Raw genomic sequence first — 72,089 nt, 5'->3', positions numbered from 1 at the left:
TGCTTGCATCATAGATCGACAGATTCGGCGAGTCTGCGATGGCTTTTCGGTGTACTATTGATACGGAAGCCGTAATCGTTGGTCATAAAGCAACTTCCGAGGGCCTAGATCACAGATGTTATTAAACACATATGTTTGTGTGTGTCTTTCATTGAAACAGGGCATAATCAAATTGTAAACTTGAATTTAGATAATGAAACATTCACACAAATGTGTGCTAACAACTGAGATCTAGCCCTTCTGAAGCCGCTTTTTGACTAACGATTACGGCTTACGTATAATTAGTACACCGAAAAGCCATTGTAGACTCACCGAATCTGTCGATCAATGATGCAAGCAGGGCCGGCAAAATAGCATCGTAAATCTAACCTGAATTTGATGGCTTTATTATTGTCGCACATAAAATCACACGTTTTCAATCCACATTGTTTATTACGAACGAATTTTATTCCAAATGTAGCAACAATATATTTACACAAAAATAAAACCAAACTAGACAAGGGTGCGGTTATTGTATAATTTGTCAGGGTGTAAATTTTTTGGGCTTGGGGATTATTTTATATTTTTTTTAATTTTTAATTTTTTAATTTTTTTTTAATTGTTAATATTTTTAATAGATTTCATTTTTTATTGTATATATTATTTATTTTTGTATTTTTAATTGTATATTTTATTTTCCTTACCTTGTTTCTGCAAGCAAAAACAGATATGGGCCTAAGATTTACTTAATTATGGCTTTATTGCGAAAGGGGTTCAAATATGGCGTATATATATTTGATAAACATAATTTACGTAGATATTGCGTACGGTCATGTTATTACACTTTGGCCAGCTAACATGTTTAAAAAGCAAATAATATTATTCTCTTTCAAGCAAATATTATTATTTCTCTATATGATTTAACGTTTATGGTTTGCTATACTTTTGCTAACTTTTACTGGGTAAATTTTACCATGGCTTGGTCCGAGCAATTATAGTTAAAACTGACTTTACATCTGTAGTTTCGAGCAATATATAAAACAAGTTTATGTGCCTAATAAACCACCTTTTAAATTGAAAGTTTGCCAATTGAAATCCAACAAACGCAGTGTTCTTAATATTTATTTTAGTATGACGCCATGTTTTAACGTAGCTTTGTAACGTGCTCCCTAATAATGCGTTCGGCTTTATGTTTTGCTTGCTGCGCCCTTGAACAATTTTAATTTGTTAAGGCCTGGTGTTGATATGTTTGATTGGAGTAACATGCGCAACAGTGGCAAATTAAGAGAGGCGTACACTGCTACCAGATTTCGCATTTATATTTGCGACGCTAAATATGTTATTTCGTAGGAGCGATAAGTTATTTTACTAAGTGAAGCCACCTTTCAAAAGGCTAGTCGCATGCGTCCACTTTTGCTAGACAAGCCACTTCGCACAATAAGTCTCACGCCTGGTGTTGATATGTTTGGATGGAGCAACAATTACAACAGGTGCTAACAGAGAGGTGTACACTGCCTCTAGGATTCGCATTTAAATTTGTGGCCTTAAAATATGTTGTGTTGTAAGAGCAATAATTTTTTTTACTAAGAGAAGCCTCTTTCTAAAAGGCAAGTCGCATGCGCCTAGTTTACGACAAATCACTTCACCGTATGAACGTTGCACGCGCCGGACAATAAAGCGCAGCAGGATACCAGCAGCCGCCTCATCGCGACGCGAGCTGAATAAAGCAAGTGTGGCAAACAAACTTGATTGCATCTACACTTCATAATACGAACAAGGACTTGTCCGATTACGAGCAAGAACTCAACGAAAATATAACACATAACGCAACATATTGCAAGCAAATGGGTTATTTGACAAAACTTAAGGTAAATAACCCATTTAAATAACCTTTAGAACAATACTTTAGAAAAAACGAGTCCGACTCCGGCAAATGTTTCATTTTGTCGAGTTCGAGTCCGGCTCTGACTCTGTATTTCGCCAATTTAAGTAACTAAATACAATTAATTTTCAGCAATCCCCTCATATAGGTGTCACATATTCATCAAATCACAATACATGGTTGGAAAATATCCACCATTTGCTATTCCGCCTTAACAATTTCCAGTTGGCGGCCATATCAGTTTCAAAATATGGTTCTGCACATGCGCACATCGGACTCGCGTTGAGAAAGACCTCTCTCTTGAGCAGTAAGTGACCATTAAGCTCAGAAACAGTCTTCAAATTGCTTGCACATTAGAGAAGAAAGTTAATTTTTTTCCTCGTACATAATTTCATACAGGTCTCCATGAAATTAGGGAATAGATTGCTCTTCTGTACCGGTACAAATGAAAATGTAGAAGTTCATTAGTAAGTTTCGGGTAAACATCTTTTAATATTCGGCAAGGTTGCTTTTGCTTGCTGATCAAACTTGTCAAACCCATCTCTAATTTCGCTTAGAAAGTCTACAAGTGTACAATTCTCTACAATTCGGCACAAGTAGCCTACTTAATATCAATTCGATTTCTGAAGGGACTCCAGCCATAAGACCGAGATAAGAACAATACCAACGTCGGAATAAAACACAATTTGGAATAAGGCCAAAATAGGACTAATACCTATTGGTAGGCCTATTAGTATCTTCTATAACGGAATCAGTCCTAAATCCGTCGGAATAACACTTAAATGACCAGAATCAGCCCTATACAACATTTTAACTAACCCCAAACCCCACCCGAAAGTCACTAACTCCCCTAATAATTTTAACAGTAACCCATTTTCTAATTCCACCTACTACCCACCCATAACCCCAAACAGGACCAAAAATACGGTGCCAAAACAGCGGCGCCAGTCGGACTAGGGCGTCCAAACGTACATAGTCACCAAAACGACCGATGCCAGACCGATGGCCCCCGATCATCCCATACCCTCAACCCTCAAATTCGGGCAGTAGTTTGGCGATTTATGCCTTCTCATAAATTTAGGAGTTATTCCGATGAATTTAGGCCTTATCCCGACAGATTTAGTTTTTTTTTCTTATTTAGACGATTTTGATCTTATGCTGTACTAGGTATTATTGCGTATTTTTGTCTGTGATTAGTATTATTGCTTTTTGAGGTCTTATTGTGTATTTACGCTGTGAAAACGACTTAGCTCGTAATAATTATATGGGCCGAAAATTTATTTTTGGAACATATCTTGTTTTTGCCGCTATTTATATGGGCCGAAAATTTATTTTCGGGACATATCTTGTTTTTCCGTTGTTTTTTTTTGGTTTCATATGGTTTGCTATGGTTTGCTATGGTTTTCTATGGATTGCTATGGTTTGTTATGGTTTGCTATGGTTTGCTATGGTTTGCTATGGTTTGCTTTGATTTGCTATGGTTTCCTAAGGCATGTTTCAGACCGATTTTTGTCCAGAGCATTATAGAAAAAGTGAACATCGTAGAACTTTCAAATTTTCAGACATGGCGTAGAGTAGTATGAAGGTGATATGTAGAGTTTTATGAGGCTGCACCCCTAGGCACCTCCAATTGGGGGACAAAAAACAAAAGTGTTACGTCATTGTTTAGTTCATAACAGCTATCTACTACTATCTAGCGGCAGAAAATCTTCAATACAGAATGCTTTCGTTCATTCACTTGCTTTATTCAGCTCGCGTCACGACGAGGTGGCTGCTGGCATCCCTGCTGTGCCTCATTGTCCTGCGCGTGCAACGTTTTAGTTCAAAGTGGCTTGCCTAGTAAAACTAGGCGCATGCGACTTGCCTTTCATAAAGAGGCCTCTCTAAGTAAAAAAACCTATTGCTCTTATTACACAAAGTGTTTTACCACCGCAAATTTAAATGCGAATCCTTGAGGCAGTGTACACATCTCTGTTAGCACCTGTTGTAATTGTTGCACCATCAACACCAGGCCTAAACAAATAAAACTATACAAGGGCCGCAACAACAAAAAGCTTAAGTTTAACGCATTCTTAACGACGACGTTACAAAGCTACGTCATAACATGGCGTCATAAATAAATAACTCTTGCGTTTATTGGATTTAAATTGGCAAAACTTTCAATATAAAACCTGGCTTATTAAGCACATAAACGTGTTTGCATATTGCTCAAAACTCCAGATTTAAACTCTGTTTCAACAGTGATTGCTCAGACCAAGGCAGGGTAAAAATTTACCCAGTAAAAGTTGGAAAAAGTATAGCAAACCATAGACGTTAAATCATTTAGAGAGAATGAAAATAATGGCTTTTTAAACATGCTAGCTGACCAAAATGTAACAACATGGCCGTAAGCATTATCTACGTAAATTTTTATTGATCAAATATATGTTTCGATCATTTCCAAAATCTACGCCATATTTGAACCCCTTTTGCTTCAAAGCCATAAGTTATTAAATTATTATACACAACTTATAATTGTGTGTTGATATGTTGGATTGGAGTAACATACAGAACAGGTGCAACTAGCAAATATTCTCCTTGTTTTTCTGGCTTGCTCTGCTTGCATCATAGATCGACAGATTCGGCGAGTCTGCGATGGCTTTTCGGTGAACTATTGATACGGAAGCCGTAATCGTTGGTCATAAAGCAACTTCCGAGGGGCTAGATCACAGATGTTATTAAACACATATGTTTGTGTGTGTCTTTCATTGAAACAGGGCATAATCAAATTGTAAACTTGAATTTAGATAATGAAACATTCACACAAATGTGTGCTAACAACTGAGATCTAGCCCTTCTGAAGCCGCTTTTTGACTAACGATCACGTCATACGTATTGTTAGTACACCGAAAAGCCATTGCAGACTCATCGAATCTGCCGATCAATGATGCAAGCAGGGCCGGCAAAATAGCATCGTAAATCTAACCTGAATTTGATGGCTTTATTATTGTCGCACATAAAATTACACATTTTTTCACATTGTTTATTACGAACGAATTTTATTCAAAATGTAGCAACAATATATTTACACGAAAATAAAACCAAACTAGACAAGGGTGCGGTTATTGTATAATTTGTCGGAGTGTAAATTTTTTGGGCTTGGTGATTATTTTATATGTTTTCTAATTTTTAATTTTTTAATTTTTTTTTAATTGTTAATATTTTTAATAGATTTCATTTTTTATTGTATATATTATTTTATTTTGTATTTGTAATTCTATATTTTATTGTCCTTACCTTGTTTCTGCAAGCAAAAACAGATATGGGCCTAAAATTTCATGTTATAACGTAGCTTTGTAACGTGCTCCCTTATAATGCGTTCAGCTTTATGTTTTACTTGCTGCGCCCTTGAACAATTTTAATTTGTTAAGGCCTGGTGTTGATATGTTTTATTGGAGTAACATGCGCAACAGGTGCAAATAGAAAGGCTTACACTGCCACCAGATTTCGCATTTATAATTGCGACGCTAAATATGTTATTTCGTAGGAGCGATAGGTTATTTTACTAAGTGAAGCCACCTTTCAAAACGCTAGTCGCATGCGTCCACTTTTGCTAGACAAGCCACTTCGCACAATAAGTCTCACGCCTGGTGTTGATATGTTTGGATGGAGCAACAATTACAACAGGTGCTAACAGAGAGGTGTACACTGCCTCTAGGATTCGCATTTAAATTTGTGGCCGTAAAATATGTTGTGTTGTAAAAGCAATAATTTTTTTTTCTAAGAGAAGCCTCTTTCTAAAAGGCAAGTCGCATGCGACTAGTTTAAGACAAAACACTTCACTGTATGAACGTTGCACGCGCCGGACAATAAAGCGCAGCAGGATACCAGCAGCCGCCTCATCGCGACGCGAGCTGAATAAAGCAAGTGTGGCAAACAAACTTGATTGCAGCTACACTTCATAATACGAACAAGGACTTGTCCGATTACGAGCAAGAACTCAACGAAAATATAACACATAACGCAACATATTGCAAGCAAATGGGTTATTTGACAAAACTTAAGGTAAATAACCCAGTTAAGTAACTTTTAGAACAATACTTTAGAAAAAACGAGTCCGACTCCGGCAAATGTTTCATTTTGTCGAGTTCGAGTCCGGCTCTGACTCTGTATTCTGCCAATTTAAGTAACTAAATACAATTAATTTTCAGCAATCCCCTCATATAGGTGTCACATATTTATCAAATCACAATACATGGTTGGAAAATATCCACCATTTGCTATTCCGCCTTAACAATTTCCAGTTGGCGGCCATATCATTTTCAAAATATGGTTCTGCACATGCGCACATCGGACTCGCGTTGAGAAAGACCTCTCTCTTGAGCAGTAAGTGACCATTAAGCTCAGAAACAGTCTTCAAATTGCTTGCACATTAGAGAAGAAATTGTTAATTTTTTTCCTCGCACATAATTTCATACAGGTCTCCATGAAATTAGGGAATAGATTTCTCTTCTGTACCGGTACAAATGAAAATGTAGAAGTTCATTAGTAAGTTTCGGGTAAACACCTTTTAATATTCGGCAAGGTTGCTTTTGCTTGCTGATCAAACTCGTCAAACCCATCTCTAATTTCGCTTAGAAAGTCTACAAGTGAACTCTACAATTCGGCACAAGTAGCCTACTTAATATCAATTCGATTTCTGAAGGGACTCCAGCCATAAGACCGAGATAAGAACAACACTAACGTCGGAATAAAACACAATTTGGAATAAGGCCAAAATAGGACTAATACCTATTGGTAGGCCTATTAGTATCTTTTATAACGGAATAAGTCCTAAATCCGTCGGAATAACACATAAAAGGACCAGAATCAGCCCTATACAACATTTTAACTAACCCCAAACCCCACCCGAAAGTACATCACTAACTCCCCTAATAATTTTAACAGTAACCCATTTTCTAATTCCACCTACTACCCACCCATAACCCCAAACAGGACCAAAAATACGGTGCCAAAACAGCGGCGCCAGTCGGACTAGGGCGTCCAAACGTACATAGTCACCAATACGACCGATGCCAGACCGATGGCCCCCGATCATCCCATACCCTCTACCCTCAGATTCGGGCAGTAGTTTGGCCATTTAGGCCTTCTGATAATTTTAGGAGTTATTCCGATGAATTTAGGCCTTATCCCGACAGATTTAGTTTTTTTTTTCTTATTTAGACGATTTTGATCTTATGCTGTACTAGGTATTATTGCGTATTTTTGTCTGTGATTAGTATTATTGCTTTTTCAGGTCTTATTGTGTGTTTACGCTGTGAAAACGACCTAGCTCGTAATAATTATATGGGCCGAAAATTTATTTTCGGAACATATCTTGTTTTTGCCGCTATTTATATGGGCCGAAAATTTATTTTCGGGACATATCTTGTTTTTGCCGTTGTTTTTTTTGGTTTGCTATGGTTTGCTATGGTTTGCTATGGTTTGCTATGGTTTGCTATGGTTTGCTATGGTTTGCTATGGTTTGCTATGGTTTCCTAAGGCATGTTTCAGACCGATTTTTGTCCAGAGCATTATAGAAAAAGTGAACATCGTAGAACTTTCAAATTTTCAGACATGGCGTAGAGTGGTATGAAGGTGCTATGTAGAGTTTTATGAGGCTGCACCCCTAGGCACCTCCAATTGGGGGACAAAAAACAAAAGTGTTACGTCATTGTTTAGTTCATAACAGCTATCTACTACTATCTAGCGGCAGAAAATCTTCAATACAGAATGCTTTCGTTCATTCACTTGCTTTATTCAGCTCGCGTCACGACGAGGCGGCTGCTGGCATCCCTGCTGTGCCTCATTGTCCTGCGCGTGCAACGTTTTAGTTCAAAGTGGCTTGCCTAGTAAAACTAGGCGCATGCGACTTGCCTTTCATAAAGAGGCCTCTCTAAGTAAAAAAACCTATTGCTCTTACAACACAAAATATTTTACCACCGCAAATTTAAATGCGAATCCTTGAGGCAGTGTACACATCTCTGTTAGGACCTGTTGTAATTGTTGCACCATCAACACCAGGCCTAAACAAATATAATTATACAAGGGCCGCAACAACAAAAAGCTTAAGTTTAACGCATTCTTAACGACGACGTTACAAAGCTACGTCATAACATGGCGTCATAAATAAATAACTCTTGCGTTTATTGGATTTAAATTGGCAAAACTTTCAATATAAAACCTGGCTTATTAGGCACATAAACGTGTTTGCATATTGCTCAAAACTCCAGATTTAAACTCTGTTTCAACAGTGATTGCTCAGACCAAGGCAGGGTAAAAATTTACCCAGTAAAAGTTGGAAAAAGTATAGCAAACCATAGACGTTAAATCATTTAGAGAGAATGAAAATAATGGCTTTTTAAACATGCTAGCTGACCAAAATGTAACAACATGGCCGTAAGCATTATCTACGTAAATTTTCTTTGATCAAATATATGTTTCGATCATTTCCAAAATCTACGCCATATTTGAACCCCTTTTGCTTCAAAGCCATAAGTTATTAAATTATTATACACAACTTATAATTGTGTGTTGATATGTTGGATTGGAGTAACATACAGAACAGGTGCAACTAGCAAATATTCTCCAAATAAGATTTTTCCAATATTCTCCAAATCGTATTTCATCGTATTGTCGCGGTAATACACAAAGAGGTAAGGCCGTGAATAAAGTTTCACCCACCGTACAATTAACGGAGGGAAGCATTGCGAGTAGAGATGTTCAAAGCAGAATATCGGCGACTCATTTATAATGCTTGCTTTCAATGCGGCGTTAGCTTTTTTTCGGGCGATCAATTACTTCGCGATAAGCTTCGCCTAATAATCAAGTGTCAATAGGGTGTATTTTCAGCCGCAAATTTAAATGCGAAATCTGGTGGCATTGTACGCCTCTCTATTTGCCACTGTTGCGCAAGTTACTCCAATCAAACAAATCAACACCAGGCCTTAACAAATTAAAATTGTTCAAGGGCGCAGCAAGCAAAACATAAAGCTGAACGCATTATTAGGGAGCACGTTACAAAGCTACGTTATAACATGGCGTCATCTAAAATAAATATTAAGAACACTGCGTTTATTGGATTTCAATTGGCAAAACTTTCCATTTAAAAGGTGGTTGATTAGGCACATAAACTTGTTTTATATATTGCTCGAAATCACAGATTTAAAGTCTGTTATAACTGTGATTGCTCGGACCAAGCCATGGTAAAAATTTACCCAGTAAAAGTTGGCAAAGTATAGCAAACCATGGACGTTAAACCATTTTAAGAGAATGATAATATTTGCTTTTCAAACATGTTAGCTGGCTAAAGTGTAATAATATGCTTGTACGCATTATCTACGTAAATTGTATTTATCAAATATATGTTTCGATCATTTCCCAAATACTACGACGCCATATTTGAACCCCTTTCGCATCAAAGCCAGAAGTTAAGTGGGGAAGTTTTTGGCCCATATCTGTTTTTGCTTGCAGAAACAAGTTCAGGAAAAAAATATAAAATATATAATAAAAATAAAAAATATCAAAAAATAAAAAAAAATTTTAAATTAAAAAAGAAAAAAAAAACAAGCCCTGAAAATATACCCCCTGAAAAAATATACAACTACTGCACCCACGTCTGGTTGCCTTTATTATGATGCAAACGACGTAATAATGACTGTTTACAACGTGGTTGAAACCAGTTTTGTATAGAATTTTCTACTCTGAAAAGGTATTCTTCAGGCAGTGTTTAAACTTTTCAAGATTTTAAAAGAATTACAAACTTCGAAACCGAATTTCGAGGCCCCTGGACGTTGAGGCCCTAGGCTTCAGCCTGCTTAGCCTATTGGTAAATCCGGTCCTGGTCACAATGTGTGATGCGCCTATATAAATAATTAATTTACAGCAATACATTGAAAAAATTCATACGAATATTTTAAAAACCTGATGTGCTACAAAAAAAATGAGGATATTTTCAAAATCAACGCCGAAACATTTTGAGAATCAATCTATCACATCTCCGTCTAAAGTTTGCGTTTGACCAGTGCTTTCCCGCTTAACAGTGAATTACGCTTAACGCTCGTAATACAATGCTTGACTAAAACAACGAAAAAAAAACGTGAGCAACAACACAATAAAAAGTCATATGAGAAAACGTTGACTGCAGAATCTAGTCCTTAAGCAGGTGTGTGCTTAAATTTGCTGTTTTAATTGTATTTATTTTAGCCTATGTTTTTACATTGCGCGATTTTGTTATTTAAACTTTTTAAAATCGTAGTCAGGAGTAAATATTCACAAAACAAGATAAAATTCGAACAAAAAATATATATGCAGAGATATGTATTCTTGTAGCTATGATTTTTAACATGATGTTAGCTATGGTTTTGTGAAAGGATATTTTACGTTTGTCACATTTGTGCAGATATTTCAGTGAAGATATGATTAGTTAAAGTGACAGTTGACCACTTTTAATTTGCTTGGTGCAAGTTTAGCCTAATTACTTTTTAAATACTTTATTTACTTTTTAAATATTAATTTCTAACAATATTTTGTTTGTTTGTTAAGAAGTGACGCGAAACAAAATTCAGAGATAGTTTGGCCAAATTGATGTTGTACACGTTAGTAGTGCATTGGATAAAGTGTGAAAAAGGGTGAAATTGTGTGGAAAAGTGAAATAAATAAAAATGGGAAACAAAGTTTTGAAAAGTGCCCGCAAGTGACAAAAAGTGTCTTTGGGGCAAATATGTTAAAAAAAACGAAAAATAATTCACTAACCGAATATGAGGGTGGTTGGAAGTGTGATAAGGTCAGATCAGGCAATACAATATATTGCAAAGTTTATGTTAGGCTCAAATCATTTTTGTAAACATTTTTTTGAATTTAAGTGTCAAAAAGCATCGTTTGCGCGAAGTGCGCTAAAAAACCCGGCGATTATCAAAGTGTGCCACTCTACAAATTAGTTGGTATTTGTCATTTATCGTGTGCTCAACGTTCACAGAGAAACGGGCAGAGAGAAAAATGCGTTTTCCTATTATAGCTTGTATTGTTTCACTATTGACATATAAAGCAGTGGTTCTCAAAGGGAGCCACTTGGCTCATTTTGGGGGGAATTTAAAATTTGAGGGAGGAAATGTGTTCCAGAGAGGAATTGGGGAGGAAAAGTGGATAAAAATGGGTTTATTTTGAGAAAAAATACTCACCGGATAGTACCGATTTACATTTTGCCAATTATTATAGTTCCTAGATACCTGGACAATGTTTTATTTTGGTATGCTAATCCTTCTAATTACCTAATACACTTGTTCCTAACCTTTGACAACTCATGTCATTCTGCAAGCTTTCGTCGAACCCCATATTTTCGCTCAGTATTCCTTTCTTTGTTTGCTATCAAATTGGCCGGGTCCAGAATTTTTGTTTCGGGGAAAGTAAAAATTGACATGGATGACTCAAACATGACGTCATAAAACATTTAATCTTAAAACACCTGTTGTTCTGTAGCTAACCCGTGGCGTACACTAAAAAAAACAACAACATATGAGCAACACATATGTTTGTGTGTGTCTTTCATTTATTGATACGGACTGATGATCCCCCAGAGTGAAGTTGCTTGTACTAACAAAATGTGCAAGTATTGGCGCATGGTTGTTTCTCGACTCGCTCCTCTCTGAGCCTGCATAGCTCAGTTGGTAGAGCGACGGTCCCGGCTTGACCGGAGGTCGTGAGTTCGAACCTCACTGCAGGCCAGTTGTTTTTCTGGCTTGCTCTGCTTGCATCATAGATCGACAGATTCGGCGAGTCTGCGATGGCTTTTCGGTGTACTATTGATACGGAAGCCGTAATCGTTGGTCATAAAGCAACTTCCGAGGGGCTAGATCACAGATGTTATTAAACACATATGTTTGTGTGTGTCTTTCATTGAAACAGGGCATAATCAAATTGTAAACTTGAATTTAGATAATGAAACATTCACACAAATGTGTTCTAACAACTGAGATCGAGCCCTTCTGAAGCCGCTTTTTGACTAACGATCACGGCTTACGTATAATTAGTGCACCGAAAAGCCATTGCAGACTCATCGAATCTGCCGATCAATGATGCAAGCAGGGCCGGCAAAATAGCATCGTAAATCTAACCTGAATTTGATGGCTTTATTATTGTCGCACATAAAATCACACGTTTTCAATCCACATTGTTTATTACGAACGAATTTTATTCAAAATGTAGCAACAATATATTTACACGAAAATAAAACCAAACTAGACAAGGGTGCGGTTATTGTATAATTTGTCGGGGTGTGAATTTTTTGGGCTTGGTGATTATTTTATATTTTTTTTAATTTTTAATTTTTTAATTTTTTTTTAATTGTTAATATTTTTAATAGATTTCATTTTTTATTGTATATATTATTTATTTTTGTATTTTTAATTGTATATTTTATTTTCCTTGCCTTGTTTCTGCAAGCAAAAACAGATATGGGCCTAAGATTTACTTAGTTATGGCTTTATTGCGAAAGGGGTTCAAATATGGCGTATATATATTTGATAAATATAATTTAGGTAGATATTGCGTACGGTCATGTTATTACACTTTGGCCAGCTAACATGTTTAAAAAGCAAATAATATTATTCTCTTTCAAGCAAATATTATTATTTCTCTAAATGATTTAACGTTTATGGTATGCTATACTTTTGCTAACTTTTACTGGGTAAATTTTACCATGGCTTGGTCCGAGCAATTATAGTTAAAACTGACTTTACATCTGTAGTTTCGAGCAATATATAAAACAAGTTTATGTGCCTAATAAACCACCTTTTAAATTGAAAGTTTTGCCAATTGAAATCCAACAAACGCAGTGTTCTTAATATTTATTTTAGTATGACGCCATGTTATAACTTAGCTTTGTAACGTGCTCCCTAATAATGCGTTCGGCTTTATGTTTTGCTTGCTGCGCCCTTGAACAATTTTAATTTGTTAAGGCCTGGTGTTGCTATGTTTGATTGGAGTAACATGCGCAACAGTGGCAAATTAAGAGAGGCGTACACTGCCACCAGATTTCGCATTTATATTTGCGACGCTAAATATGTTATTTCGTAGGAGCGATAAGTTATTTTACTAAGTGAAGCCACCTTTCAAAAGGCTAGTCGCATGCGTCCACTTTTGCTAGACAAGCCACTTCGCACAATAAGTCTCACGCCTGGTGTTGATATGTTTGGATGGAGCAACAATTACAACAGGTGCTAACAGAGAGGTGTACACTGCCTCTAGGATTCGCATTTAAATTTGTGGCCTTAAAATATGTTGTGTTGTAAGAGCAATATTCTTTTTTCTAAGAGAAGCCTCTTTCTAAAAGGCAAGTCGCATGCGCCTAGGTTACGACAAATCACTTCACTGTATGAACGTTGCACGCGCCGGACAATAAATCGCAGCAGGATACCAGCAGCCGCCTCATCGCGACGCGAGCTGAATAAAGCAAGTGTGGCAAACAAACTTGATTGTAGCTACACTTCATAATACGAACAAGGACTTGTCCGATTACGAGCAAGAACTCAACGAAAATATAACACAAAACGCAATATATAGCAAGCAAATGGGTTATTTTACAAAACTTAAGATAAATAACCCAGTTAAGTAACTTTTAGAATAATACTTTAGAAAAACGAGTTCGAGTCCGGCTCTGACTCTGTATTCTGCCAATTTAAGTAACTAAATACAATTAATTTTCAGCAATCCCCTCATATAGGGGTCACATATTCATTGAATCACAATACATGGTTGGAAAATATCCACCATTTGCTATTCCGCGTTAACAATTTCCAGTTGGCGGACAGTCCTGTTTACGAGATATTACTACCGCTTGATAGGGGCATCGCTTATAAGATGACACCATACTTATTTTACTATTTTTGTTACCTGATTTCAGGCCCCTAAGGAACCCCCAAAAATATCTCCCTAAAGTAAAAATAATCCGTCTTAAAATAGCAAATTTTGTCATCTCTAAAACAATTTTTGATAATATCCCCCCCACAAAAAAAAAAAATAAATAAAACAATAAAATCGTAAAGGCAATGTGATCCAGGATAGCGATTTTAAAATAAATATAATTATCTGGAGCAGTCCAAAATACATTATATAGGTTTCACAAGAGTCATTTTGCTGGAAATGTCGAAATACATCCCCCATCAAAAAAAATCATGAAATTCAGCAATAGGCGCGCGTGGGAGCCGGGAAACCGACAAAGCGCTCTGGAGGGGCACGAAAGTCGATCGGGATTTTTAGGCAAAAGTGTAATGTTTAACGGCGACAACAACAACAGGAGCAGCGTACCAAGGTCGCTACCCGCGTCATACGTTAAATGAAACTGTATTATTTGGCCTTGTCTCTTTATTTATTACCGCGACACTTAAATTCAATTATGACGTGGTAATTGTGGAATATTCAAAAAAGTAATTTGATAAATAGACTTTATGTAGATAATGCGTATACACCGTGTCCTTACATCAATGTAAATTTTTATTTACTCTATTTTACCGTTCTTTCATCCTTTTTTAATTTTAAAACATTTTACCAACAATAACCAGGTCATTGGTATTCATTATCGTTTGTAACAGAACCGCTAGTTATACATGAACCGCTATAGTTATACATGAACCGCTATATTTATACATGAACCGCTATAGTTATACATGAACCGCTATAGTTATACATGAACTGCTATAGTTATACATGAACCGCTATAGTTATACATGAACCGCTATAGTTATACATGAACCGCTATAGTTATACATGAACTGCTATAGTTATACATGAACTGCTATAGTTATACATGAACTGCTATAGTTATACATGAACCGCTATAGTTATACATGAACCGCTATAGTTATACACGAACCGCTATAGTTATACATGAACCGCTATAGTTATACATGAACCGCTATAGTTATACATGAACCGCTATAGTTATACATGAACCGCTATAGTTATACATGAACTGCTATAGTTATACATGAACCGCTATAGTTATACATGAACCGCTATAGTTATACATGAACCGCTATAGTTATACATGAACCGCTATAGTTATACATGAACCGCTATAGTTATACATGAACCGCTATATTTATACATGAACCGCTATATTTATACATGAACCGCTATAGTTATACATGAACCGCTATAGTTATACATGAACCGCTATATTTATACATGAACCGCTATAGTTATACATGAACCGCTATAGTTATACATGAACCGCTATAGTTATACATGAACCGCTATAGTTATACATGAACCGCTATAGTTATACATGAACCGCTATAGTTATACATGAACCGCTATAGTTATACATGAACCGCTATAGTTATACATGAACTGCTATAGTTATACATGAACTGCTATAGTTATACATGAACTGCTATAGTTATACATGAACCGCTATAGTTATACATGAACCTCTATAGTTATACATGAACTGCTATAGTTATACATGAACCGCTATAGTTATACATGAACTGCTGTAGTTATACATGAACTGCTATAGTTATACATGAACTGCTATAGTTATACATGAACCTCTATAGTTATACATGAACCGCTATAGTTATACATGAACTGCTATAGTTATACATGAACCGCTATAGTTATACATGAACTGCTATAGTTATACATGAACCGCTATAGTTATACATGAACCGCTATAGTTATACATGAACCGCTATAGTTATACATGAACTGCTATAGTTATACATGAACCGCTATAGTTATACATGAACCGCTATAGTTATACATGAACCGCTATAGTAATACATGAACCGCTATAGTTATACATGAACCGCTATAGTTATACATGAACTGCTATAGTTATACATGAACTGCTATAGTTATACATGAACCGCTATAGTTATACATGAACTGCTATAGTTATACATGAACTGCTATAGTTATACATGAACCGCTATAGTTATACATGAACTGCTATAGTTATACATGAACCGCTATAGTTATACATGAACCGCTATAGTTATACATGAACTGCTATAGTTATACATGAACTGCTATAGTTATACATGAACCGCTATAGTTATACATGAACCGCTATAGTTATACATGAACCGCTATAGTTATACATGAACCGCTATAGTTATACATGAACCGCTATAGTTATACATGAACCGCTATAGTTATACATGGACCGCTATATTTATACATGAACCGCTATAGTTATACATGAACCGCTATAGTTATACATGAACTGCTATAGTTATACATGAACTGCTATAGTTATACATGAACCGCTATAGTTATACATGAACCGCTATAGTTATACATGAACTGCTATAGTTATACATGAACCGCTATAGTTATACATGAACCGCTATAGTTATACATGAACCGCTATAGTTATACATGGACCGCTATATTTATGCATGAACCGCTATAGTTATACATGAACCGCTATAGTTATACATGAACCGCTATAGTTATACATGAACCGCTATAGTTATACATGAACCGCTATAGTTATACATGAACCGCTATAGTTATACATGAACCGCTATAGTTATACATGAACTGCTATAGTTATACATGAACCGCTATAGTTATACATGAACTGCTATAGTTATACATGAACCGCTATAGTTATACATGAACCGCTATAGTTATACATGAACTGCTATAGTTATACATGAACCGCTATATTTATACATGAACTGCTATAGTTATACATGAACCGCTATAGTTATACATGAACCGCTATAGTTATACATGAACCGCTATAGTTATACATGAACCGCTATAGTTATACATGAACCGCTATAGTTATACATGAACCGCTATAGTTATACATGAACCGCTATAGTTATACATGAACCGCTATAGTTATACATGAACTGTTATAGTTATACATGAACCGCTATAGTTATACATGAACCGCTATAGTTATACATGAACTGCTATAGTTATACATGAACTGCTATAGTTATACATGAACCGCTATAGTTATACATGAACCGCTATAGTTATACATGAACCGCTATAGTTATACATGAACCGCTATAGTTATACATGAACCGCTATAGTTATACATGAACCGCTATAGTTATACATGGACCGCTATATTTATACATGAACCGCTATAGTTATACATGAACCGCTATAGTTATACATGAACTGCTATAGTTATACATGAACTGCTATAGTTATACATGAACCGCTATAGTTATACATGAACCGCTATAGTTATACATGAACTGCTATAGTTATACATGAACCGCTATAGTTATACATGAACCGCTATAGTTATACATGAACCGCTATAGTTATACATGGACCGCTATATTTATGCATGAACCGCTATAGTTATACATGAACCGCTATAGTTATACATGAACCGCTATAGTTATACATGAACCGCTATAGTTATACATGAACCGCTATAGTTATACATGAACCGCTATAGTTATACATGAACCGCTATAGTTATACATGAACTGCTATAGTTATACATGAACCGCTATAGTTATACATGAACTGCTATAGTTATACATGAACCGCTATAGTTATACATGAACCGCTATAGTTATACATGAACTGCTATAGTTATACATGAACCGCTATATTTATACATGAACTGCTATAGTTATACATGAACCGCTATAGTTATACATGAACCGCTATAGTTATACATGAACCGCTATAGTTATACATGAACCGCTATAGTTATACATGAACCGCTATAGTTATACATGAACCGCTATAGTTATACATGAACCGCTATAGTTATACATGAACCGCTATAGTTATACATGAACTGTTATAGTTATACATGAACCGCTATAGTTATACATGAACCACTATAGTTATACATGAACGGCTATAGTTATACATGAACCGCTATAGTTATACATGAACTGCTATAGTTATACATGAACCGCTATAGTTATACATGAACTGCTATAGTTATACATGAACCGCTATAGTTATACATGAACTGCTATAGTTATACATGTGAATCCGATACTTGGCATTTTATTCCGATACCGATACCCGATATTTTCGATAAAAGTATCGCGATCCATTCGATACCAAATGACGTCATTACTACGCTTAGAAGATGAAAATAGATAAAAGTGAAACTTTAAAAGGCAATTTTTGAACTGATTAGAACAAAACTTGCTTCAGCGTTGAGAAGTTATTAGAATATTCAGTTGCTAGCATTTTTTTGATAAGGTTATTTTTCACTTGATGATCGTTGCGTTAAATCGCATACCATGGCTGAATATTTCATATCGCTTTTTATCGGATCTGCACCGATGTCGCTCTAGTATCGGACGAGTACCGATACTACTACTTGGCATCAGGTATCGGCTACGATCCGTTATTATCGGACATCCCTAATCAATGTAACTTTTAAATCAATCACTTTGCTTCAATCTTCCAATAACTTTGCTTTCAATATGCAAGTCAGTGGTTATTTTATCGTTTGTTTTAAAACGTATCCAGTTGTACATTTCATCGAACGTGTTTTTAGCATAGGAACATAAGTTGGTAAAATGTTGTTGGGAATATTTACTTGTCTTTGTTCGTTGCTTGCCTTGTGCATCGCGGCAAACGCGAGATGCGCTCAAGATCAGTTTCAATGTAACAGGAATTCTGCGGAATCGCATGGAAAGTGCATCAGCCAAGCTCAGGTTTGCGACGGGCGGGTGGACTGTCCGCTTTCTGAGGAAGAGTGGACATGTCAAGCTTGCAATGGAGGAGCGAGGATGTGCGCTAATGGTTTGTGTATTCCAGCAAGTTATTGGTGCGATGGTGGGAACAATTGTTTCGATTGGAGCGATGAGACGAACTGCACAACTTGCAAACCAGGAGCTAAGATGTGCGATGGGAGCAAGTGTCTTCACGAAAATCTGTGGTGCGATGGGTGGAAGCACTGTAACGATAAGAGCGATGAGATAAACTGCAGCAGTTGTCCAACTGGCTATGCGTATTGCAACAATGGTATTGAGTGTGTCCCCACGGGTTTGGCCTTATGTAGTGCTCAGGCCTCTTGTTCAGACCGTAGCGATAAATGGTATTGCAGATCTTGCCAGCAACAAGTGGCTGACGGTAGAATCCAGTGCGTCGGACGAAAGGAGCCTTGCGATGATCGGGCTGTGTATGTTCTCAATAAGATGGTTTACGTAGCTTATTGCTCTAACGAGACAAATAAAACCAAATTCGAAGCAATGCACAACAAGGCGACTTGCCGCCAACTTATGGGACCGTGCGAAGGGCGGAGAGACAGGGTTTGTGGGAATGGACAGTGGGTTTGTGAGGAGGGAATTCACACAAGTTTCTCACGGTGCAGTAACGGTATTCCAATTTCCACTGAAAAATATTGCGACAACTTCATTAACTGCAATGATGATGAAATCAAAACTGGGCTGGGATTTAAATGCTCGGGAACAAGCAGAAGGGGAATTTGCGTTTTACCGCAGATAAACATCTACGACGATGAACCTCAATGCTCAGATGAGTCCGATATTTGTTTCGTTGATGGACAATTCGTTTGCTTCTTGTGTTTGGACAAACGATTGGTTGTTTCTCAACAGCAAGTTTGTAACGGGGTTCCAGACTGCTACGATCTTTCCGATGAATGTTTGTGCGACGACCAAACAGTTTGCAAGGAAATCTTGGGCAACGCTAGAGACACTTGCCCTCCCAACCAAATGCATTGCCGCAATGCAACGGACTGCGTAGATATGAACAAAGTATTGTGCAACCCAGAAGTCAGATGTCTGGGAGAATCCAACACGAAATATTGCGGACTAGCTAAGGATGACGGTGAAGAAGATTACATGTTTTGCAGACATATTGTATTAACTTCTTCCCTCGTACGCGCCACCAAATGCGATGGCAGGCCTGAATGTTGGAACATGAAAGACGAATGCGAAGGTTGCCAGCCTCGGCCCAAGTTCTGCGATATGGATTGCATGTATGTTAAAGCTTTAAGTGGACTAGCCTGTGAGGGGTTGAATTTTTCACTGATTTTTTCTTGCAACGAACATGGATTGTGCCCCAAGCGTCACGATTGCGCCAGTGGAACGTTCACCAGCATCGACATCAACAACCTTTGTGACGGAATAATAGACTGCGACGAGGGATCGGACGAAGATACGACGCGATGCAGCGAAACGAGGTTTTACTGTCGCAATGGAAAGCCCCTGTCGGTCGACATCAACTTGGTTGAAGATGGATTTCCTCAATGTTCGGACGGAAGTGACGAATGCCCGCCCATAAGTAAGCGAAGTTCCATTTTCTCAAATCAAAAAGAAATGATCGCCAACCCTGTTTACACAGCCTTCTTCTGGTTAATGGGGTTGGTGGCTGTGTTTGGGAATTTAGCGGTTGTTGTTATTACTGTAAGGGACATTGCAAATAACAAGAGGGCACACAATTTCGTAAAAAGTACCTACATATTTTTGCTTAGTTTAGCACCCGCTGACTTTCTCATGGGTATTTACTTGATTTCAATAAGTATAAAGGGTTTAGAGTTTTCAGGAGATTATTGCTCGTTTGACGCACTTTGGCGTACTAGCAGGACATGTTCCATACTTGGAATGTTGTGTGTTGTAGCTACCATGGCCTCTTCGGGTACTATGGCTGTCATGACAGCTTTTAGACTATCAACAGTGTACAAACCATTTATCACTAGAACAATGGAGTTAAAGGGGATTTACATTTCATGTGCATGTGTTTGGCTGTTTGCAATTTTATTTTCACTTCTGCCTTCGTTTGATTACAGTTCAGGTTATTTTGTTTCTCATGTTTGGTTTTCAAGTAAATTTTTCAAAACTGATAAAGTTCTTAAAGAACAGATGGTTGATTTAGCCAATAAAATAAAACCACATAACATGACGTCCCTAGATTGGCATGACGTCACTCAGCTAATAAGCAAAACATTCCCCAATCAACCAATAAAAGGAATTTTTGGTTATTATGGTGAAACCAGTGTTTGCATGCCCAGACTGTTCGCCTCTGCAAATGACGCTTCTTGGCAATATTCTGTGTTTCTTATTACACTCAACTTCCTGCTGTTCATTTTCATGCTTGTTGCTTACATACTTATTTACATACGCAGTAACAAAATGGCTAAATCTAGAAACAAGCAACCCAACAGCGAAATGCAAAAACGTATTTCTCGCTTGCTTATTACTGACTTCTGTTGCTGGATCCCAATGTGTGTGCTTGCTTACTTGGCTGTTTCCGGTGTTCCACTTTCCAATGATATTTACCTAATTAGTGCTGGTATTTTGCTTCCCATTAACAGTGCATTGAACCCCTTGCTTTACTCCACATTATTGGACAGATGCATTGTTCGATTGGACAAACTTAAAAAACGTAAGATTCCTGCCTTAAGCAGAAATAATGAAGGGAATGTCATAGCACAAAGTCAACTTTAACAAGTCCACAATTGCAAAAGATATAGTCATTATGGGTGATTTAATTCCATACCATATAAACACACCTTAGTTCACTAAATTACCCCTCATATATTTTTTAAATCTAAAAATGTCAAATAGATTTGTGACCAGTAATCACCACCGCTTCTTTTTTATTATCAGTGCGCTTGATTTGAATGTTGTTGTGTGAATTGTATAAAATGGACATGTATATTTTAAATGCAATGTGTAATACGTGCGTTTTACAATATAACCATACAACATTAAAATCTAGTGATTCTTTGCACACAAGCCAATATACATGGAAATTTCAGGAGGAAAGTTTTAAGGTGAAAACTTTAGGCTACACAATTTAAACCATTTTCAGCTTATTAAACGGTTGATAAACCTTAAGTAGAAATCGCGATTAGCAACATTTTTTGGCTTGCAGCACCATACAGATATTATAAATAGTTCGCGGCACCGTTGCTCGTATTTTTGATTAGTGATTAACTGTAACGTTACAATAAACGAGATTGAAACAGCACATTAACTGTACAAAAAGACTGAAAAAATCGTTTTAATTTTTGGCATTTTAGAGTACACAAAAATTGTATAAAGAAGCTTACCAATAGAGCAAAAATTGGAATTCCAAAGAATTTGGAATACATTTCGGCACACTTAAGCGTTAAAAATGGCACCCTAGAGTGCCGCAGAACAACGGTTAAGAACCACTACCTTGGTGCAATGTTTTTTTTCCTTAGTGCAACGTAAATGATTGTCGGTCTTGCGACGCATTAAGCGAAAAGAATTACAATTTTGTGTTAAAAAAATTTAGTTGCGTTATACAACAAAGACCGTACATAATTCATATAAAACATTGGTTCAGGGGTGGGCAAGTTGCCGATGTGTTTCTTGCGACACAATGTGCATATTGCGAAGGCGATATAAATGGTAAGAAACACAAACATTGCCCCATTAACTGACTGAGTGTTAACGTAATACCCAAAACCATTAAAAGAGCAAAAACTCTCTAAAAGTTGTAAAACTACAGTAATGTGTAGCAAACGTAATATTAACTACATTTTTTGTGACGTAACAATGCATGATAATTGAAGGTATGGCGCCGCCTGTGATCGACTCTCTCAGGCCCCCCTGGCTACGACTATGTAACCAAGTTAGGTTGTCAAAATTTAAATCGTTATGTTTTTGGATTTTGAGGTTGAAAAACGGCCTTTATACCAATACGTTTCTATTGTTAAGAAGGAATACTTTCGATCGAAGCGCAAAAATCCATTCTACGAGAGAGAGAGAGAGAGAGAGAGAGAGAGAGAGAGAGAGAGAGAGGTGAGCCGCGGGCCGGATAAAAACACAAGAGTCTGCGTGGAAACACACAATAGGCACTAAAAGCAGCAATTAAAAACTAAGGCAGAAAAATCGATAAAACCATATTTCCAACTAAACTATACCTCAAAACAGTGCAAAATAAGAATTCTTCCACTAATTCTTTCTCTTTTATATACCACACACACACTTGTAACGGACTACAGCAATTGGCGTTAGATCATCCGTCTATAGGATGCACTATGACAGTGGTCTCCAACGTTTTTAATAGGCGACCCCAATTTAAATAAAATGAAAACCATTTTTGTTTTCAGAAAGGAAATAAATATATATAAAAATGCTGGAACTAAGTCTTAGGAGAGAATATGTGTAAATGATACACATTTCCAGAGAACTGTTGCTACACATGTGCACCAAAATGATTTCTTTTAAGAAGTTTCATTTAAATTATGAATTTGAAGTAAGAACCGAACGAACACCAAAATTTCACTTTGTTTCAACACTAAGTTGCATTTAGTGTGATGGTTGCGCCTACATAGTTTCCACCAGTTTTAAAAAACGCCATTCCACTTTTACATATGTAATGCTCTACTTTCAAGCAATTTTCCATTTTTATTATGCTCATTTCGCTGGATTTTGTTAAACAAAGCCATGTGGTTAAAAACGGAACGAGTAATTAAGTTACAAAATTGGACAGAGTCGGGTAAGTTAATTGAAATCTTTAAGCAAATATTTGCTGAAATCTTTGTAACCTACTTAACAGGTCATAGGCTAAGAGCGAAAAGCACCTGTGGCGCGACTCCAGAAAAATGTTAGGCGACCCCACTTGGGGTTGCGACCCATAGGTTGGAGGCCACTGCACTATGACATCATAGTGCAGAACCAACACATCCTAGACATCTTCAAGTAACTTGTTACGCATTCCTCACAAATATGTCTAAATAGCGCTTAGTTTTAAACTGCATGTCGAAACCCCTGCTTTGGTGCTTCATACACGTACTCCTGGTTTCGAACCGCTGCTCTTCCTAGTCGTCGGGCACTTTAAGTCTATATACCCGGACACCAAAGCAGCTTAAATCGACATATATTCACTAACGGGTGCACGCGTAAAAGGTCGACCCGGTGAAATAGGCTATATAGGCATTTCGTGAGGCTATTTCCCCGGCTACCAAACATCTCCCGAGACTATTTCCCCGGCTAACTAATTTAAATCGATTTCAGGATAAATCATGGAAATTACGCAAATCTCGGAAAACTAATACTAATACTAACACAACCCAAGCCCAAACGCTAACCCCAATACAAATCAATAAATATTGACCTATTGGTACAAGCGTAAAACTGCGATCCAGTCTAGACTATATAGACACATCCAAAAGCTATTTACCCCACTAACAACGTAATTTAAATCGATTTCCGAAAAATCATTGAAATTATGCAAAAGTCGGAAAAACTAGTTCTACCAGCAACCAAACCCAAACGCTAAACCCAACCCTAACCCAAATCAATAAACAATCACGTATTGGTGCAAGCGTAAAAGAGAGATCCGGTCAAATATTCTACATGAGCATTAAGTGTCGTGTTAATTGCTGAATACATTCGGATCTTGTTACAATCGGTAGCGGAACAATAGGTACGCAAAAGCGTTAAAAAGCAGGTATATAGCACAGTTAGAATAACAGGCACGCAAAAGTGGTAAAAACTGGTGGAAGTGCTTAGATGTTGCACGTGAGACGTGAGTCTACAGCCGAAACGGCATCAAAATTCATTAAGAAATGGAAAATTATTCGTTTTCGCCCAAAACCTCGATTTTCGGTTAAGCGTCAAATCTTTATTTTAGCGAAGTTGACAATTTCCTTCGGTGGAAGTGCTCAGATGTTGCACGCACGCAAAAATGTCAGTATAATAAAATGGGTATGATATATTATCGGTTGAAAGTATTGATAAAATCGTCCAAGTTATAGGTTAGTATCTGTGCCGTTAGTGAGATGTATTTGGAATCTAAGACAAGGCTGACAATGGATGCGTAGAACAATAATATTTGGCAGTTTAAGAATTACTGAGCTTCAGTAGATATGTTGTTCTGGTTAGTACAGTGTTTCTCAACCCATTGGATGCGAAGGTTCCCGTTAAATTTGAATCGCCGGCTGCAGCAGTTGATTAAATTCGAAATCTAGTTCTGCTTATGTTTTGTTCTCTGATAAAACGTTCAGCGGATAGACTTGGGTCGCCAAAGCTGTTATACCCACGTTTAGGATTCGAGCCGACGCGAAGAAAGAACACACTGGGTTAGTATAATATTGCGTTGTCCTTTGGTTGAAATGAGGTGTTTTCATTAGGCAAGTATTTGATAAAATTAGGTTAGTCGTCCTAATTTTTGCACATAAAACGACATATTTGCTGTATGATGCGATTTTGTTATTTTTTTGGTTGAGTTATTGCACATGTTAGGCGAGTTTGCCAGTTTCAATAGTTTACCGTTTTATTTATATGATAAGGCCGTCATTTTTGCGTTGACTTTCTTTAATAACGACTGCACCGGGACTTTACTTGATATTTAGTCTAGAAAGACTGGACGTGGACTAGACTTGACTGGGAATTGAGTCTCTTCAATATGAATTGTTTACAACACTAATGTGGTTAATAGAATAATAATATTCGAGTTTGAATAGTTTACCGTTTTACTGGCGTTAAGTGGGTCGGGACTTGACTTTCGACAGGTTGTTTAATCATTTTTACACTTGACTTGGACTTCCATTTTTGCGAAAAACTTGCCTGGTGCTGAATTTCTTTCAAAAACAACTTAACTGGCACTTGAGTCTTTTCAAAATGACTTGTTTACAACACTAATTTGGTTAGTAGAACATTAATAATCATTGGGAGACCAGAATTTACTTGCCTTATATGGCTGATACACAGAGCGGGCCAAAAGTAGGCTTACAGTTCTAAACAGTAGGGTTTTGGGTCTAAAAGTAAATTTATTGTTTTTTGGTTCTTCTCGTGCACCTTGTTCTTTACAACACCCCACAAAAAAAAAATACATTGGTGTCCGGTCAGGTGAGCGTGGTGGCCATTCCATGCTACCTCTTCTTTCAAGCTAACGCTGTGGAATAACTGGAAGCCAACTTTTGGCCCACCCTGTAATTAAAACCTGTTACCTATAATCGTAAAAGTCATAGAGTTTGTAAATAACTTTAAAACAAACGTAATGCGCGTACAATACAACACTAGTTTCTAACCTTTGTAAGAAGTAAGTAGCCGAACCCACAAGAAATCACCCATACGCTAAATGCTAAATTTCCATGCCACTTTCGTGTGAAATAACAGGGATTTTTGTCCCTATTATGAGCTTCGGTTCGCACTGTTTTATTTATTTTTCCGCTTTCATAATCTTTTCTTTGTTGGTGTTCCAAAATCAATTATGAACATTAAAGTAATATATACAATGTTAAAGTGAGTTTCTTTTTCACAATGCTCTTTAGGAAGTTTTTTGCCCTCTTTTTTTACTTACACTTTGAGGCGCAATTTTTCTGTGTTATATCAGCCTATGAAAGACACACACGCATATGTGTATAATAACAACTGTGATCTAGCCCCATGGAAGCTGACCAACGATTACGGCTTCCGTATCAATAGTACACCGAAAAGCCATCGCAGACTCGCCGAATCTGTTGATCTATGATACAAGCGGACCGGTCCCGGCTTGACCGGAGGTCGTGAGTTCGAACCTCACTGCAGGCCAGTTGTTTTTCTGGCTTGCTCTGCTTGCATCATAGATCGACAGATTCGGCGAGTCTTCTATGGCTTTTCAATGTACTATTATATCAGCCTATTACGTAATTTTTGTTGATCACACTCAAAAGGCAGGACCGGTTCAAGACCAGGCTGTTGGTCAGTATAAGAAGTTCAAACTCGAGGAGAGTTAGCCTTTTTACGTTATTAAAATATTTCAGAACTTCTATGGTCGACATTATTGTGTTTGGGTGAGGGCAAAATTCTGTTGTGGAAACACATGCTATGCTAAACGGATGTCCGATACTTGAGATTTTATTCCGATAACGATACCCGATGTTTTTAATATATAACAAGTATCACGACTCAACCGGTACAAATGACGTCATTACTGTGCTCAAACAACAAAAATCGATAAAAATTCAACGATTTTAAGTAATTTGTTTCATGTTCGAGGTAGATGTATTCGAATTCGGCTCGGATAGCATTGATGTTGAGCTTTGTCGGACAAAAAGCTCTCGCCTGCAGAGATCAACCTTCTAAACAAAGGTCTGGACTACGCCTTCTTCCCAACCAAGCTCAACATCAATGCTATCCGAGCCGAATTCGAATACATCTACCACGAATTACGTCACCACTTGTTTCATATCATTATGGTAAAATTTGCTTTAATGTTAAGAAATTTAAAAAGTCTATAGTTGTTATACTCTACTATTTATGGATGCATTAACCTTTGAAGTTAGAATCGCTGCGCATATCATGCTTGAAATTTCGATATTAGTTTTGCATCTTATCTGACCGATACCGCTTAAGTATCGGACGAGCAGCGATACTACCACTTGGTATCGGGTATCGGCTCCGATTTGATATTTTGAAACTTTCTCAATCCCGATCGTACAAAGCAGGGGTGTCCAACAAGCAGCACGCGTGACAAATGTGGCACTCGACCTATTAAAATTGACACGCAAGACCTTCCCCCGAAAAACTAAAATTGTTATTTAGCCAATTGCCAAAAAAGCTCAATTTGTTATTCGGCCAATTGTTAGAAAATACTGAGTTTGTTATACAGCCCACTGCCATTGTTTGTTCAATCACGACAACCAACAATTACTTTTGATATAGTAACATTATACTGTGTGGAGGCTAGCATTCACATAATATTATGTGTGAAGAAACAAAAGTCAGCTCACCGAGAGACAGTTTGATGTAGTTATACGCATTTCTACTAGACATTTTTTTTCAAGTTTAAATAAACGTTCTTATTTTTGGTAAAAAGCGCTTTTATGATTAAAAAGAATTAGTTCGGTTACGAAATTTTGGCACGGGAAGAAGTTATAAGATAAAAATTGGCACGCCGGCATGTTTGAGTTCGACACCCCTGGTATAAAGCATTAAACATTGTCTCCGCTTTCAAATCCAAAGGCAAGAACGTTTAAGGGGAAGCCAATCCAACACGGCGCCATTCAAACCAAAACACACTGCCGTACGCCTTTGTGATGTCACCGACCATTTGTGATGCCACAGAAGGCCATACTACTAAGTTTGAACTTTAAAATTATACCCCATACAGAAGTAAGCAGGATTTTGTGAATGTTTCGAATAAATGTTCGGGTAATGGTTGGAGATTGTCGTTAGACAAAGAATGAACATCAAAGCCCACACAGACTCAAGGGTTGTAGTTAGTGGGCAGGTCAGACTACAGAGTATTAGCTGGCCATTGGACTTGAGGATCCGAGAAACCGGCTTCGCAGACGTCGTAGTTTGTCCTGCCATCTCTCGTTGGCAACCTCAGCGGAAACCAGCATCTGGAATTAGGTTTTTAAGTTTAAAACTCAACAACTTTGAAGCACAATGGTTGGAGGTTGTAGTAAGACGTAGTAAGAATATTAAAGCCCATATAAAAGTATAGGTAGCATTTTGTAAAAGTTTCGAATAAATATTAAGATAATGGCTGGAATTTGTAGTTAGATGTAGAATGAATATTAAATCCCATATAGAAGTGGGTAGCATTTTGTGAACGTTCCAAATAAAATACCACAGGAGTATTTGCAATTTGCATTCTGATTACAATAAATTGCGAAAAAAACTAAATTGATTGTGAATAATTACATTAAATTGTAGTTCAAATCCCGGTTTGACTTCTGTTTTTCACGATTTTAGTAGAACTAATTCTAATCTAGTTTATGTCCAAGTCTGTGGCAAGCCTGTGTTACATTAAGATTTGTAAACCGAAAATCCCGAATTTTCAACACGGCAATATAATCATTGACATATTTTAAACACTTTACCATATGCTAAAAATACCAGAGCTGCAATCAATGAGTTGACTTAAGTTACTGTTTTTAAATGACTAAAGTCTTCTGGATAAATGACTTGACTTGCACTTAAGTCATTCGGTCACATAAATTAGTTTGAAAGTAAGTGTTTTCATCAAAAATTTTGAATAAAACTGGGTTATTTTCTCACGACTTGCTTGCTATATCTTGGATTTTCGTCATTTTTTAGTTAAGGTTTTGCTCATAATCGGACGAGTTTACCAATTTTAAAAATTTAAAGTTTTATTTTTATGTCAATTACTTGACTTGAAATTGACTTGCTTTAATAACGACTTTAATTGGAACTAGACTTTTTTGTTTTTCGCAAAAGACTTGAAATTTACTAGCGCAACTAATTGTTGAAAATGCCTTGACTGGGACGTGAGTCATTTCAAAATGACTAGTTTGAAATACTGGCAATTTTTTAACAACTATAACTACTCGTAATTAGTACACCGAAAAGCCATCGCAGACTCGCCGAATCTGTCGATCTATGATGCAAGCAGAGCAAGCCAGAAAAACAACTGGCCTGCAGTGAGGTTCGAACTCACGACCTCCGGTCAAGCCGGGACCGTCGCTCTACCAACTGAGCTATGCAGGCTCAGAGAGGAGCGAGTCGAGAAACAACCATGCGCCAATACTTGCACATTTTGTTAGTACAAGCAACTTCACACTGGGGGATCATCAGTCCGTATCAATCAATTCACGGAAAGCCGTAATCGTTGGTCATAAAGCAACTTCCGAGGGGCTAGATCACAGATGTTATTAAACACATATGTTTGTGTGTGTCTTTCATTACTCGTAATTAACTACAACTACAGTAATGACGCCGTTTGTATTACATCGTAAAACTTTTCATTTTACCAACCTGTTTGCCGACTAAGGTTGCTGGATCACGTTGACTGAAATCGACTCTCTGCTTTGCTTTGCTGATCGCAACGTCATCGACCTCCTTTTTCCGCTGGAGGGCCTCAGTGAGCGAGAGCATGCCGCTGTGACCAAATATGGCGAGCTCGTGGGTGCTTTCTCTTTCTGTGAAAGTCTGGGAAAAACGCGTTGTTGTTAAGTTGGCTTGTTTGGTTTTATTTTACTGTTGATTATTTTATCATTAGCACGGGCCACCAAACTTTTTTGTGTAAATGGATAACTGTAGATATTTAAGGTGACTGATTTAAAACCCTTGATTTAAAACCAGGGCTGCGGAGTCGGTTAAAAATAACCCGAGTTCGACTCCGGCCAAAAAAAAAACGAGTCCGACTCCCGAGTTCCGAGTTCGACTCCGGTCAAATGTGCGATTTTGTCGAGTCCTGAGTCCGGCCCGAACTCTACAGCCTGTATTTCACCAATTTACATAACAAAAAAAAAGTGGATATTCAGCAATCCACTTATGTGGGTGTCGTATAATTCATTCACTTAAAATACTTGGTTGGAAAATATTCAACCATATGCTATTCAACCTTTACAATTTCCAGTTGGTGGCCATATCAGTTTTAAAATTCGGTACTGCGCATGCGCATGTCGGAATCTGGACTCTGGTAGTTTTACGAGGTCTTACTCGAGTCCCGAGTCCGAGTCCGCAGCCCTGCTTAAAACAATTCCAGCACATTTAGGTATATAGCCGTATTTAGGTATATAGTATTCGTTCACAGTTGAACAAGCATAATTAAAAAGTTCGATGTCATAAATGTTGGACCTAATCGGGATTTGACTTTTTGTCATATTACACCTCTTAGCACGCTTTGCTACACCCAGGGTAATTTGAAGCGCAGACCGGGCCGGAAACTTTTTTATAAAACCTTTTTTTTTTTTTTTGATATAAAACTTTTTTTCTATTTGACTTTATTAAACGAAGAAAACATACAAAAGTACTCAACATTAAACTCAAAAGTAACAAAAAAAAACGAGTAAAACACAGGAACAGTCATATTAATAAATCGTTCTTTGAAAATAAAATATATATAACAAGCCCAAAATGATAGGGTTCATTTAAAAAAACGTTTTCGCACTGAATGTATTTTAGACTGCATTTCTGTTTCACAAATTTCGGTTATGTCTACTTGCTTTAAAACATCAATTTATGACGACAGAATATAAAAATAAAAAATACACGCCGACCGTGCTCCACGAAAACCTATAGTTTTTAAAGTTCCGCTTTAAAACAAGATGAAAAAAATTATGTTTAAGGGGCCCAATTAAATCGTAAAAACATTTTCCTTCGAAAAAAAAGTACCAGTGGAAGACTGGTGGAACTTCTGTACAGAAAGCGAGGTAAGATGATCAACAAAAATAGGTGAAAAAATATCAATCGTATCCGTCAATTGGCAAGATAAAGCCACTTAAGTCCCGAACAAGAAAACGCTCAAGCAAATTTGTAGAGCCGGCGACGGTATGCCAATAATGATCGAAATAATGTCAGGTATTTTCGACGTGGGCTTGATATTCCTACCAGTGTTGTAAACAAGTCATTCTAAAATGACTTAAATGTTAGTCAAGTCATTTGTTAAACAACTTAAGTCCAAGTCAAACCATTAGTAAAAGAACTTAAGTCCAAGACAAGTCATTTTAAAATACCTTAAGTCCAAGTCAAGTCATTCGTTAAACAACTTAAGTCCAAGTCAAGTCATTTTAAAATAACTTTAGTCCAAGTCATGTATTTTCAAATAAATACCAAGTTAAGTCATTTGTTAAGCAACTTAAGTCCAAGTCAAGTCATTTGATGAACAACTTAAGTACAAGTCAAGTCGTTTGTAAAATAACTTAAGTCTAAACCAAGTCATTTTGAAAAAACTTAAGTGCAAGTCAAGTATTTTAAAATAAATAACAAATCAAGTCCCAGATTCAATTAAAGTCATTTATTTAACAACTTTAGTTCAAGTCAAGTCATTTGTTAAACAACTTTAACTACAAGTCATTTGTTAAACAACCTAAGTTTAAGTAAAGTCATTTGTTAAATAAACAACAAGTCAATTCGTAGTCAATTGAACAGTTACCTAATTGAAAAGGTAAAGCCACTTAAGCACCGAACAGGAAAACGCCAAAACAAATTTATAGAGACGGCGACGGTATGCCAATAATAATCATAAGGACAGAAAATACTTTCCCTCGTTTGAAAACAACAGACGGTGAAGCCTTATATATAAGCCGGTTACTTAATCGTTACGCGACTACGCTCGACAGCTGATTTAAGGCGCCATTTTGAAATCACCTGGAAATCATTAGCACGGACGGTATAGGTTTGTCCCATTTTTTTTTTAACTTTTTTAGCTGTGTACCCTTTAAAAATCTGCATGAATGGCGCAGAATTGTGAACTTGATAATTCTAGTTTTCTAATTTATTGAATTAGAGCCAAATGCGTCTAATTCTAATTCTAACCAAATTTGTGGATTGCTTGTGTGCTCTAATTCTAGTTCTAATCTAATTCGGATTTCACCGAAAATGCTACTTTGTCTCTCAGTCGAAACAGTGAATTTACATTAATACCCTTTGGTTGGAACGACTTGTAATCGGAAAAGCATAAACTATGCTAAAACGTATAGAAAATAGCACACAAATATTAACCATGTACATTCTTATAAATTGCGATTAAATTAAACTGATTTTAAATAATTAAATGCAATTCTAGTCAAAATTCTAGTTTAATTTTGGGTTTGAAGAATTCGGTAACACTGATTCTGATCTAATTTGAGAAAACTAAAATGACCTATTCTAATTTTGAATAACGGAAATGCTCTAATTCTAGTCTAATTATAGAAAGCTAACATAAATCTAGTTTTCAAAAAAAAAAAAAAAAAAAAATCTAGATTTTTTTTTTTTAAGTCTGGTATGCCCAATCCCTTAAAAATAATAAATTGATTATATTCGAATAATGTCAATACAGTCGCATGTAAATAATTCCGTGTCTTTTGTTTGCATTAAAGTGCTGTCAAGCAAATTATCGTAAACAAAAATGCAGTGCGCCATTTAATGCCGACATTCCACAGAGTTCTGCCTACGACATTTTCAAATAAAACTATTAATTTATAAGAAGAAAATGTTAATAGTCTGCAAAGGCGTTGTGTTTATGCAAGTGTTTTGATAACCTATAATAGAAACAACGCATACCGCAACCACATAAAAACTTTGGGGCAAAATTTGACTTCATAAATTAAGGATAAAATGACTGAACGCCGAACGTTCAAAGCACCAGTTTTTGCATCAATTTTTTTTTACTTGAATTTTAGTTTTTTAAGCGAAAATCAAGCGGTAATACAATCTACATGGACCCCAGAAAAAAATTTCCGTAAATACTTTATTAAAACAATTTAAAAAAAAACGAAAACTAACTACAAAAAAAAAGTTTTTTATTTCCACTAGGGATCGACCGGTATCACGTTTTTTGGCCGATACCTATACCCGATTTTTTGCAATTTTGTTAACCGATACCAATTTTTTTATACCCCTGGAAATGTTCAAAACTTATATTAATTGAAAATAAAATCCAAACAACGTTTTAGTTCAGAAACTTATATATATCGGTTGACCGATATATCGGTCTATCCCTAATTTGAACCAATTTGGCTGTTTCTGAATGTATTTTTTCCAAAAAACTTTTAAACTTTTGCCTTAAAAATCTTACGGTTTTGCCTGCGGTCGCCTTCTTTGCCGCCAACTGCGCTTGTTTCTGCTTCATTTTCACCGACGACTTGAAGTGGGTTGGAATGAACTGATCGTCGTCGCTCTCATCCGATTCTCCAATCGCCTGAATTGCCTTCAAACGGTCGATCTGGTCTTTCGTGTCGACAGGTTCTGTTTTGGCAATGTGTTACTGTGCTATCGGCTAATTGTAAAAAAATATGAATACAATGGTTTTGTTATTGAAGCAATTTTAGAATTGGTTGTTGATGTGAAAGAGGTGCAGCAAGAAACGTTTTAAGAACCATCGTTCTAAAGGCCCGTTCACGCCGATCCAAAACCAAAATGACCTGGTTAATATGACCAAACGAGCAAAACGGATGAAACTGAAACGTCCAAAAATTGTTTTAAAGTTTTTTTCGACCAAAATTTGCTTTAGCAATGAGAAGTTTAGTTACCTCCAGTATAAATTGCACAAGGATAATTATTTTCTCAAACTGCTAGTTTTAGGCGAAATCTGCTTTTGTAATTAGCGCGGTTATCAATTATATAAAATCTATTTTCTACAACACATTCTAAAGGTTCGATCCCCGGCTGGTTTCCTATCTAGAAGAATTCCAGAGGTTGCTGTTTCGAATCCCGTCACATTATCAGTTTTCCCGAATTTATTCCCACATAGCTGAATTACTATGCGCTGCAAATTTCCGAGGTCGTGAGTTCAAATCTGAGCAAAATTTACCCTTTGAGAAATCACCGAGTTGGATCGCAAATTATTGCTGGAATGGTCGCGAAAATTTTATTGGACCGAGCAGCGGACGTTTTTGTCAAACATTAGGCCCTTATTGAGTATAGTTAAAATAAAATTACCTTTTGCTGATCTTAAGACTGTTTATTTATTAAAACAGATAAAACATAAAATCATTTTTGTAAATCTTTCAGAAATATATATTACGCCTATAAGGTATCGTCAGTAACAACTGTTTTATGTTTTATCTGTTTTATTTTATGTTTTATCTGTTTTACTCAATAAACAGTCTTAAGATCTTTGGATACGAAGACAAGAATCTTTCTTTTACATTTTATTGTCCGCGGGAGATCCATACTTTTCTAAAGTATTTCAGCTTACCGTTTGCTGATTCTGATTTATCTCCGCGTTCCGCGTCGTCTTTACTTGAAGATTCAACTGAAATATAGAACGGACAAGACGTAAAAATTCGGTAATTAGAATAGACGCGCCGTCAAAAAACCCAAACACAATTCAGTAAAGCAGGGGCTTTTAAACTGGGGTCCGTGGACCTCTTGGGGGTAGGTGGACTAGTTTCAGGGAGTCAATGTAAGCCTAAAAAATGCAACGACCTTCACTTTATGAACTTTAAAAAAGCTGTATATTGTGGATATATTTACTTAAGGTTGAATACAGATTCAGAAGTGATATAAAAAACACCGCTCTTGATTAAAAAAGTGAATGTTAAAAAAAGCACAACCAAACTAGGAAAGTTTTTAATGAAGTACAGATTTTAAAGTATCATAATTTTCCCAATCAATTATTTTTGAACAAGTTTATTTTAAAAGGTCAAAACAGGATTGATAAAATTCATACAAATTTTGGAATATAACTTTGCTTGATGCTAAATACATCAACCGAAGTGTTTAAAGTTCAACCCATAGAAATATTTTGCAAGTTAAAAACAGAAAATTTGTTTGTTTTTTAGGAAAAGCTTCACAATACTTCAATTTTTCATAAAGTAAAATATTTCCAAAACTATGATATTTAAAACGTTGTTACTTTTAAAGTAGAATTTTTGCCTAAAATTTACCGATACCAATATATCTGTATCGGAGAAATATCGCACATTTGGCCAAACTTTGATAAATTTGGAATTTTAAACGTTATTACTTAAAATGTAAAATATCGGTAAAAAAACTTTTGACACCACAATATCGGCATCGGAGCAATATCGAATAAATCGATGTACCTCGAAAAATATGGAATTTAAAACGTTGTTACTTAGAAAGTAAAATATCAGCAAAAATTTTACCGATACCAAAATATCGGTATATGACAAGGGTGGCCAACACGCGACTTTAAGTAAAATACCTATAGCTTCTGTAAATTCTGTTAATGTTTCTAATAATTTTTTTACTTCTTTATGTGCTACGCTGTACTTTTTTTTCGCACGAAGTCGACAAAACACTTTTTTTGGTATTAGAACATTCAAACAATGCTATGTTTCATTCTGCCATGATCAAACGAGCCGCATGGGCTCTTCACCCAATTATACGCGGCTCTTACGTTTCTATTGCACTTTTTTTTTTAAATGTTTCGATTTCGTTATGTTAAGTTATGGAGTATGGCCGGTTTCGACTCAGACTGTTTGCCTTACGGCTATTGCATTTTTAGTAACACTTTCTAAACAAGATTAACGGAAAAACTATGTCCAAAAAGTATTGATAAATGACATTATACAGAGAAATGTGTTTTTTATCTAATGCGTGGCGTCTCCTTTTGAATTAAAATTTTGTCTATTTAACGAAATAAAGGCACTTTTTTCGCGCTTCGTGCGGTCATTGTGTTGTGGGTGAAATGTTATTCTTTTCGTTCCATATGCGTAAGGTGTGGCTCTTTGCGGTTAACCAAGTAACAAATGCGGATCTTGGTATGTGATTAGTTGGCCACCCCTTGTATAGGAGAAATAGCGGATATATCTATATCTAATAAATATGGTTTTTACTTTTAAAATATGGTTGCTACTTTTAAAGTTTAAAGTAAAATATCGGCAAAAATAGCATTTGCTGATACTAAACTATCGGGATTGGTGGAATATCTCAAATATATCTTTAATAAATAAATAAACAAGAAACTTGTTTGTTTTCTAGGAAAAGCTATATCAGGGGTGGCCAGCCAATCAGATACCAAGAGCCACATTTGTAACTTGGTTAACCGCTAAGAGTCACCCCTTACGCATATGGAACGAAATGATTGGGCCTATCACTCCATTTCTCACTCACTCCACAAAGCGATCACAGAAAGCGCGAAAAAATGCATTTATTTAGTTAAATGGACAAAATTTGAATTTAGAAGGAGACGCGACGCATATTAAATACAAATTTCTATAATGTCGTAGATCAGTATTATTTGGACATAGTTTTTGCGTTTATATTGTTTTTAAAGTATTAATAAACCGCTAAGAGCAGACCTGGGCAACATACGGCCCGCCAAGCACTTTAATCCGGCCCGCAGCTTATTTTCCTAAAAATACATAGCCTAAGTGAAACCAAATTTGATTTTTAGCCTCTTTTATATAGTTAAACGGAAATTATTTTTGCCTTTCTCGTATGTTTATTTGGCATCTTTACAGACAAATAGCGTCATATGCACTGTGGCACTCTTTCCAACGAAAGTTTAACAAACTTAAACTTGGCTTTTTTTTAGCCTAATATTTATATATTTTTTACACCGACCGTTTTCTAAACTCTAAAATATACCGATTCACATTTTGTCAAAATAATTTAGTTAATGCCATGTTGTGTATTTCTCCCGATTTATATCGTCTTTGCAATATGGCCGTTGTACCGCAGGTTTTTTGTGCGAAATTTTTACGTATTTCAGTAAATTAAAGTTTGCATTTTAAAACATTGCATGTTTTTTCGCGCTTCGCGCGACGTCTTGTGGTCTCCTTTAAATTTTACTTAAATTGCACATTTTTGCACAACTCCAAACGTAATAACAAGTTCGTTAGCTTATTTGTTTTATGTGTAGTTGATATCCCCATTTTGATCCAGCCCGCCACATCATTTTAAGTTTCTCATGCGGCCCGCGGTTAAAATTAATTGCCTACCCCTGGCTAAGAGCCACGCCTTGGACAAATGGAACGAAATGAATCCTATCACTCGATTTCTCACTCACTCCACAAAGCGATCGCAGAAAGCGTGAAAAAAATGCCTTTATTTGGTTAAATAGACAAAATTTGAATTTAGAAGGAGACGCGACGCATATTGAATACAAATTTCTATAATGTCGTAAATCTGTATTATTTGGGCATATAGTGTTTGCGTTTACATTCTTTTTAAAGTATTACTAAAAATAAAGTGGTCTTCGGCAAGTCGAAACCGCCAATAATTAAAAACTTAATTAAAAAAAATAAACCAAATCATACGTGCAACATGAACGTAAGTAAGAGCCGCGTATAACTGGGTGAAGAGCCGCATGCGGCATGCGAGCCGCAGTTTGGCCACCCCTGAGCTATATATTGATAGGTTTGTTTAGATTTTTTTATTTATTTTTGATAATATCTTTATTTTCAATATCGGTCAATATTTGTCGTTAAATATATCGGTTAATCTCTAAAAAAATTTACTATTTTTATTGTTGCTACCTGCAGCTTGCAATGCTTTCTGGATCCGGATTTTGCTTTGCTCCGCCGGGCTCTAAAACAAAATGGCGTCGTCAGTTCGAAGGCGTGTTTATTTTCACAAATCAAACAAACTTTACTCACCAATTTCGAAAAGGCGATACTTTCCATAACATCCCTGAAAAAAAACAGTTAAAACGTCAAAATTTAGTAAAAATATTATTAAACTAGAGTTTGCATGTAAAACGTTTAGATTGCTAAATGATGTTTTTTGTTATTTTTAGTTAAATTATTGCTCATAATAATCCAACAAGTTTAAAAACAGTTAAAAATATTTAAAAAATGGGCAAAATGTTATTAAACTATAGGACAGGTGATATAGGCCAATGTTAGAATTTGAGGGAAACTTTTGCAAATAAAGTTGTTAAAAAACGATATTGGCTTTGGAACATAATGGTTGGAGGTTGTAGTTAAACGTAGTAAGAATATCAAAGCCCATACAGAAGTAAGTATTTTAGTTTGTTTTATTTAATTTTTAATGTTCTCTGACTTATTCTTATACTGTTGCGTTTGTTTTTATTCAGATATACTGGCGTCTTGGTTGGCGAAATATATATATATCGTTTAAGATCTGTTTATTGTGTCTGACCTGAATTGTTAGCTTTGCTAGAGTATTTTGCCATACAGAAAGCAGGTATTATTTTGAACGTTTCGAAAATATCTTTATTCATTTTCAGCATAGTGAGAAGGCGCTGATTCTAAGTATATGTATAATATATATACTGCTGAGACAGACGGCTGAACAGAACGAAACAAGGAGATATTGACCAAGTTTTGAATGTGTTTGTAGTGTACGGTAAACACAGTGAGACACCCAATAAATTGGAAATATTTTTTGTACCCGCTGTGGCTACCGCAAGAGCTACAGCAGAAATTTGCAAAAAAAAATAGTTTACAAATAGTAGGAAAATAACTACACCTTTGTGAATAACTTGTACGCGTAATCTGGTTTGCCTAACGCCAGTGTTTTCTAACCTTACTTCGCGGCGTCCCCAATGATATTAAGCGTAAGTAACAGCGAAGCTGAGGCCAAAAGTTTAAGAAAAAATGCTACCCTCTATTTGGGCTTTGTCACCTTTCAGCATAAATTAGTTCAGTGAAGTTTTGTTCGCTTACAAAAAGTTCAATGTAAAAATTTGGTCGCCAAAGCTTCGCCTTTGTTGCAGGTAACAAAGCTTATCCTCACAAAAAAAGTTATCAACATTAATAATTTCGCGAATTTCATTTATATGAGCTGTGTTTTCGTAATTTCCTTAAATTTTTGAAAGAAATCCCAGAGCAGTCGGCGACCCTGTTTAACACTAGAATTACCGCTAGCGGTCAAAATGACCGTTTTTCCAATGAAGAAAAACAGTGCAGAACAAACTCTGAGTATATCTGTGCTTTAAATTCTAAAAATCTCGAAATTGATAAATTTAAGCGGGATGGCCTTTAGCCCAACCTGTCGCTTCTTAATAGGTGCTATTTTTGCTCTCGTCCGTCTTTCTATTTTGTTGTTTCAGCGTAATAATAAAAAAAATAAAATGAATTAATATAAAAAAGAGCAGAATAATTGTGCTTGAGTTCATGCTATACGTTTTTCTCAACTACTAAATGAACAAATTAAATGGCGACCAATGGGTTAGGGAACACTGCCTAAAGCCCAATACCGTATTACGTTGTTTAAATCCTTACTTTAAGGTCCCAGTAGCAGCGCCCAGCACAGCCGTGTCGTGTTTCTTGCGTTTGATTGGACTAGGAGATCGGTCACGTGACTTCTTCTTGGACCTGGGAAAAATTTAAAAATTAAGCTGGAGTTAGTGAAAAAATTGCAATGAACAAATTCTCAAGTTTAAAAAAAGAAAATTTGTTTGCTTTTAGGGAAAAGTCATGTAATATTTTTATATTTCCAATTTTGGCAAGTATAACTGTCAAAACTTACCGAAACCGGCATATTAGTTTACCGATAATATCGGACGATATGGCGCTCCTTTCCAAATATCGGTATCGGTCAATTTTGACTTAATATTTTCTAATATTGAACTGTGAAAATATTATACGAATTTTTCTTAAAAAACATAAAATTTTCTTTTTTTTAAGGTTGCGAATTTTTATTTACTTTTATTTTCGCAGTGTGATCAAAACAGCTTCTTGGACCTAAATCTTAAGAAAATGGCTTGAGGTTGTAGTTAGACGTGGAATAAATATTAAAGCCCATACAGAAGTAGGTATCTTTTTAAAATTTCGAATAAGTCTTAAGAAAATGGCTTGAGGTTGTAGTTAGACTTCGAATGAATATTGAAGCCCATACAGAAGTAGGTTGCATTTTGTGAAAATTTCGAATAAGTCTTAAGAAAATGGCTTGAGGTTGTGGTTAGACGTAGATTGAATATTAAAACCCACACAGAAGTAGGGAGCATTTTGAACGTTTTAAATAAATCTTAAGATAATGGCTTAAAACTGTAATTAGACGTAGAATAAATATCAAAGCACATGGAGAAGTAGGCAGCATATTCTAAATATATAATTATTTTTTTTATATAAGTTTCCCCGCAGTTGACATGTTTTCAAACTTACCGTCGCTCGTGAGATCTTTCTCTGCTTCTTGATCGCTTTCTGAAAAGCAACAATTTTTTTGAGAAAATATGTGACAGACTTAAACAGTTTATAGTTCTTTGATTATATATTTTTAATTTATTGAGAAAATGACTCTCGAAGCCAAAAGAGTCGAGTAAATCGACACCATCTTTAAAAAAGTGTTTCGATACGCCATTGTATCACATTAACTCAGATTTATATATATATATCGGATATCGGCATTCTAATATGATATCAAGTAACCAACGCTCAAGGCAAGACACAGGCCATTCAGAAAACTGACCACGTCTAAAGTGTCCTGTAAATAGCTGGCGGCGGCTTAGCAAACCATGGCAAGCCCAAAAAAATGACTGTGCCTCTAGAAATGTTACTGGACTTCATTTAGATCTTATATGCAGTAAGTATTGTTATTTTGCAAAAAAGTGCAAGTTGACTTGGTTTCCAGTCGTTAACACACGATTTAATTTTACGGTATAATATTATACTGGAAGAATACAGGATTTTAGCTGAGGAAAAGTACCGAGTTAAAAACTCGTGTTAATCTAAATAAAAATTAATAACGTTAAAAGTAATAAACTTGAAACGCTATGTTGGTCTAATAAGTTACGTTTAAATTCAACGGTCATCAAAGAGAAGAATTTTCCGAATCTCTACTAAGGTTGGCGTCCATAGCTTGCAAAGCACCACTAGTCAATTAAAAAAAATTAAAGAAATGAAACTGTCCCCCGTTATAAGCATTTTTTTTAGCCACTAAAGTTTTTTATTTATCACATATAGCAAACTCTGAATGCACTGCTGAAGTTAAGTTATATCTGAAAAAGGCATAAATACACAACAAACTAAAAAAATGCGATTTAAAAAAATTATAAACCATATTTTCACTCACTTGAAAAAAATATCATATTACATTTATCTAAAAAAAAAAAAAATTTATTTTGCAAATATTTTTTTTCATACTTTTTTCCCACAGTTATAAAAAAACATATAAACCATCTTTTAACTCACTTGAGTAAAATGTCATTTTAAATTTTCCTGAAAACATTTTTGCAAACTTCATTCTGCACCTCCTATTTTTTCCGTATTTTTCCACAACTATCATATAAACCAGGGGTTCCCACCCTGTAGGCCATGGCCCCAGGGGGCCACGAGCCTTTTTCAAGGGGGCCATGAAAGAATTTTTTTTTTTTGGTATACCTGCATTTCTTGTAAATTTCTTGCAAGTTTTTATTACATTGCCAAAAATAAAAAATAAAAAAAATGCTAAAAAATATCTTCCCAAAATTATTAATTCTTTTTCGTTTGTCCAAAACGTAAACAAACCGGACGTAAGAAAATCATTTGCGCTTCATTTTTCGCACTTACGCAGTTAAAATAGTCAAAAAGAATTTGAAATGGACTCGTGTCTAGTTTGTCAAAGTGGCTGGCCGGATAAATTACATGGGTGAGCGTGATCTGGACCGCGGGCCGTAGGCTGCCGACCCCTGGTATAAACTAATATTTCAATTAAAATGTCGTTCCTTAATTTTTTCAAAAGGTTGAAAAAAATGGGGGGCCATTGATTTCTCAAAATTTTCGAAGGGGGCCACGGTGTAAAAAAGGTTGGGAACCCCTGGTATAAACCATCTTTTTCCTCAATTGAGAAAAATGTCATTTTCTATTTCCCTTGAAACATGTTTGCAAACTTTTTTTGCACATTTTATTTTTTTCATATTTTTTCGCAGTTCACATATAAACCAGTGGTTCTCAACCTTTTTGTTCTCGGGACCCCCTTTAAGTTTTCGATAACTTGCGCGACCCCCCAATTATAGTGTGTGATAAATAAACTCAAGTATATAAAAACACATTTTAAAATTAGCAAAATTCAAATAGGGAAAAATTCTAGACTAGAATTGTTTTAAAATTTGGCTAAAATGTACTGTGCACAACAAGCTAAAGTTACGGTTTGAGCCAGGGTTACCAGATGCTTGGTTTAGGATTAGAACATTGTTGGTGTGAAATTCCGACAAAAAAGGAATTAATGGAGGTAAATGTTCTTGGTTAGTGGTCAAAATTCCACACAAATTCAGCAGTGCAATAATAAAGCTTTCCGTAAATTCTATTTCCTTTGTCCAAAACTGCAACACCAAAATTTGATTACCGGAATTCTACGGATGTTTTGGAAAAAGCTATGTAAAAAGTTGTGACACCGCTGCAAAGTAGAAATACTTTGCCTGTAACATATTGTAAATCTAGCACAAATTTTATTGGTACTTGGCCTAAATTTCAATTTGGAACTAAAGCGCCCTATACTACACCTAACGCTTTTGTGCTGCAGAAAATTATTGCAGAAATACGCATCAAAATCGCGCAAAACTATTTTGGGTTTAACGTTGTTAAAGTTGGTATAAATAAAGTTTGGAGGTCTCGTGAGCCCGCGGTTTTACTTCATTCAACAATGTTTTAAACAAATACGGCCAAATTAAGACAGAAAGCTTACTGTCCTAATGATTTTCAAACCGTCGGACACAGCAGTTAAAATTAGGACAACTTATCGTTTTGTTCCGAATTTTAAGCCATCTGGCAACCCTGATTTGAGCGTCCATTCATTTTTATTAGACATTGTTTTACTGAAGCAAGGCCTGATTCATTAATTGAAAGTGTAATCGTGACGTCATAAACACGACTGGTTCAGTGCAGCAAAAGCCACACAAAAAAACAAATGTTTGAATGGCGGTTGCCTTTTTTCCTTCTAAACTGCTAAACTTTTAGTTCATATCGCCTGATTCTTATTACTACTTTCTTTTTGAAATGCTAAACGGCGACCCCCCCAGACAACCCCTTGCGACCCCCAGGTTGAGAACCACTGATATAAACGGTCTTTATAATGTAAAAAAAGAAAACGAATTAAAAGAAAAGCGTTTAACAAAGATAAATTTTCACTCACTTGCTTCTTGACCTTGAGCGGCGAGATGACCTTCGATGTCTGTCACGTGACGAGGATCGCTTCCGCCTCGAGCTGACGTCACCGCGGTCTGAGTCACGTGATCTGCTGCGCGATTTTCGCCTAAAAATTAAAAAGATGAAAAATACATTTTGCTCGATAAATTTATCGGTGTGGGTATTTTACAATTTTTTTGAGCGCTTTTTGAGATACATATTGTTTATTTAAACGAAAAAAATTACACAAAAAATCGTTTTAAATTATAAAAATAGACATGTATATAAATGATTCTGTATATCTTACGATTAAATTGATTATTTGCAATTACAGAGAAATTGTTTAGTATAGAATTGTAAAAAAAATATGTCGATGTTTGAAAAAATCAAACAAACACCTTTTTCGTGTATTTAACTTGGACGCTTAAGAAAAAACTTTTTGGTTTGTATTTTTACTTTTAGGGTTGCGATCCTCCCCAAAAATTGTATGTACAAAATTTTCAGAAATATATTATTTTTTAGCGTGTTGTGCTACAGCAGACTTACTTGCGCGATTTGGAGTGGGTAAAGCGCCTATGTCGCTCGGGACTCGGGGAGCGAGATCGTTTTCTACTCTTCTTCTTTTTCCGGCGTTTCGAAGAGGATTCTCTTAAAAAAATCCAAGTTGGTCGTTAGGTCGAAACCTTGGTGCATAAATATTCCGACTGTTAAGATTGACTGTTAGCATTTTTTTGAATAAAATATGCTAACGATGCCTTCGCTGGCGTATATATAAAATATAAATATATTTTCGCTATGTGTTTCCGTGCTTTTTTAAAGTTGAAAAGCTAAAAACATTTTGAAATTTTGACATTACACGTAATCCTATTCTTTTACAAGGCAATGACGTTTTGAAAGAAAGAAATTGACTAATTGTTGTTATTATGCGACGAAACGTAATAAAACCTAAAATGTCAAAGCCCATACAGAAGAAGGTTTCTTTTTGAACGTTTCGAATATTTTTTTTTTCTGAATTGTGATTTGCAGTGATACCTACTTCTGTATGGGCTTTGATATTCTTACTACGTCATACTACAACCTTCAACCATAATGCTCCAAATTTTAAAACTCAATTAAAAAAAAATCGAAGAATAATTTAAATTTTCTTACCTGCTGTGTGTGGAATCCGAGCTTGAGTGTCTTCCCATTATAAAAATTCAAAAATTCTACAAGATTCACGCGACTGACCTAAATTCCTGTGAAGAAAGTTTGTTATTATTGCAAGCAATTTCAACGATAAGCTGTATAAACATCACAAAACTAATACTTGGAAGTTAAAGCACGATTTGACCGAAATTAACAGTATTATGACAGAGAATGCAGGTATATTAAAAAATTATTAAAGTTACAATCAATTCATCTAAAATTTAGAAAATTATAATCAATTTATCTAAAATTTTGAAAATTATAATCGATTTATCTCAAATTTACAAAATTTCAATCATTTTATTTTAAATTTACAAAATTTCAATCAAAAATTTAAAAGTATTGTAAGGGCTTTTTCCTATAGGCCATCAGTATATATTAAGCTAACCGGTTACTGTATTTCTAAGTAACTAACAAAACACTTACGAGGGTTATAGAGATAAATATTGGCAGCAAACGAAGTTGAAACCCACACGTTTTGACACGGAAACGTTTCGCAAGGATAACTCACATTAATATAGATAACAAAAGAACAGGTTCATCCTAGAAACGTAGTTTACCTCGTACAAGCAACTATATCACGCGTAACACGTGTTTAACAACAAGCTTTGAGCATCAAAAATGGCCGCGTATAGCGTTCGCAAACAGGGTGACATGATTACGTAGTGCGTGGCAAACCATAGCCGAGTAAAGTGCTCGCGTTTAGTGGTTTCTTGGCGCGCTAACAAACCAATACGTCAGGGCCACTTAGAAGCAGAAAGCAAATAAATTACGTAATGGACTCTGGTCTTGGACTTCGTGTAACATTCTTCTGAAATGTGACCTTATTTCACTCGTTTGCATTTAAGGTTGGATAAATTTTGACGTCGTTTCAGATTTATCATACCTATCGCAATTTTACCGAGGAAATAAACACAAATATACATGTTTAAGAACTGTGATCTAGCTCTTCTGAAGCCGCTTTTTGAACAACGATTACGGCTTACGTATCATTGGTATACCGAAAGCCATCGCCATATTAAATGAATCTGTCATTGGAGAGGGTTTGCAGTACCATATCATTCAATGAACACAAACACACATATGTTCAACAACTGTGACCTAAATCTTCTGGAGTCGTTTTTTGAACAACGATAACAGCTTACGTATCATTAGAACAACGGAAGCCTTTGACAGGTCAACCGAATCTAAAACTAACCTTCAGTGAGGTTCGAACTCGCGACCTCCGGTCATACTGGGGTCGCCGCTCGACCAACTGAGCTACACATGCTCAGAAAGATTCGAGTCGAGAAACAACCATACCCCAATGCTTGCTACATTTAGTACAAGCATCTTCATATCGAAGGGGATCTACAGTACCATATCATTCAATGAAAGATACAAACACACATATACACAAGCTCAGACGGGGAGTAAGTCGAGAAGCAACCATAGCACCGTTGTGTGCTGCAAGTCCAATAATATCGGATCGGAGCAGATACCATGTGGTAGTATCGATACTCGTCCTATACTAGAGTGGCATCGCTGCCGATCGGCTACTAAATTAATAGAAAAATTGTAGCAATAATTTGCCTGAAGCAGCAATTTCTAATTTTAAACGTAAGTTCTTTAAAAATTGTAGGCTTACGATTCGAGTTGTTAACATACATATGTGTGTTCAGGTTTCATTGAATAAATGATATGGTGCTGTGAATCCCCTTTAATTGAATTGCTTGTTCTAACAGATTGAGCAAGCATTGGCGTATGGTTGTTTCTCGACTGGTTCCTTTCTTAGCCTGCATAGCTCTTAGTTGGTAGAGTGATGGTCCCGGCTTGACCGGAGGTCGTCAGTTTGAACCTCACTGCAGGCTAGTTGTTTTTCTAGTCTGCCCTGCTGGCATCATAGATCAACAGATTCGGTGAGTCTGCGATGGCTTTCGGTGTACTAATTATACGTAAGCCGTAGTCGTTGGTCAAAAAGCAGCTTCGAAGGGCTAGATCTCAGTTATTAACACACATATGTGTAAATGTTTCATTGAATAAATGATATGGTGCTGTGAATCCCCTTTAATTGAATTGCTTGTTCTAACAGATTGAGCAAGCATTGGCGTATGGTTGTTTCTCGACTCGTTCCCTTCTGAGCCTGCATAGCTCAGTTGGTAGAGCGACGGTCCCGGCTTGACCGGAGGTCGTGAGTTCGAACCTCACTGCAGGCTAGTTGTTTTTCTAGTCTGCCCTGCTTGCATCATAGATCAACAGACTCGGTGAGTCTGCGATGGCTTTCGGTGTACTAATTATACGTAAGCCGTAGTCGTTGGTCAAAAAGCAGCTTCGAAGGGCTAGATCTTAGCTATTAACACACATATGTGTTCATGTTTCATTGGATAATGATATGGTAATGTGAATCCCCTTTAATTAAAGTTGCTTGTACTAACATGTGAACAAGCATTGGCGTATGCTTGTTTCTCGACTCGTTCCCTTCTAAGCCTGCATAGCTTAGTTGGTAGAGTGATGGTCTCGGCTTGACCGGAGGTCGTGAGTTCGAACCTCACCACAGGCTAGTTGTTTTTCTAGTCTGCCCTGCTTGCATCATTGATCGACAGATTCGGTGATAAGTCTGCAATGGCTTTCGGTATACAACCGGTATCAAGCATTTTTTTTCTTCCGGTATATTTTAAAAACTAGTAGAAAGCGAGTAATACCCTGAGAGAAAAATATCCCTGAACGTATTAATTTAAAGCGAATTCGTGTATTTGGGCACAGCAGTGTCATTGGCATCGGAACGAATAGCGATACATTGTGTTGAACAATATTGGATTCGAATATCAAGTATCGGAGATTGCTGATATATTATAAACAAATAAAAAGGACAACGGACCTAACTATTAGGCAAAGATCATTACGTTAATTCGGAGAGTGATACATCTATGTTTAAAAAGCATCGGGTATTGAATTAAAATATCAACTATTGGCAAAAATGCAAGACAACCGATACCCCACCATTAGGCAAAGGCGATTTGCAAAAATCGAACTTAGGAGGTGAGTTAACTTAGGACGCCAGTATAAACATTGACTGATGATGATACAGTCTTTATCAAGATGATGTCGATCTAGTCGACCTTTTGGACTTTGACATTCATTTTGACGCTGCACTACAGATCCGTGCACAGTGTACCTAAATATTATCTTAAATCGGCCATTTAAGAGGTAAAGAGTTGTCTATTTAATGCACAGCTAATGTATAAATTTATTTGACTTTGCAACTCATTATTATATAGTCTAAATACCGATTTTATCAGGTTTTTGTACAACAACGCTTTTCCTTATCTTTGCCAGAACTAGGTTTGAGCCATCCTGGTAAAATATTTAGCATGATAAGAGTCTTTGTCACATTTTTGACAGAAAAAATAGCAAATTAATCAAAATTGGTTTTAAATCGAGTCTTATAGCAGCTTATAGGAGCACACAGAAATGGCAGCAGCCAAATTTTGACCTAATGCATTACAGATCCATGCATAGAGTGCCTACATATTATCTAAAATCGCCCATTTGAGAGGTAAAAAGTTGTTTATTTAACGTAGAACTAATATATCAATTCGTTTTGCTTTGCAATTCGTTATATCAAGCTACATTACAGATCCGTGCATAGTGTAGTACCCCAACCTAAAGCAGCTCACAGAAATGGCAGCAGCGAAATGTTGACGTAATGCATAACAAAGGCGAGCGCGGGTCGCATTCCAAATTACGGCCTTTCAAGGTGTATAAGGCTCAATGCGCAGGACACATTCGAACGGTCTCCGGGCGCGTTATTTAATTAATCGACCCCCATTTTCCCGATTGTAGGCGAACGAATTAAAAGCGAGCTGGAAAGCGGCGTCGGAACGGGACCAAACCAAATTAATCAAGACACTTAGGAGGCGGATCGTTGCAGCTTAATCGCTTTACAGTCCAGGTGCGTCGGTGCTGACAAAATCAGAAGCGCCACTCCGGGCTCGAATTTAATGCGAAAAGTGACGCGCCTGTTGTTTTTAACGGGTTGAAGCACCTTGCCTTGAAAGAGATACTTTGGAAAGGCTGGATTTTCTTCAAAAAACAGCACTCGGCGTTCTTGCAAGGCGATTTAACTAACGTAACTTCTACTTGAAAACTGTTTAAAAGACGGAGAAATGTAGTAAGAATATCAAATCCCATACAGAAGTACGTATAAGATTTTAAACGTTTTGAATATCTCTTTATTCTTTTTCAACATTAATGAATTTCAGCATCAAAATGAATAAAGAGATATTCGAAGTTTAAAACGCTGCCTTCTTCTGTATTGGCTTTGCTTTTCTTACTACGTTTTACTACAACCTCAAGCCATTATGCTCCAAATTAAAAGTTTTTAAATTTTGCAAAATTTTATTATCAAGTATAGGTTTAGGAAAATTTTCGAATTTTAACAAACAATCCAAAAAGTGTTCTATTTGGCTTTGACATTGAATTTCATTTCGATAAAACCATCACCCCAAGCCAGAATTTAAAATATATGGTCAAGATTGGCAGATTTTTTTTGACTCAGGTGCAAAGGTCAAAGTCTCGTGAGCTGCATAACTGATGATAAAACGCGTGTTGTTCACTCGACAGATTTGGTTTTGGCGTTAAATCCTGTTATAAAAAGTAAAAGGGCAAAACTCGGCCGCTATTTAAAATATTTACGGTTCAGTTTGGAAGAAATATTTTAACTGAAGTGCAAACAAACATGATAAAAAGGCCAAGTCTCGAAAAAGGCATTTACTGGTGATACAAGTGCGTATAGAAACGTCTTTATTAAGATGATGTCGATTTACTAACTATTTGACTATGACGTTTATTTAAAATCCATTATAAAGAGAAAAACGACAATACACGGTAAGATGTTTACGGTTAAGGCTGGCATTTTTTTTTCTTTTATTTTTATTTAAATAAAATTACAACAATCCCACCAATTTAAATATTTACAGTCAGCGTTAGCATAAATGTTTTACTACAAAACCGGCCACAATGTAAGATATTTACGGTCAATGTTCGCAGAAATATTTTCTCCAAGTGCAAACTAACACGATAAAAAGAGACCGAGTCCCAAAACGCGCCATTAGTCTAACCTGGTTACTACAGAGCCCATATATTGATAAAGCTTGATCAATAGCAATTAGGTCCCGGGCAAAGGCTAATTCGAAACGTCCATTGCACTGTCCATCTCAATACAGTCGGAGGAATTGAATTAAACTCCGTTTAGTCGCAATTCCTCGGAAAATGCCGGCGAAATTGAGACTAAACCAATTCGAGTAATGCAGGGTTTGTGAAATCTTTCTTTTTAGCGACGCACGCTCTTGATTCGAGAGCATGTGGGGTGTGCTAGGGGCGGATCCGACCCCCAAAAACTATATTTATTGCCGATTTTAACCAAGTAAATGCAAAGATTTTTTTTTCGAATCTCGATCACGTTTTTAATATGTCTTGAAAAGTTAATTTTAAGTCAAATCATATCGCGCAATCTAAACTTTTGGGCTACTTAAACAGTATAAAGGTGCTTTGTGTGAATTGATAACTACTTGTAATGCAGATTTTGTCTTGAAAGTAACGCTTTGAATTCCTTAGAAAATGCCGGCGAAATTGAGACTAAACGAATTCGAGTAATGCAGGGGTTGTGAAATCTTTCTGTTTAGCGACGCACGCTCTTGATTCGAGAGCATGTGGGGTGTGCTAGGGGCGGATCCGACCCCCAAAAACTATATTTATTGCCTATTTTAACCAAGTAAATGCAAAGATTTTTTTTCGAATCTCGATCACGTTTTTAATATGTCTTAAAAAGTTAATTTTAAGTCAAATCATATCGCGCAATCTAAACTTTTGGGCCACTTAAACAATATAAAGGCGCTTTGTGTGAATCGATAACTACTTGTAATGCAGATTTTGTCTTGAAAGTAACGCTTTGAATTCCTTAGAAAATGCCGGCGAAATTGAGACTCTTTTCTCTTTGGAGCACGCTTTGATTTGGGTGAATGTAGGGCGTAACAGGGACGAATCCAGGTGTGTCCATACCCCCCCCAAAAAACTGGATTTTACTTTACGTAAATGCAAAGATTTTTTTTCGAATCTGGATTACGTTTTTACTATGTCTTAATAAATTCGTTTTAAATCCAAATCACATCACGCCATTTAAAATTTTTGCAACTTAAACAACATAAGGGTTTGATTTGGCAGGATGGCGCACCAGGGGTGTATTCAGAGCGGGGGAGTAACGTATTCTTTGTCTACTTTTATTACGTAAATGCCAAAAAAAAATTTTTTTTCGCGCTTTTCGCAAATCTGTATTCAGTTTTTGGTATGACGACCGACAGAAAACGAGTACATCGACATCATCAAGGCGTTTTGATACAAACTTCTTCAGTGCATGCGACTGAGAAGTAAATCAAAGCATCACATATAAAACGCGGGACGCTGTTGTTATCATATTTAAAGTTTTCATTCGGATGTAATTTTCAGTCACATTAACTGAGATCTATTTGGCTTTCTAATCAAGCTGCATTACAGATCCGTGCATAGTGTTCCTAAATATGCAGTTTTTTTTATAAATAATACTTCGAAATGAATTATAATGATGGGACTGTTTTGTTTTATCGCGTTGCACCAACAAAAAATACGCTAGGGCGTCTTAGGTCGCTCGAGATTGCTGAAAATGAGTAAAAAGCTTTAACTTCGAGTCTAAAACAATGTGACAAATTAAAAAAAACATTGGAAACAGATTCGGACAAAAAAAAAACTAAAAACATTTCAACGTTTCGGATAAAAAACGCCAACCGACAGAAAACTAGTAAAAACCCTCGAAATGGCGACAAATTGTTTAAAGTCGAGTCTGATAAGCTTCGAAATGATCATAATTATGTGACCGCTTTGTTTTATCGCGTTTTACAAACGACAGAAAAAAAGGAGCTAGAACAAACGAAACGCTAGGGCGACTTGGATCCCTCGAGAAGGGCACAAATTGTTAAAAAAGCCTTAAATTCGAGTCTAATACGCTGTGACAGCGCTAAGGCCGCGGCGATCTTTGCAACATGGCGCCCAGACGACAAAGGCGATAAATTGATATCAAAGCAGACGCGACGGTAGCGGTTGGCGGCAAATAGAGCGGTAACGCGGCGACAAAACGCATTATACTGATGCGACTTGATAGAGCAAGGCGCGTTGTCCAAGTATAGTTAGTAGCGTTGATCAATTACACTCGCCTACAAAAGGCGGCAAAAAGATTTAGCGACAGACACGTCACACGGCGCAAATCCAGGTCCGTAGGGAATTCACTCCCTCTCTCTATCTCTATCTCTCTCGCGTTCGAAATCGACGCTCACTCACAGAAATAAGACACAGAAGGTGGCAAAATTGTTGTTTCGGCCGTTTTGGGTATATTTAATTACTAACGAATGTCGTCGCCGTGCAATCTATTATGCTCAACGCCGCCGCTAAAAACACTGCTCGTTGGATGCGTGATGGAAGCTAATCGATGATGCAAGCGCTCTCTATATGTTGCTGTTGTAGTTAAGCGAGAGATCTAATTGTGTTTGCGATTGATCTAATTGTTTGTTTCGGCCGAGCCGTTTAGAGAGAACAGTGGGAAAAACGCGAGATCTTTCAGTTTCCAGCTTGGTATTTGGTTTGGGACGCGGTTGGATATTTTGGAAAGCTCGCCAGGTAAAAGCGGAAAGATTGGTCGAAGGGAAAACACTTTTGAGTTTGGAGTTATACGGAAACCGCTTATAAGGAATTGGCAATTGCCACAGGAGTTTAAAGACAAAAGGGTGTTTCGTTTTTTTTTTCTAAAGAACTGAAAATTTTTTTTGAAGACTGAAGAAACAATACGTGTGCAATTATTCTGCTAAAGTAACGAGTTTGTAAAGAGTAAGGAATCGGGAAAGACAACAAGAGTGTAAAGATTTACCAAAAGTGTATTTGCTTTTTTTCCTGAAGGACTGAAGATTTTCTTTGAGGACTTAAGAGATAATACGAGTGGAAGAATTCTTCCAAAGCAAGGACTTTTTAAGTCTGATCAACGAACATTACTGCAAAGATCCACCGAAGACCGAAATACAAAAAATCTAAGCAAAAAGAATAATATTTGTTAAATTGAAACATTTGTAGCAATCCCAAGTATTTAAGTAAAAGTCTGGAAGTTTAAAGGACTGAAGAGTCAATATCTGCTTAAGTATTCTGCCAAAGCAACGAGTCTTCAACTTTTCACGATTGATTAACGAAAAGTATTGCAAAGAGTTACTTAAGACCTAAGAGTACAAAAAACTAAGTAAAAAGAAGATTTTTGTTTAAACTAAGCGACTTGAAAAGGTATCAATCCAAAGGATTTAAGCCAAAGAACAAAAACCAAAGTCAAAAGCCGCGTTTTCGGGGCCCAACGAAAGAAAAAGCCCCAACGACCGATTTTGACGAATAGCGCAAAAAGATTTTGTCCAAACCAACTCAAACTGAAAAAGTAAAAAAAAAAAATTCGCTTTCAAAATTTCGAGATCCACAAAATGGAGTTAAATCGCGTCCCAAAACACGGGGAATTCCCCCGCAGAGCGTCGCGAGCGGCGTCGCCGAGAAAAATCGTTTCGGAAAAGTCGCGAGTCCTTCCGTTTTCGGTGCAAGCCATAGTGAGCGGCGGTGGGCCTTTCTACAACGGAATCGCTCCGCCCAAAAAAACGCACAAGTATTGTCCACGTGAAGAGGAAAGAAGAGATCTTGAACGCTCCAACTCTTCAGAAGAACATCCCTTACATCTTCTACAGAGGACTTTGCAGGACTCGATCCCCGGTCAGGAAAATCCGTTTGAAAATATTCCACCGATTAGACCCTTCAGTAGCGAGCGTACAACATCAAGGCCTAGGTGTTCTTATGTAGCGCAAGAAACTGGCGTAGAATACGGGTTACAGTCCGATGGAATGAGCGAATCTACGCGAGGGCTTCATCAGCTGGGTAAGTTTGTTTTTTTATCGGGCCTATAAACAGTCGACAGCAGTGGTTTTTAATACATGTCTACCAGCCATACTTCTATAGTTCAGTGTTTCTTAATCAGGTGAATGGTTCACTCCAGGGTGAACACAATTTTTGCAGGGGTAAACCAACCAAAGGGGGTGAATAAGGGTGGACCGATAGAAATAAATGATAGCTTGCGAGCAGGGCGGATATTTCGGGTGTCAACCTGTTCAATGACCAGGTAAGAATTTCCAAAAAAAAAATGAATTCTAAGTTTTTTCACAAGGGTGAATGAAATCTTGAGATACATGCGAGGGGTAAACAAAACTAAAAAAGTTGAAGAAGCACTGCTATAGTTGACAGATACTTGACATTTTATTCAGATAGCCGTTACTTGACATTTAGTCTAAACCAGGGCGTGGGGGAAACATGTAAAAAAAGGCCTAAATTTATACAAGATTAGACGAGTAGGAATGTCCGATAATACTAGATCGCAGACGATACCCGATACCAAGTAGTAGTATCGGTGCCGATTCGATGCCAATTATAATTAAAAAAAGTTAAGGCCTTTAGAAAAGTCGCAAAATGGCGACCTTTTAAAATTCGTTTTCGCTTATTTAACTGAAGCTTAAATCAATTACAGAGCGCCCTTGCTCAAATAAAGGAGACCCTGATGATCTTGTGGAGAGTTTAGGCGAATTCAGCTCATCCGACGAAACTAAGGTAAGGAATGAAAACGTTTTAAAATAGAAAGGAATTTCAAGAGTTTAATATTAACATTTTCGATCAAGTAATTCAACTAAGTAAACCATTTTGACCAAGTGAAGCTATTTAACCGAATAAGGCGTTTAAACAAGTGAAGTCATTTAATCGGAAAAAGTAATTTGACCAAGTGAAGCCAGTAAATCGAAAAAAAAAAACTGTTTTACAAAATAAACTGTATCACTGATGATGGCATGAGCATTTGCCGAAACGTTTAAATAATAAAGCATGTCGCTTTTTATGTCTATTTGGGCCGTTATTTTCACCATTAAACTTATGAACAGATCCGTATATAGTGTTCCAAAACTGTTTTAACTATTTGAAAATAAATCGAAAAAAACAAACAATTTAACGATTGAAATAATTCGATCAAAAAAATCCCTTTAATTCCATAAGCCCAATACAACCACAGAACGCCTCACAAAAACTGACATCTTTTTTTAACACAGGGAAACAGCAAACAACGTCGTAGCCGCACAAACTTCACAATGGAGCAACTTAACGAGTTGGAGCAGCTATTTGAGGAGACACACTACCCGGATGCTTTCATGAGAGAAGAACTAAGCAAAAGACTGGACCTTTCTGAGGGGAGAGTCCAGGTATTTTTTCCCTTATTCAGGGGGTGGGGGGACAAGGGCAACGTCATAAATTGTGAGCATTTTATGAAAAAAAATTCAAAGTCATTCGAAGACAGTTTTTTGAAAACCTAAATTTGGTCTGTTTGGTGATTAATGGTTGGAGTTGGTAGTAAGAATGTTAAAGCCCATACAAAATTTTGAACGTTTCGACTATCTCCTTATTCATTTGCAACATATGTTGCTATGCTGAAAATTATAAGGTAATTTTTCCCGTGTTCAGGGGGTGGGGGGAAATTGTAATTATTTCATGAAAAAAAATCAAATTCATTCTAAGACTTTTGGAAGACAGTCTATAGCGTTTTGAAAACCTAAATTTGGTTTGTTTGGCCGCTTTAGCGCATAATGGTTTGAAGTTGTAGTAAGACGTAGGAAAAATTTCCAATATAGAAGTAGGAAGCATTTTGTGAACGTTTCGAATAAATCTTAAGATAATTAATGGCTGAAGGTTGTAGCAAGACGTAGAACGAACCCTTAGCCATACAGAAGTATAGGTGGCATTTTAAACGTTTCTATCCTGGCATAGGACACACGCGCTAATAGCCGAATCGCGTTTGTCAAGCAGCGAAAACAAATTTCAATCAATTCTAGTTCGAAATGACAACAGGGCCCCAAAGCGACGATTAGTCATAATAACGAAATGCGCGAAAAGCGATAATCAGTTTCCAACAAAGAACACACGCGTTCGAGACCACAATTACACGCACTATATCATCGTGCCATTGTCTTAGGCCTGACAGATCTTCAGTACAGGCCAGGGGTCTTGTCATTTTCGCCAAGACGAAAAGGCTACACTTTGAGTCCGAGCGTCGATTAGCAATGTATATACTCGCCAAGTCAATCGCATCAATAATTTAATTCGGGCAATTGGGACGAATCACTGACTGTTATTAATGCGTCTCGTTGTTCGAAAGACAAACGTTGTTGGTCGTATGTTTTTTGTTTGTTTTTTTTTTACATCAACAATGAAACTTAAAGTTTAAAAACACGAGTGAAACCAGGATCAGACATTTTTTTAAGGATGTCTGACACTGGTTTTACGCATTGTTATTTATATACGCGTTAACGGAACAGTGGAGCCGAATTGAATTCAATAAACCAGGCTTGCGTGTATCGTATATTGATCCAACAAAAAAAGAAAGATTTAAAATGTTGTTTTTCAATTTTTCAAACAATTTTAAACTGAACCGCCATTTCAAAACAGCATCACTATTTTTATGCATTTCGTAAACAATTTTTGAAATAAATTTGACAAATTTTGACCTAACGTATAAATTTCGACGGTTTTTTTGAATTAAAGTTATAAGTTTATAAAAACCTTCGAATTTAGTGGTAATAAAAATGCAAACGCTCCTGGACTAATTCATGTCACTAAACGTTAGGTATTTTTTGCATAATAAACATATATATATCGGTATGTATACGCAACTGTGCGAAACACGATGCTTTTAATCCTACAGACACAAAATTTCATTCGTACCAGAAAAAAAACGGAGCATTCCGGTATGAAAAGGCCTTTGTGTGAAATATTAGTTTTTAATCGCACAAAAACAAAATTTTATTTTCACCAGAACAAAAAAACATAGCACTTCGGTGTCAAAAGGGTTAAAGCGTAATGTATGTGGGTAGGAGACGTCCTAATCGATAATAATGTTCTACACTGGTATCTCTGCAAATCTACAAGCCACTGATAAGAGCCAATTTGCACGCCATAGGCCGCAAGAATCAGCTATGCCGCTCATCACTGTAAAGCCTTTAAGCTTAAAGAACTTGCGGCAGGAAAAACGTCGCGGCAAATTTACGAGAGAGCGTGGAAATAATTTGCGGTGCGGCAACCGGCTTCGCTTGATCATCAAACGTCGCCGATAATTTCCCAAGATGCGTGTGAAAAATTGGAGTTTTTTTTTTTATATTAGACCTTTCTTTTAAAAAAATCAGTTCTTTTAAAAGTTATACAACTAAACCTTTATTATGTGGCCCGAAAACAAATGCTGTTTTTGTCCAATTTATTTATTCATTTTATATGTTTTTAGGGGGGTTTAAAGTTATACTTCAAGAAAAATCGGAATGCTTACATTTCGGCGATATTTTTCTTAAATAGCGTGTCAAAAAATGTTCCAAAAAACGAATTTCGTTTCTATTTTTTAATTGAGTTAATATTACAATTTTTTTATATAAGTTTTGTAAACATAAACTGCGTAAAAGTTAAAATCTCGGCGATAACTTATGTTCAAATTTCGGCAAAATTCGGTTTGCTTAAGTTTCAGCGATAATTTTCTTAAATAGCGTGTCAAAAAATGTTCCAAAAAACAAATTTCGTTTGTATTTTTTACTGGAGTTAATATTGGAAACTTTTTTGTAAACATAAACTGCGTAAAAGGTCAAATCGCGGCCGTAACTTTCTAAAATAGCGTGTTAAAAAAATTAGTTTTTTTTTGGTTCTGGTTTTGTAAACATAAAGAGCGTTATGTTCACATTTCGGCAAAATTTTCGCAAAAAGCGTTTGAGCAATTGCACGTAAAGACAAAGCGTTTGAAAATTTGTTGATTTCAAATTTTGTAGGTTTTGAAAAGGCGTTTAAAAAGTTCGGGACAATTTCCTGTTTTGTTATAATGTTCGTAAACATAAATTGCGTTAAGTTAAAATTTCGGCAAAACAACTGTACGTAATGACGAAGCGTTTCAAAAATTATTGGTTTTAGATTTTATTTCAACAAATTGCGCTAAGTATTGAAAAGCGTGACAATTTCTTGATTTTTATAGGTATTTTGATAAGGTGACTTTTTTTAGGTATTTTGATAAGGTCACAGAAATCGTGTTCATTTTTTAGCAATCATTTCCCAAAAAACGTGTAACAAATTGGCAGGAAATACTTAGTTTTTGGCTGAATAAGAGAAAAACCTCAAACCAAATATCGCCGTAAGTTTTCTAAAGAGCGTAAATAGATTTCTGGACAATTTCTTGGTTTCCATAGGTTTCGTAAACAAAATTACGTTGTGTTCGAAATTCGTCAAAAAAAAAAAAAATTCGATCAATTGTCAGGAATTACTTGTTTTTTTTGTAGGTCTGGAAAAACTGTTTAAAAAAATCGGAACAGTTTCTTGTTTTTTCTAAGTTTCGTAAACATAAATTGCGTTAAGTTCATAGCAAAGCGTTAGAAAATTTATTGTTTTTTATTTTAAATTTCAAAGAAGCGTTTAAAAATTTGGGACAACTTCTTCATTTTTTTTTTTTATAGACTAAACATAAATGGTGTCGTGTTCATTTTTCAGCAATTATTTTTTTAAAGGCTTGTTAATTAATTATTTTTCTGCTGAATTAGATAAAAACCGCAACCTCAACTATCGCAATATTTCCTGAAGAGCGTAAAAACATTAATAAGGTCATCATGACATACGATTCTTTTTCGCGAACAGAACTTGCTACATTTCTAACTGTCGGGATAGATTTTGTTATTGGCGTGCAAAAAATGGCGACGGATATATGGTTGTAATTAGCTATACGGAAAACAGAAATTAAAATAATAAACAATACAATGTCGGTAAAAAAGGAAAAATTGATCAGCGGTATACAACGTCCTACATATGAAGGGTTCGAATCAGTTTGCGGTATGTTTAAATGTCGATAGTTGTTTTTTTAAGAAGCGTGCAAAAATGTGGCCAATTTTACGGTGCAGATCTTATAGTTGGCGGCTCACTAAAACGGCAGCCTTTATTTTCTCGGTAAGGTATGGAAAACTGGCAAGTTAAGACAGACAGAGGCATTTTAGTGCGATTCTACTGATTTGTTGGAAATTGGCTGCCTGCGCGTTTTTTTTAAATAGAAACTTTTTATCGAATTATAGGCTGAAAGTCCTTTCTAAATATTCTGACCCAGTTTCACCAGTAGACCACCACAGTCTTGTTTATATTTAGTCGAGAAAAATGAAGCTGTCCCAAATCGACCTATTTTTGCAATTATAGACACACTTTTTTATGTGCCGTTTTAAAAGATAACTTCCGAAAATGCAGTTTCTCTCTTCAGCGAGTTAAAAGTTTGCAAAAGTATAACAAACTTTATATAAGTAGAGATGTTCAAAGAGCGGTCATAAAAAATATCTAGGAATACATCGGTTCTCGTCCGATATTAAGGCCAGGTTTTTATGTTTTTGGTTTGTTTGTTTTTTGGTGAATGTATTGATTATATTTATATATATGAACTTTATTGTAAGACATTTTTATAACTTTTTCGGTACGCTAACAATGCCATTACGAATATGGCCGCCAAATGAAAAGATCGTTTATACATTTTTTTTGAATTTTTAAGGGACAAACTTATGAGAAAATTTTGACCTTAAAAAAAAACCGAAATTTTGACCTAAAAAAAATTATGAGAATTTTTATCAACTTGTCATATTACGCCAGTTAGAAAAACGCGACCTACCGGGTCGTGATGACGTCACTTGTAAGTTGTCGTCATCAGGCAAAACGCTCGTTTGGTGGCGCCTTCGCAGGTATGTGCCTAGAAAACAAAAAAAACATACAATAAGATGCGGTTGCCGGTTAGACGTAAAAAGAATAGACAGGTACATACAGAATTAGGTAATTTTTTTAACCTTTCTAATAAATCTTAAGATAACGCCTGGAGGGCGCAGTTACATTTTTGGGCAATTAACGTTTTGTTTAACATCATGCAAAGTTAATGTGCAAAATATTTTTTTTTATACATTTACATGCTAAAGTTTTTTTTTGATTTTCTTTTAATTGATTCAAATTTTGACTATATTACAGGTACAAAAAAAATCGGTATCTATATCGGGTAACGGTTGGCAAAAACGTAAAAAATCGGGTATCGGTATCGGTCAGAAAAAGTGATATCGGTCGATTTCTAGTTTTAAAGACCTTGAATTGAATCGCTTGACGTTTTTTTATTACAATTGGAAAACAAAACAATAAAAATAGGACAAAAGTTATTTCTAAACAGCACATATTTAATACATAACTTGAAACTGAATTTCACTGTTTAAAAAAAACTTTTTCGCAGACTTTTTAATAGACAAATTAATTGAAAGGCAAAGGAGTTTTGAGATCCCGGACTTTGTGCTAACCCTGTATTAGCGTGTAAAAAGCTTTCAAGCTGCGTTACAGAGAAGTCGTAGCGTCTTCATATGTCGGCCCTAATTTCCGAAGGAGCGTGTAAAACAGCGACGGTGGCATGACTAAATATTGGCTTCGATTTGATGAACTTGCGGCTTTTAAACTGTCAGTGATCATTTCCTTAAAAGCGTGCAGCAAATTTGCGGCAATTTAACGGTAAAAGTCTGCCTGAACAATTTTTTTAAGAGCTGCCTAAAAAATTCTTATTTTTTTAAAGACTTCCTGAACATATTTTATGGGGCTGACTGAACATTTTTTTAAGGGTTGACTGAACAATTTTCTTTTTCATGCGTGATAGAACATTTTTTTCTTTCTTTTTAGGGATAGCCTGTACAATTTTCACGTAAAGGCAGAACTTTATGTTTAACTTATTTTAAATGACATACGCCAGGGGTGGCCAAAGTGCAACACGTGGGCCAAATCCGGCTCGAAGTGTTAATTCTAAATATATATTCTTAACCGTAAGTTGCCCACCCCTGATATACAGCATACGCAAATTAAGTCAAAGTGTCATTTTGTAAAGGTTGAAGGACATAAATATTTTTGAGTAGTGCAAAATAGGCGGTGTCGGCTATTTTACGCATGGCGAAAAGCGTTGAACTATTAAGGCCCGTTTACACTACAGCTGCACTGAGCTGAGCAAAGCGTAATTTGCATTTAAATTCTATTGTGGCGAGCGTTTCACGCTTTGCTAAACTCAAGCCCCGTGTAGCAGCTGCAGCTAGCTTAAAGTTACGCTTTGGAGCGATTTTCACGCTTTGCTAAACTCAAGCCCAGTGCAGCTATTGAAACACGTTACGTTTTGGGGCGATTTTTACGCCCAGCGCAGCTCACTGCAGCTGTAGTGAAAACAACTTCACGCCCAGTGCAGCTCAGCTCCGCTCAGTGCAGTTGTAGTGAAAACAACTTCACGCCCAGTGCAGCTCAGCTCCGCCCAGCAGCTGTAGTGTAAACGGGCCTTTAGGCACCAAAATTTAAATCTGTGTTTTTTTGCAAACAGGTCTGGTTCCAAAACAGAAGAGCAAAATGCCGGAAACAAGAAAGCCAACTTCAGAAAGGTGAAAATTTTGATTTTAAACCTTCCATTTGAATGATATAGTAAGAATATCAAAGCGCATACAGAAGTATAGGTAGCATTTTGACTGTTTTAACAGGAAAATAAATAAAGAGAGATTCGAAACTTTCGCAAAATGATATATTTCTGTATAGAATTTCATACTCCTATACCACCTCTTGTTATATATCTTTGTTCAAAATAAATAAAGAGATTTTCGAAACGTTCAAAATACTAACTACTTCTAACAAAGTGTAGCCTCGATACCGTAATCGACCATTTTTACAGGACTCGGTAACTTTTGACCAAAATATCGGGTATCGTTATCACAATACAATGCAAAGTATCGTACAGCCCCATGGTTAACACATAGTTCTAATTCACAGGACTTCTGCTATCAGGAAGCAGCCTCAAAATGCCCGGTTGTAGAGTGGCACCCTACCTCAACATCGGATCCCTAAGAAACCAGCAAGCCACAAACCAACTGACAATCAAAGCAACTTCACAAGCAACTACAGAAAAGAACACGCGGATGGCAGTATCCGGGCCGGCACCACATCAACCTTTTCCTATTTATCCTCAAGCCCACAACCACGAACGTTTGCTACTCAATCAGCTGCGCCTTGCTTCGCTCATGGGTCCAGCACAGTGGGGTCATCTAACCCAGATTTTACCCCTGTTGACAGCGCAGAGCCCCTACCATCAGCCCCATATGCACGTGCCCCCTAGTTCGAACCCCTGGGTGATGAATTCGACCAATTTTAACGGACTTTATCGTTCTGAAGCGGGGTTAATGGCCGCTGAAAGTTGGGAGCGAATCTTGCGCTTGTCGAAACTCACCCCCTTTGCTAAGGGGCTTTCCCAGAATGCGCCCCAGGGTAATTCCCGGGGCACGAACTTGTTTCGAAGCGAACAAGCGTGCCTCGATTTCCAAAGCGAAAAGTAAAACGTGAACTGTGTGCACTTCTATGTAATTCAGGTCAGACACTAATAGAGTTAAAAGATATATATATATATATTTCGTCGATAACGGCATCGTTTTTTTCTAATTATTCTTAAGACTGTTTATAAAAACAGATACAAAAGATAAAATCATTTCTTCAAATTTTACAAAAATATATATTTCGCCTATGGGCATTAGTTTCTTAATTAGAATGAATAATGATGCCCGCCCATAGGCAAAATACATATTTCCGTAAAATTGTAAGAAATTATTTTATGTTTGATACCTGTTTTTATAAACAGTCTTAACATGATCTGACACGAAAGCAAGAATCTTTCTTTTACATTTTATTGTCTGCGGGAGATTCCTTACTTCCTTAAGCGTTTCAGTTTTTTTTTCTATTATCCTACATAAAGTATTTTGGAAAAGATTAATCAATTAAAATTGTCATTACCGTATACAAACGCGGCAAAAGGTGCAATAACGTATTTTAGATTGATAATTAATGTATTTTTAAATTGCCTGAATTAGATTGAATGTTGTTATACGTATATTTCAAGGTATGGTGCACAATCACGAAGTCAGTACAGGAAAATGCATTCCATTTTGCGAAACTGTCATTAGTAAAGCGCAATATGACCCCATTATAAATATGCTGTTGCTACCAGTCATAGTATATTTAAAATAGGTTCGTCTGGTATATTTCTTCCAGCAACGTTGGCAAGCCTTCATCACGGACCTTGCCGTATAGTAAGCCGAAACGTTGGTGGAAGAAATCTATGCCAGACGAATCTATTTTAAATATGACCCCACTATGTTTTTTAACTATAGTTGGTTTATTACTTTATGATTTTGTTATTTTCTCGCGTTTTTCCGCCATGACCTCATAATAAAGCTACGAACTAAGCGAAACGTTCATATTTCGTGATTAAATTAAATTTAAAACGGTCAAGATTATAGGTCGTTTAAACAAGTGATAGACCGATATATTGGGTTAGCAAGAATATGGCCACTATTTTTCTTCTGTTAATATATCGGTATCGGTTAATTTTGGCCGATATATTGTACGAAAATACGACTTAGTTTTTGATGAAAATGAAACTATTTTTTTGCAACAATTTTTTGTTTTGTTTAGCATTATGCTAAGGTAATATGCAAAATAAGAGTTAAATAAATAAAGTTAAATAAACTGAAAGGATATTTCGATTTTTTTTTCAAATAATTCAAATTTTAACTATGTGTCAGGTTTTTTAACATCAGTATCGGTATGGTTGGCAAAAACGTTAAAAATATGGTATCAGTAAAAATAAGTGTTTTAGTTTAGGCACTATATATATTATATGGAATTTTTAGAACGCTGATATGATAGAAATGGAACTAGTTATTATTAGAATATACAAAACTGATTTAAAATTTCTAAAATGCACTATTAATGTTTTAAGATCGTTTTTTGGGAGGGCCAAAACATTAATATGTGTAAACAATGATAAATCTGAGGTAATGCTTAAATGTTTTTAGTACGCTGTTATGGTAAATCATGCATTGCGAGGAAAAGATCAATAGGAATAACTAAGCGGTTCTTAACCCTTTTCCCGTTAACTAGTCCCGGTATTTGAAAAAAAAATCAAGTTAGATGAAAGCAAATTAGGTGTTTTTTGGCGTTCTATCTAAGGTAAGTAAATGAAGCCAAAAAATGGACTAATTGTAGAAAAAGTAACAAAGCACAAAAATAAAGATGATACTTGGATTAAATGTTTACCTTTGTTAATATTTTGGTAAAGACCAGGACAAAAATAAATATAAGATACGTGAATTAAATGTTTATCTTGGTTCATTATTTGTTAAAGACCAGGCCTGCACAAAATGGTACAATTGGGGGCAACAAGTAAATTTGAAAGTAATTCGAACCTTAGAGTCATTTAAAGGCTTTTCATAAAAAAATTTGGGGGTCTTTAAAGACGTAAATGTGAACATTTTTTCAACATATTTAAAAACAAAAACAGTATAAATGTCATGGTCAACATAATAGCAAATATTTTTTTAAATGATTTTCTAACGTCTCTTTCTAAACACATAAACTCAGCTGGACATGAAATAAATACAAGTTTATTTCAAGACTTTTTTTAAAGACTATTCAATGCGTACATCAATTCAAAGGCATTGAAACATTTAACAGAACAATTTGTAGGTTTTTAACGACGTAAAAGTTCGCCTCACGTTTTTTGACTATATTTTGTTAACAAAAACAGTGGAAATGCCATGGTAAACAAACACAATAGAAAATACTTTTTAATAGTTTTTTAACAGCATTTTCACACGCATAACTTAGGCTGGATATGAAATAAATTAAAAGACTGTTCCAATTTGTTTTTTTAACGACTTTTCAACACGTAAATCAATCCAAAGACTTCACAGAGAAATGTGTGGGTCTTTAAAGACATAAAATTCGATCGCTTTACGTTTTTCGTAAATCAAGTAAAAGACATTTGGGAAACATTAAGGGTTTTTTAACATCTTTTCAAAACGCAAATCAATTCAAAGACATACAACGACTTTGTGTTAACCCTGCCGACGAAAAATAAGTTGCAATACATTGCCGTCATCGAGACAAACGTAATGCTTTTCTAATGCAATCACCTTCTGACGCCTTATAGCTTACTGGTGCATTACGCAAGTCCCACTTCGAAGTCAAGTAGTGACTAATGCGTGAAATAAAAACTACAGCAAGTGTGTGAGTAAGCTATGTGCACATCCCGACGTTCTAAAAGTCAATAACAAGAAAACAACATACGTCGGAGGTTAATTCCAAGGACCAAACTATTGCGCAATACATCCAAATTATTGCGCAATACATCCAGATTATTGCGCAATACAAACCTGTTTAAAGCATGATGTTGTAAAAGTGAATAACTAAAAAGATTCTGCGAGCAGACAAACATACATCGAAGGTTAATTCCATGCAACAAACTATTGCGCAATATGTCCAGATTATTGCGCAATACAAACCTATTTAATGCCCGATGTTCCAATAGTGAAAAACAAGAAGAGGCGCAGAACAACGTGCGTAATTCCATGGACAAACTATTGCGCAATACATACAGATTATTGTGCAATACAAATAGCAGCGACAACACAGTATTCTAAACATCTCCAGTCAATGGGCTCTATACACGAGTTTTATTCTTTTCTCTTTTCTTTTTATAAATGAAGTTTTTATTATTTTGAGCCATGTCGTTGCGTTTTACCCACAGGCTTTTTGAATTAAAAAAAATATCTTACTATGGACTGATCTCAATGCATCTAACCTTGTGAACTACTGCAGTCGGCGACCCAATCAAATCAAACGGCGAACCAATTTTTGGCCGCCACCCACTAGATTGGAAACTTGGATTTTGCGCGGGGGAGACAATTTTGCAGCTTGAAATTGGGCGGCTGTAATAACATTTCCGCCCAAATTTGCGTAATATGTTCCGCCAAATTTCGCATAATAACGTTATTCGAAAAATTTGCACGGCTGAAAATGGAAAACCGTTAGCGCGACAAAAGTTTGGCGCGTATGAGCGATTTTTTGCGGCTGACCGCATTTAACGTTGATTTGACATGAAATGCGCGGCTATGACACCTTACTTTTCAACCTGAGTCACCCAAAGGTTTAGGAAACTCCGCGATAGAGCCTTTTGTCTTGCGATGTATTATAGGCGCTTTTTAGGTGATAAAATTGTTGTTTTTATATATGTGCCGCCAATATCCTACATTTAAGGCTACATATTCTGATTTATTGGGATTCCCAAGTCAAAAAATTGTGAAATAGGTAAAGATGTTTATACTGTGCTAAAAAATTGCGAATACATTTGGATGTTATTACTGTGCTAAAACAATTTTGAGAACCTCTACATTAAATGCTGCATATTATGTTAGTACAACACGTTAAACCAAAGCGTTATACTTTTTTTAGAGCGGTGCATTACGCCAGAATAACCTAAACACCCACACGGCTTTCCTGAATAAAAGAAACAGCTATCTAAAGGCAGCCTAATTCCACGCGGAAACGGTGCTCTGGTGAAAGATAACACCGCACTGTTCGGTAACTATTCACCAGCCGAGAGTTGAGATTACATAAGTAATAAGTTAATAAATATAGTGTTGCTGTCAGGCATTGTTTCAATCGTAAAGTTGTTCTTCAGGCAAACTTGGACCAACGTTTCGACCACCTATTCGGCCAATCTTCTTCAGGGCAATATTGTTGAAACTGTTTATATTTTTGAGGCTATAGTTGCAAAAATACCGAATCATTTGTTTTTAATCCGTTAAATTCCTGTGGAGTAAATGTGCAGTTGTGGTATGGGGAACACACAAAAAGACCTAAAGATCAACAATAACTAAAGCAAAAAAATCTCTAAAATCATAACATACAGACCAACGACATTTCTTTAGGGCATATACATTTTTCGCTTACAGTTGCAATTTTATTGCCCTGGCGTACATTCCCGAATAGGTGGTCGAAACATTGGTACTTATTTTTCCCAGGAAGAACAATTTTACAGCAAACAGTTAGTTACATACGGTGATTTAGATAAGCTCTGTTTGTGTAATAAGAGAAATGCCAATATCATTTGTTTGTTTTCTTTATCTGGTTTAAGTCTATCGTTCGGAGATTTCGTTTTGGCTTTAAAATATATTTATACAAATTGTTTTTGGATACAAAAAAATGAAAAAAAATTTCCCTAAAGCTATATTTTGAATACGATTACAGTTATGTAGGAAAACCGACAGGTGTTGAAAACACTAAAATAAATCGGTCTTTGGTCTTAATACTATGGTTTAATATAACTTGTTTGCTTTAGGCATTGCTGCTTTTTGGGTCTTATTGTGTTCACGGTACACCCGGTTAAAGAGAAACTTTGCAGCGGGTATCGTATTATACTATCAGACATCCCCAAACGTTGCGCTAACAGCCATATTTAACAGATGCCTTTCTATGTGTATCACAGGTTTGATGTACAATCGAAACAATGTAATGATAGCCACTTAAAAGTATTGCAAGGGGAGCATTGAAAAACGTTAGAGACACTATAGGCTTTTGTTGATTACGTACTGCATCTACACGGAAATAAAGCACAGCGTATAGTTGGCTCTCGCATCGAAAGGGCAAGAGTTTCCATTGTTAAACATGCGTCAGGTCACACCACAGTTCTATAAACAGGATATTGGACGCAAAGCGAACTTTCTGACGCATAGAGTTTGAAGCAGAGCTTTGTGAAAAACACATTTACCAAATTAGCTTTAAAAAAATAAAGTGTGTTCTTTTATTAAAAATCTACCTTCGTCACTATAATTTTTTTGGGCAAAATCATGAAAGTTTCAGAAATTATATAGAAATAAAAAAAAATAATTCGCGGCACAGTTTTCACTAGGGATGTCCGACAATATCGGATCGGAGCCGATACACGATGTCACGTTGTAGTATCGGTACTTGTCCGATACTAGGGTGATATCGGTGCCGAATTGATACCAAATAAAATGAGATATTCTAGCTTGGATTTGCGATCCAACCAGCATTTTTTGTCTTGAAACATATTTTTGATCAAATAATATTAGGTTAATAACTATAGGTAACTAACCTAATAACACCTAAACAAATAAATTTGACATATTAACCTGGAAACATTACCTTTGAAATTCAACGGCCCCTTTTTTACAGATACGGGTTTAAGAACCACTGTTTTTTAGAGTGGTTATGTCAGTGTTTCTTAACCTTTTTCACTTGGGGGCGCACCTAGAGACGTATGAAAACGTGGCGGCGCACCTTACGAGCGAAGCGAGCGCGAAATTTTTAAAGTGTACTTATATTTATCTTAAATGGCCTGCATTTTTTATTATATGGGTTTTATAGTTGCATATCTTTAAAGGGACTTCCACCTTTTGAGACTAAAAACGTTATTTTGTCCATTAAAGTCTTATTCCGATTAGTTTTGGACTTATTTCGACATGGTTTTCCTTTTTCTCGCGGCGCACCTAGCAGCCTTCCATGGCGCAGCAGTGCGCCGCGGCGCACCGGTTGAGAAACGCTGGGTTATGTAGTCGAGAAAGTCGTGGAATTTTTGAACCGTAAATTGTACAGTGTCCCAAATATCCACATTTTGCAAAGAATCTGTTTCTAAATAAGGCCAATGGGCGTGTTATAACGGCAATAGCATATAACCTATCAAATATTGAACTTAACCAGTTGAAAATTGTATTCCTAAAACTCAGTATCGAAACTTTAAGCGTACTGCACCTTTAGCGGTAAAGAAGCGCTGCTATAGGTGATTAAAGCACACGGCTAAAGGTCGCGAATGGTCTCCATAGAAATATTTGACAAAAAAGTGATGCTATAGACCAGGGGTAGCCAACACGTCAATCGCCACATTTCACTGGTCGATCGCGTCGAATATGTGTTACGCTAGTACAGTAACTGTCGCACACAAGCTGAACATTAAAATGACCAATTTGTTGATATTGGACAAGCCTAATAAAGCGTTCTTTGGCGTACCAAATTAACCTCTATTGCTGGGAAAAAAAATGTAGAATTAGTATTCTTGTGACTTTTTACTGATCCACTCGATCGCGAGTCTCTAAAAAAATATTTCAGTCGATCGCAATCAAGCATAAGTTGTCTACACCTGCTATAGGTGATTAACCACAAGGCTAAACGGCGTAACCTTATATGGGAAGCAAGCATTTGCGAAAGGGCGCCGCTATTTTCGCTTTCCAGGTTTACAAACCAGGTTAACCACGTTGTATACTTAGTAGGCATATAGGCAATGTGAAAGCACTATAAAGTATAATCGCACGCATTCGCCATTAGTCACACACAAGAGAAACAAAAAGGCCTGCCGCCTTTCAGCATAGAGCGGTACAATCACACACGCAATGACGTCACACACGGCAAACTCTGACGTCATATCCCGAGCAGAGGGAATCGATGAAGAATGGAGCAGCATTGCGGCATCTTGGCTAGACCCGACTGCTGCTAACGGCGTCAGTAAGTGTGGCGGTGTTAAAAGTGGAAGTTATTTTAAACCGTATTAAGCGAGTGTAAGTTATAAACTTAGCTGGGTAAACTAAATACGGATGTTGTTGGTACTGGTGTTAAGACTGAACATTTGCACACGTTTTTATCAGAAATGAAGAAAAAATGCTAAAAATGACGTTATTTTTTGGGTCAAAGCTCAATTCGAATGCAGTAACTGACTTTTGACAGAAAGTTTGCACGCGTTTTTATCAGAAATCAAATGAAATACTAGAAACTATACGATAGTTGTTTTGCAAGTTTTGGAAAAATGTTTACGGTGTACTGAATTCGAATGCAGTAACTTGATTTTATATTTAGACAAAGACGCATGTTTAACCAATAGTGGCAAAACGTTGAAAATTACGTGGGTATTGCATAGTTTAGGACCTAAGGTTTTTAACTTTGGTATTTGTTGCAAACAACTAGATACACGCGGGTATTTTATCGCTGTTCTTGCTCTTTTCGGCACACAAGGAATAACCTTTGTATATAAAGAGAGAAGCCGAACACGAGAGTAAATTATTCTAAACTTAGTTATATAAACTGAATACGGAGTTTGCTTTAAGACAAATTTGTTTAACTTTACTTGGCGCGATTTAATTCGAAATAGAAAGAAATGCAATTTACCGAAACGCAAGTTGTCCAAATTTCTCCAGAAAAAGGTCTGTTTTTTTGCTGTGAAAACTCGCGGCGCAACCGAAAGCAACAAAAACATTTTGTCGTCAATGACGCATGGCACATTTAATTAATACGAAAGGCCAGCACAAAACGCGAAGTGTCAATCAAGTTTCCTCACTTTGAAATAATAATCTTTGCAGACATCCGCAATGGTCTTATTCTAAATCTGCATTTCTTAAACTGATTCCTTGGGGTAGCATTCGCCTATGAAATGGACTTTTTTGATTTGATAAATATTATATTGAAGCAATAATTATATTATTGAAGCAATTGTAATACTGGAAGACTTTTCTGTTATAGTGCAACTGCTGGTTTACACATTAAAAAAAATGCTGCTATACTATTAGGAACTTAAGTAAGCATAATAATACGGGCACATATGTAGAATCAAAATGTGAAGATACTTTCACATAAATCATGCGAATTGAGAGACTGAAAAATTGGTCTACTAAATCTGGAAAATTATTCTAATTCTAAATCTGCATTAACGACAAATTGTATTACAATCTTGACAAGTTTGGAGCATATAGTTTTGAGGTTTCAGTTAGATGTAATAAAAATCAATGCCCATAAAGAAGTAGGTAGCATTTTTAACGTTTTGAATATCTCTTTACTTATTTCTAAATCTTGACAAGCTTTCGCACAAGGGTGCTTCATCACGTCAAAGTAGAAAATCTCGCATCAAATACAACACGCGAAATCGTGCGATCGCTAACAGCACTGAACAACCTTCAATGACAGCCCGGTCATTTAAAACAGATTGCGCTTAACAGCTAAGGGTTGCTGAATAGGACTTCCGGGAATATTTACTTAAGAAGAGGCGTACCAGGACATTATAGAGCCGAGGCATTAGGGAAATGCCACCAATGGTAGTAAGGTTGCAGCTATAGTGATTTTTGCAAAAGGCCGCGTTTGTCTAATTCTCAATAGGCTTATCAGGTGACAGTATGTTATGATAAATTGTATTGGAATCTCGACAAGCTTTCAAAAAAAAAACATTTCGAGAATTTAATACAAATTGACTTCATTAAGGAAATACCACCAATGGTAGTAAGGTTGCAGCTATAGTGATTTTTGTAAAAGGCCGTGTTTGTCTAATTCTAAATAGGCTAATCAGGTCATGACAAATTGTACTGAAATCTTGAACGAGCTTTCGCACAACCGTGCTTCATCGGTTCAAAGCAGAAAAACTATTTTCTATTTCTACTTTTTTTAGTTCTTTTGTTTTCTACTTTGACCTGATGAAGCACGGTTGTGCAAAAGCCTGTCGAGAATGCAGTTATGTATTGGGCAGATACGATTGCGACATTGCAACGGCATGTTTGGGTTTGCTATGAAGGTTTAGATTAGAGCTTTAATTCGGGCAATAATTTTCGGAGATTTAATTCAAACCATGATTCTAAATCTTAAGTTTGTGAGTTAGCGCATAAACCAAAATAGCAATGGACATTTTCTTGAATATTTTCTACTTTGACCTGATAAAGCCGGGTTGTGCGAAAAAACATTCAAAACAATTTGTCTCTAATAGATCCAGCTATAGTTGCGTATTGGACAGGTAACATTTTTTTCGATCTTACGAAATTATCTATGCTTATACATACCAGTTACTATTAAGCAGTGTAGAGATTTAGTTTTCCTTAACCTAAAAATTTAGTTGGTTTGACTGTGCTGAAAATTAATAAAGATATATTTAAAATGAAAATGATAGAACTTCTGTATGGGCTTTGATATAAGTTTTAGTTAAATATTTTGATTGTGAAACTTTCAGACTATAATACTTGCCAATTTTCCATTTATAAATTATAGTTCTACTTAAACGTAGGAATATCAAAGCCCCATATAGAAGTAGGTAACACTTTGAGCGTTTCAAATATATTTTTAAAAATGAATGAAGAGAAATTCGAAACGTTCAAAATGTTACCTACTGCTATATGGGATTTGATATTCCTTCTAAAATTCTATTTAAACGTTTTTTTTTTATTGGTAAAGTACCCAAAAGAGTTAAGCGATTAAAAGCAGAAAAGTTAATACATTTTTGGCTACAAAACACTTGATGATAAATACCCAGACAGCTACAGCAAGCGGTGATTCAATAAAATCCGCGTCAGTAGATGTATCATAGGTAAAAGAAAGTTGCAAGGCATTACGCATAACGCTTAGCTCCGTTCTACTTTGCTTGCACAGCGAAAAAAGTTTAGTGAAGTATACAACCTAGAATGCTTGAGCAATTTTAAAGTATTTTATATTAAAGCACTTTCAGCTTTTTACTCGAGTAGATTTTTTTGTATTTTAACACTTAATTTTATCTTAATCAATTGCATTGAGGCAGATTTTGTTGTGGAAAAACATACTAGGATTGCATTGTCTCTCTTGGTAAAGATTTTTAGAGTTTTTTTTTGATCGTTTTAAACTGTTGTTGAATAGGTAAAAACAAGGATTGTCTTGACTCTCTTGTTAAAGAGTTTTTAAAGGATTTTTTGCTAATTTTTTGTTGTT

At 36.2% G+C, this 72,089-nt stretch overlaps 1 protein-coding gene and 1 non-coding gene across 2 annotated transcripts; one reads left to right on the top strand and one right to left on the bottom strand.

Annotated features, from left to right (window-relative positions):
* Positions 1 to 26,654: 26,654 nt before the first annotated feature.
* Positions 26,655 to 44,374, bottom strand: LOC146141528 (uncharacterized). The gene is made up of 11 exons (XM_083390167.1): positions 44,337 to 44,374; positions 43,734 to 43,835; positions 43,195 to 43,314; positions 40,251 to 40,289; positions 39,369 to 39,461; positions 37,779 to 37,812; positions 37,659 to 37,710; positions 34,409 to 34,465; positions 33,287 to 33,456; positions 29,539 to 29,712; positions 26,655 to 28,160 (listed from the first exon to the last, which is right to left on the bottom strand). The coding sequence occupies exons 1-11, from the start codon at positions 44,372 to 44,374 to the stop codon at positions 28,062 to 28,064; spliced, it is 978 nt and encodes a 325-aa protein (XP_083246293.1). The 3' UTR covers positions 26,655 to 28,061.
* A 2,118-nt stretch (positions 44,375 to 46,492) lies between these two features.
* Trnaa-ggc (transfer RNA alanine (anticodon GGC)) lies at positions 46,493 to 46,567 on the top strand. Its single transcript has one exon. It is a non-coding gene; the product is annotated as a tRNA-Ala (tRNA).
* Positions 46,568 to 72,089: the final 25,522 nt, after the last annotated feature.

Source organism: Ascidiella aspersa, chromosome 5, assembly GCF_963924565.1.
Source record: "Ascidiella aspersa chromosome 5, kaAscAspe10.2, whole genome shotgun sequence".
In the NCBI taxonomy this organism is placed as follows: Eukaryota; Metazoa; Chordata; class Ascidiacea; order Phlebobranchia; family Ascidiidae; genus Ascidiella; species Ascidiella aspersa.
The sequence above is the reverse complement of the archived record's forward strand: the minus strand, read 5'-3'. Positions and strand labels throughout refer to the sequence as shown.

Coding starts and splice junctions, on each gene's coding strand:
- LOC146141528 (XM_083390167.1), bottom strand. CDS start 44,374: ATGGGAAGACACTCAAGCTCGGATTCCACACACAGCAG. Junction 37,813..39,368: donor GCTGCTACTGGGACCTTAAA/GTAAGGATTTAA, acceptor GTTTTTTTTCAG/GGATGTTATGGAAAGTATCG. Junction 28,161..29,538: donor CAACCTTAGTCGGCAAACAG/GTTGGTAAAATG, acceptor ACCTAATTCCAG/ATGCTGGTTTCCGCTGAGGT.